Genomic DNA, 72,089 nt, shown 5'->3' on the forward strand with positions numbered 1-72,089 from the left:
TCACAAATTTCAGTCTTGTTTATACATGCACCCATGGCACGTACCCAGCAATTTATTCCGAAAGAAGGGGGGCAGTTTAAAAACAATCTTAAACAAAAGTTTAAGAACAGTTCATGGATGGGAAATATAAACAATTATAAAAATGCCAACATTTCGGGTAGGGTAGGACACGAAATTTCCCTCCCTCCGGAGTTACTTGGCTGGACAACACTTAATAAAAGATTCTGAAAGTCAGGTGTAAGGTTATTAATAAAACAAATTTTTAGCACCCCCAAAGTAGATAAAATATAACATTTTTGCCGAAAAATGTGCAATACTGAAATAGAAGTGAAACTCATCTGTTTTAAGGAAAAAACACGTTTGTCACCTTAGAAATTAGAATTTTTCAGAAACAGAAAAAAATCTCCACTAAAAATGATCTGCTCTAAACACTCAAAACACTCTAGCGTTTAATTCACTCCATAAACTGAAGTTTAACTAGTACTCTTATTGAAAGCATTTTCGTGTGAAATAAATGTTGTACTAGTGAGAAAAATTAATAACAGGCAATTATAAATATTCGATTGATCATACTCGTTGTCACATGTCTTCTAACCGCAGATTTCGTTGTCCGTCATTTTCGTTCGACATAGTTGGGATTAACTCTGTCACTTGTCTTCTAACCGCAGAATTTGTAGTGAATCATTTCTGTTTGCGGTTTGTTTTGATGCTTATTGTCGCAAGTCTTCTAAGCGCATATTTCGTTATACCTTATTTTCGTCTGAGATTTGTTACGTGACAGACTTATATACATGTGATTGTTGCGGTCGCTTGTCTTCTGACCGCAGAATAATGTGATTTCTTTTCCAGATTTTCCCCATTTATTATTTTTGCTTTAATTATCTTGTTACATAATTCAGTTTTTCGCTCGCAATTCGTTGTGATTCCCGCTTTTTGCGTGCCACTTTCGTTTAAGATTTGATGTGATCCTCGCTGTCACTTGTTTTTTAACCAAAGACTTTTTTCCCATCATTTTCATCACCACGATAGTTTTCTTCTGAGAATTAGCACACCTATATTTTTCGGCCTGAAAAAACAATTTGGATAGGTTTTTCCCCAGTTCTTCTTTCCAAATTCGTTTTTCCCAGAGGTGTTGGCGTCGAATGTATGGTCCTATAAGAGCGGGAGAGGGTTTGTTGATGAAATCATTCGGGAAAAAAGCCAGAAGAGAAGTTCTATTAACCTGAAGTTAGAATGTAAGTGGCAGTTGGAATCCCACTTATACAGGCCCGCCATGAGCCGAGCACTAGGGGGTCGAGGTCTCCTGGTACTATGTATATACAAGAGGATAAATGCGTCATATCTGCCTGAGTATTGGTTGAATCGTTTTTAGTGTCCATGATGCATGCAGCTTCAAAAAAGGAACGTAGCTAAATATAAAATACCGGTTGTAATGCGTCTATAATACTCAGAAGACACATGAACAACCTAGACCATCAAATGTGACAAAACCAATCCGAGCAGCTATTATAAAGTGCAATGAAAAAATGTCCGAAGCAATGATAAACGAAAATGAAGAACAAAGGAAAATATAATTAGAATACTTTTGTCAACGACAATTATAACGAGTCTAAAGCAAAAGTGAAGAAAAAAAATACTTGGTTCGAAGATAAGTGGCAGCAAGAATTAAAACGAGTCGAAAATAAAAGTGAAGAACAAAGGAATATGCGGTTACAAGACATGCGACAGCGAGGAGCAGACCGAATTAAAAATAAAAGTGAAAAACAAAGAAACATGTGGTTAAAAGATATGCCACAGCGAGAACAAAGAAATATGCGGGGCAGCGAGAATTGCAAGCGACAAAGGGAATCAGACCGTGTCTAAAAAGAAAACGACAAGTCATTGGGGCCCTTCAACGTTATATGTACTCCCTGTGGACCCCTCTATTTTGTCGAGGAAAGAGAAGCAAACAAACGTGATTCATTTGGAGTTTGATACTTACAATAAGAATCAATATATACAAGGCTGCCGTGTGCTGAATGCCGGGGCCTGGCCTCCAAATCGGATACGTAGTTTTTACGGCGCTTGGTCTGTACCAAGTGACATATAGCGAGCACAATTTCTGTCCGTCGGTATGTCTGTATGTCTGTCTGTTTGTCCTGGTTTTGCTAGTTGGAGCACTTCCAGATAAGCTAGGACGATGAAAGTTGGCAGACGTATCAGGGACCAGACCAAATTAAATCAGAAATAGCCTCTTCCCTGATTTGACCATCTGGGGGGGGGGGGGAGCGAGCGAACGAGATAGTTGAGAAGAATTTTATTTGCCCACAAAACAAATGATCGTTTTCTAAGCGTGGCTTGCTGGTCTAGGGGTATGATTCTCACTTGGGGTGCGAGAGGCCTCAGGTTCGAACCTCAGACCACCTCAATTTTTACATGAAGAGCATCTGAAACTAGATATGTGATCAATATAACCATCGCTGAAAGTTAACACGCGTATCAGGGACCAGACCAGATCAAATAAGAAATAGTCACTTCCCGGATCCGATCATCTGGGGGAAAGTGGAAGGACAGTTAATTTGGAAAAATTAGGAAAATATGGTGTTTTTAACTTATGAACGGGTAATCGGATCTTAATGAAACTTGATATTTAGAAGGATCTCGTGTCTCAGAGCTCTTGTTTCAAATACCAACCAGATCCAGGACATTAGAGGGAGTTGGAGGGGGAAGCCGGGAATCTTGGAGAACGCTGAGAGTGGAGAGATCGGGATGAAACTCGAGGGGGCGAATAAGCACAAGTCCTAGATACATGATCGGCCATAATCAGACCCTGATCTGCTCTCTTTGGAGGAGTTGGGGGGGGGGGGGATCCGGATGAAACTTGATGGGAAGAATATTTTAGATACCTGAATGACATTGACCGGTCCAGATCTGATCTCTTTGGGGGAGTTGGGGGTATTTCTAGTGACTTGGCGAGTTCGAAAATAAGCACAACTTCCACATAAGTGCCACATGAGGTCTTAGCTCTTGCTTTTCTTAAAACTGGAATATAGACGTTGCTGGCCACAAACACGAACTAAATAGGTCACAATTTTAAAGAATGACTCGTATTTTTCTCAGGGTGGTTATATCAAAACCAGGGTGGTTATGTGGTGACACTATGGCATCAAGAACATGCTCACATTGTTTACGGTTAGGAAACAAGCGACAATGACCTATACAAGCCTGTTGTGTTGCCGTGCTGGCACCTTGCCTCGATTTTTTTTTCTTGAAAGTGGCATATTGACATTTCTTGGAAGATTTTTATTTTTCTCAGGGTGGTTGTATCGAACTTATGGTTACGCATTGACAAGTTAAAAAAAAGAAAATCCCTTTCGTTATCACCTTATTTTTCATTATGCTTTTTATTATTTATTTTATTTATTTAAGAATTAACGATTCTTCTTGACTACTAAGGTCCCTGCGTCGGCCCTGCAGTGCATTCCTGCAGCGTGATTCGATCTCTGGGTCCGGTATTACCAAGCTGAGGTCAAATCCACTGCGCCACCACAGGACATTATGCTTTTTATGCACCTTTTTGTGCCAAATTTAGATGCTTTGCTAAAAAATAGCTTGAAAAGGCGAATAATAATAGGAATCTTTTCACATCACAAGATTTATTTTTCTTTCTTTTTTATTTGTTGCTAACATTATTTAGGTTTAGTCTTTGGTTGTCCATTAATCCTCGTTTTAACTAAATACAGTAGTACAGAAAGTTAAAAGCCAATCGAGTACTTTAACAGTAAAGTCCAAGATATGCAAAGTGGACTTGTCAATTTGGTTTCTAAATGACTCTAGTATTTGTGATTTTTCGCATTTGTATTGTCAAGAAGAAAAAACCTTTCAGCACACGATAAGAATCTTCTTTTCCCTTTATTTCCAAACATACTTGAAGAAATTTTCTATTTGACAAACATAGGATAGAAACCGAAAGCAAACCCGTAGAGCCTAAGTAAATTCTCAACATTTACTTTGGAAAGATAAGGATTGAAGTTTCTGAGTAAAATTACAAAGGCTTTATGACACATTTTATCACCTGTCAGCCTACTGAAATTGATACAAGAACAAAAAATATTAAAAAAAGATGAAATGAAGGGTATGGAAGATGGTCCTAACTCTCATATAGGGAAAAGCAAAAAATTGACAATTCCTAAGACTGTTTAAAGTGAGAAGTACATTTTGATTATAGAATGTTAAGCCAAAACGCTCGTGCCTAAATAATAACAACGATAGTGATTATAATGCTATAAAAATGAAGTCAGTTATGCATTTATTACTAAACAAAATACAAGTGTGATTAAAATACGACTGCTTTCAACACGAGAGCTGTGTTGACTTATTATCGACCATTTTGCTCTACGTTACTCAACGTCATTTAATAGTCGGTAATATAATATGTTTCACATGCAAAATCGCTACTTAAGAGCTAAAGGGTCGTACCTGAAATAAAAAATGATTTCAAGAAAATCGATGATGAGGTTTGAGCATTCTTGTGTTCATAATAGTCGCAGAAACTTGGATTTAAGACATCTTCAGGCAGACTTAAAGGAATCTTCCCAACAGAATCAAAGTATACAAAAAAAAAACAACTAATGACGTTATTTTCACTATTGACATTTTTAATAAACTAACCGGAAAGCCGGTTGTTCGCGGTTGGGTTGGGGAGGGGTCATAAAGACAGTTTTAAGGGAAACAGGAACTTCCTGGGAGGGTGTAAAAAGGGAAACTTTGAATAGATTGGAAAGGGGGAGGAGCGTGCGTAGCTTTGTTGGCCTCAGGCGGCCTGGTGTTGCAGTGAGTTGTTAGTACTAGTAGTAATGACGTTTTCATTCAGTCTGTGGCTATAACGGTTCAGATTTAGAGTAGAGGCGTTAATTTCTTCTTCATTTAAGAAGTCTGGGGTTAAAAAACAAAATAGCGATGTAACTTACTGAACTATTGTAAGCTATTTTTTTCTTTACACACAAATAATTTCATAGACGTCTATTTGCAGCCATTTAAAGTATAACTATTCAAGATAGTAATGCTGATTGTAGATATGAATGTGCAGTCTATTGTATTTCTGAAATTAAAAAAAAAAATCAGTAGATATTTTCTGAAAGCGGATCAACAAAAAAGTGGTGCTATATCTACTTAAAAGTAGAGATGGCGAGTGTTGGTTAAGTATTTAATGTCAGAACGGTATTCCTCCACAGCTCCCCACGAAATTAGTTGGCGTTTCCAGAGACAGAATTGAGAAGTCATATTCCAGATTATGATAATGCAGCTTTCAGGAATATATCAATCGCTTAAATTAGACTCTGAAAGGGAGATTTGAAGCCCATGCCTCCACGTCAACCCTACTTGTAAATCAGTTTATTTTGAAGAAAATATTAACTTTGTTTTTTTTTCCTTCGCTCTTCGTTGATCCCTTAAGGCGACTATCTGGTGTTGGTTGTAGCGTCATAGCCAGAGATATTGTCTCATACTCTTCTGTGTTCCTCATCTTCCAGCAAATTGATGACACTCGTTCCGATTATCATTTGTCACAAGCAGGCTCGTAAATTGCTGGGACTTTGATTCGTATTTAATCTTAAGACTTGGGACTTGACCCGGGTACTTGGGTACTTGACCAGAGTTTGTTGGCGAATGTTTGTGTGAGATTTTTGTTCCTAACTTTTTTTTACTTTTGTCACCCAGGAAAAGACTTGACCTCAGAATTTTAGAAGAAATAATAAAAAACTTAACATTAGGGAGAAGTTGTATCAAATATCGCCCTTTTTTTCAACTATAGTCGATTTTTTTTTCTTGAAATTTCTTAAGAGAAAGGAGGTACAGGCCCGACGGCTCGGTGGTTCAAATTTGCACATTTGTGAATTATATAACACGTTTTTGGGCTCCCTCCTGAAAAAATAAATAGTAAACAAGTGAATTGTATGAAAAAAACAAGATAACATTTGCAGAAATTCTAGAAAAAAATTAAAAATACTGTCATTCAAGGGAGGTGGGTGGCTTAGAATAAAAAACATGTGTCTCAGACTCAAATATGGTAACTTGCTGAGAATAGTAACATTTAGAAGTAGCGACCTCGGTCTTATAAACAAATGATGATTTCCCTGATCGTAGTAAGTCAAAACCTTGCACTGGGCTTTCTGCCCTTTTTATAAATCGTCTTCCTATTCTGTTACTTTTTTAGTTATTATCAACTGTATTGCATCATGCTCCTCTTTTGCTCATTCCTTTAGCCTTTCACTATATTTATTAACAACAATCACACAGACAAACATGCACACACATGCAAGACTCTTTTCCTATTTCAAAAGTTCAATTTTAGGTCATATTAATCATAAAAGCAAAATTTTTATGAAATGTAACTTCAAATAAGTTCACAGAGACGAAAAAAGACGATTAAAGAGAATGACATATTAACAAAGGCCTATGACAAAGAATTAATTTCAATTCACCTAATTTAAACACAGCTTTAGCTCTAGTCAGCCCAAAAGTGACCGACTGAGATGGAGCTTCCCCTGGTCCCTTGCTAGTCCACCTCTGTATATCCTTAGGTCCTACAAGTAATATTTCTCAACCTCTAAAGAAAAAGTGTATTTTCAGCATCAGTTATTTTAGAAGAACTCCGAAAGGTTAATAAGAATTGAAAAATGATAATTTACTAGGACAAGGTGACCTTTCTACTACGTTGCTATAAAATATTTCAGGTGTAATTCTTGTATTACTTCTTCGTCTAACTATATCATGTTTTCGTTTCCAACTACGGAAAGGAGATAAATCTATTATAAATAAACGCTATTGTGATTTTATCATTCCTCTCTGATGTCTTGGGGAATCTTTTAAAAAGAAGGATTTCTGCTTATTGATATAGAATAAAGTTTACTTTTCCAAACATCAGTTAGGATTTCGAGCAGGCCCTCCGATAGAACAAACAGTTGAATGATTGCCAAAGAAGATATCAAAGGGTGTGTTCCAGGGACTTACTGTAGTAACTGAATGGTTACTATTTCCGTTCCTAGCGTGAAAATGGTTACTGCCCAACCCGCTGGGAACGAAAATAGTTACTGCCGGCAGTAACCGCAGTAAGTGATTTTCTTACCGTGCTCAAAAGAATAGTTCGCGCAGTAAATACATAATTCACCTTCCTCAACAAAAATCTCATTCAACAAAAAATAAATATGGACAAGAATGAAGTAATGGAATATCAAGTTATTTCCTTGGAAGAAGGTGGAACGGTGATTTTGCAAAAGAAAGAGGGATCTGAGCCAGGTTAGTAAATCACCATATTTTGGGATCAACATTTAAAAACACCCTGAGTAGTAGGCTATCTATTAGCAAGTAGGTTAAATCAATGAAAAACTTATTATTTAATTTAAAGATTTCCAAGTTTTCTTGGATATCCAGACATAATTATTACCTTAAATTGCCATTTGGAATCATTCTAAGGATTGACTTTTTCCAGGTAACATTGAGGCTCCGTTAAATTGCCACATGGGAGCATTTTAAGCATTGACTCCTTTTAGGCTCTACAGGCCTAGGTGAAGTATTACAGGTAAGTTGAGGATTTATTGGCTGCCAAATCATTATTCTGAGACTGTCTTTAATCCTATTGAAGAAGTAGGCTAGGGTAGACTATTCAGAATCTATTCCAAAGGATGGTAATTTTATCCAGTAAAATTCTAGTTGATTGACTTCTTGCTATCACTGAAAGGGGCTAGGTTAGGAAAATGAAACTTTCAGGGATGGGTCTACAGGCTAAAGTATGTCCTGGGAAGGTATTTCAAAGTACACATCTCTACTCATTCTTGCTCTATAGGGCCCTGATCTTTGATGACCTTCAAAAATATATATAGCTGAAGTTACATGTTTCCCATGGATTCTGCCAATCTATCCCTCAACCTTTAACTCCCTGTTAATTGAAGCAACTGTAACAAAGCAAGAATGGGGGAAAAGGTAACAGGTGACAGAATGCATTGGAACTACATAATTTTGGCTATATATTTGCACATTAGGCAGGTTGGAGGTAAATTATAGTATAGAGATGCATGCTTTTCCCTTTGGTATGTAGGCTAAGTAGAAGGTCACTTGTACCTGATGCTGTCCGTGTTGTTTTTAGTTGGATGGGAAACATCCAAAGAAAGTTTCCTTTGAAAAGGTAGGTGAGAATGCCCAAAAGTGAGATTGAATTTGTCAAAGCTTGGAGGTTTGCCCCTTCAGTCTGTTTAAAGGAAAATGGATTCATAATTGAAGCTTTGTTCATTTCAATCTTAAGGGTGACCTATATTTGTGAGAATTCATTAAATGGTTGTAAAGGGATACTTTTGTTTATTCATTTGTCTTCTTTGTTTTCTAACAGTTTTTTTAATCTTTAAATTGATATCCATTTCTTACAAATTTTTATTGATACCAGAGGTTCATTTGCAAGTTTTCACCTACTTTGTAATCCCTGGTCTCACAATTACATTTAAATTTACTGAAGCTAGGAAACATAGAGCTCCTATCTATTTAAAGGAAATCAATGGATATAAGTAGGTTTTATTGTATTTAAGCCCTAGGGCCATGGTAATTAAAAACAAATTAAAGAAGATTAACTTTAAAATACTTGACATTAAATAAGCATAATAGTCACAAAGAAAAACAAATAACAAAATTATACTTCTGTGTTCAGTTGCCAACCTGAGCAACAGTCATAAGTTTTTTAAATCTTGCAGAACATTCACCCCAATTACATTCACAAGCTATCTCTCATGACCCACACTCTTGTCCATACATCCACATTTCAGGGAAATAGAAGGACCATCATACTGGTATTCTTCATTTCTACTTATATTTAATGGGTTTGAAAGAAAGTTTCTATGGCTAAGTCAGTAGGCCAGTAAAGGACCTGGTGGTCCTTTAGCCAGGTAGTGCAATAGGAAGCTAGGGACCAGCCAGCCTATGCTCTTGCATGCCCTTCCTTCTTACTGTCACTAGATTTCCATCTGTACTCATTTAAAGTTAGGCCAATTCTAGCTGAGGTTAGTCATATCACCAACCCCTATCCAAAACCAAATAAACTTACAATGCCAGGAATTAAACCTGTACCCCTTGGACAAAGCATTCCAACCCAGAGCGCCTACCACTTAGCAAGGAACACAAATTTGACCAGAGAACAATAATTATTTGAAAAAAAGTAGAATATTGAAAAAAAAACTACTATCCTGTTAATGCTATAGGCCCATTTTATTTATACAAATCAATTTAAGACAGGTATCAACAAAACTCCATCCGGGATTGTATTTGCTTGAGATACAATCAAGCTATCTGAATGCTTAGTTTTGTGATATTCTAGTCTTGAAATAATAAAAAAAGAGAAAAAGTATATGTTCTGTTTATTTTTCACCAGCTCATTTGAGCAAAATCATTTGTGACAGCCAAATGCCCATGGTTGGCTTAGAACCTCTCTAAATGCTCTGAAACAGAAGGAATAAAAAAATTATACTAATCAGTATTAAACTGTCCTTTAAATTTAAACACGTCCATTTAATTCGAAAATGACGCTACTGCAAGCCAGCTTACTGTGCCGTTCCCACTGGCACTACGGCAGTTAGAAATGGGCAGTTACCGCGCAGTAACTACAGTTACTGAAAAACCGTCAGCTGGAACACATCCAAAGAATGATATCAAAGAAGAAAGGATTTAACAAAATATTTTGCATGCTTGTTTCTAGCATTTTATAAGTAATTTCTATTATTTTATGCTTAATCATGTGTACTTATTTAAATCATTATTAACATTTTCTGGAAAAATTGTGTCCATTTTTGGGGATCTATAAAAGAAAGTTTAGTTTTCTATAGGCTAGTTAATTTCCATTGTGTGGTAATCTGTTAGACCAATTTTCGTAAGAAGCACAGCTTAGATACCAATATACAATTATGATAACGGTAAAATTCTAGTTAATTGACTTCTTGCTATCTCAGAAAGGGTTTAAGTTAGGAAAATGAAACTTTCAGGGATGGATCAACAAACTGAAGTATGTCCCAGGAAGGTATTTTGAAGCACCTTTGATGACTCTTTAAAATATGTTTCTTATAATAGTGTAACCTTATAAAATTGGGTAAAACTAGAGCAAACAGTATTACTGGCTTTTGTATAGGCTAAAGTGAATATACCACTCAATGCCTTTTTTAATGCTCTTTATAAATATAATAATTTTTTCTACCGGAAATTTAGATTTAAGCACTTTTGACCTCTTAAAAATGACCTAAATATGGGGTATAAAAAAGGCTAAGAAAGTTGGTCTCAAACCTTAAATACCTTTTAACATTGATCTCAAACTTACTGTTTCATTAGAAATCTATTTTTTTTTTAATGTGAATTAATACACAAGTACTGATTATCCAATATTAATTTGGATAAATTAATTTTTCCAATGTTATGATGTTTTCTTCTTCCTTGACATTGAATTTTAAATAAAAGCATGCGTTTTTGGTCAATAATATTATTGCTGGCTATTATGAATGCCAGTTATACTGTTTGCTATAAATTTAACTATATTAAATACAGCAATGGTCAGTTCACATATTTAATATATGTTATGCTTTACCCCCACCCCCTCTGATATGCAAATATATAGCCCAAATTTGTTTTCAAACTATCACAGATTTGTAATGACCCCATATTTAGGTCATTTTTAAGAGGTCAAAAAGTGCTTAAATATGACTTTCCGGTAGAAGCGATTATTATATTTGTAAAGAGCATTAAAAAAGGCATCAAGTGGTATACTAACTTTATACAAAAGCCAGTAATATTGTTTGCTCTAGTTTTACCAATTGGGTAAAATTGTTTTCAGCTTCATAACTTTGCTCAGTTGAATTTTATAAGGTTTTAAGTATATGCAAATAGATTTCCTAAATTTTGAAAAAAAAATGTTGATATGGCTCAAAATTCTACTCAAATAACAGGAATTGCATTTTCAGAACTAAAGGCAGAGAAAAAGCAACTAGTAACTAAAATTAAGGTAAAATGTTGTTTTGTCAAAATTTCAATAGGTATAGACCTGTCCTGTAGGCAAATTTCAGGGCCCTCTAGAGGGAGAAGGAGTAGAGGTGGGTACTTTAAAATACCTTCCCGGGACATACTTTAGCCTGTAGATTCATCCCTGAAAGTTTCATTTTCCTAACCTAAATTTTTCTACATTTTTAACCTAACCTACATTTTTCACTAGCCTTTATTATAAGCCAGTTTGGCCATCTTTTTTTTCAACTGGCACTTTTTTGTCATTAAGAAATGTCTTGTTGAAATAAAAATTAGAAAATACTAAGTCAATATGCTACACAAGACATATTTCAACAAAGGCTCTCTCACACATAACAATGTTCAATAATAATGAAATATATCATCAGGGTTATATATATATATATATATATATATATATATATATATATATATATATATATATATATATATATATATATATATATATATATATATATATAATCATTGGGGAGATTGCTATAGGGTACAATGGTTGTCTAGCTAATTTTTGCTGTCTTGAAAAGGGGTTGTTGAGAAAATAAAACTTTTAGAGATGGGTCTACTGACTAAAGTATGTTTAGGGAAGGTAGTTTGAAGTAAATATCTCCTTTCTTTCTCCCTGTAGATGGCCTTGACCTTTATCACCTTCATAAATCTTTCTGTTGTAGAAATGAAACCTTGCTAAATAGATATACTGCTTAAATGAAGTACAAAAAGTTCTTTTCAGCTTCAGAACTTTATTCAATCTCAATTTATGATGGTTTCAAAAATCCACTAATAAATTTCCTAAACTTTGTAAAAAACATTTATAAGGATTGAAATTCTACTCAAATAGCAGGAATTGCATTTTTCAGAACTAAAACCAGAGAAACAGAAACTAATAGGTTAAATTAGGTTAAAATATTGTTTTGTCAAAATTTCAATAGATCATTGTCATTATGTAATTGTTGTGGAGCTGATGGGGGTCATGTAAATATTGTCATTGGGGCTCTCAGGTATGTATCTGTTCTTTAATCATTGCAACCAGTAATGCCTTCTCTCAGGCTGGGTTGTTCCCTCATCCCTTGCAAATAAAGGCATTGATTAAGTTGAAGTTTTTTTTTTAATTTCAGTTATTTAATCCCCACCCCCTAAAAAGTCCAATTTAAGGCTATTTTAATTTTCAAAGTCCAAAGTAGCCTAAGGCAAAATGCAGTATATTTTATTTTTCCTATTCAGTGTCCTTCTGTCTGTAGGTGCGGGAGAAAATAACACAACCAAGGCTGTATCCAGGAGCAGGGGGTTCATGGGGTTTGACTATCAAGGTCATGGGTTTCACCTCTCAAGTAGGCAAATGTCCTAGACTTGTTAATCAGAAGAGGTTTACCATGGGAGCTAAGCAATATCTTTCCAGAGTATGTTTTTGGCACTAGATTCATTATTGAAAATTTCATTTTCTTAACTTACCTTTTTCCAAGATAGCAAAAAGCAGCTAAACTAGAACTTTACCAGTCATAGTATGGAAACACTTAGTGCTCTTTTCTGATTTGAAAAGGTTTCCTTAAGAACAGTAACAAATATTGAAAATACTTACCCTACCTATTATTGATCAAGGTTCCTTTGCTCCAGTTCCCCTCCCCCTTACTATGTGTTAGATCTAAGATATAAATCTGCCATGTTATTCAGAATCCAATGCTAAGTTGATGTACCACAGTCACTAAATGTATCTGCATGGATTTACTATGATAATATTTTGTAAATATGCCAGAAACTAAATATAGTAGTTTCTTCATTTTAAAAATGAGACAAAATGCTTATTAAATTATTTCAATTTGCAAAAGTTTTTTTTCATAAAGGGTTTGCTTTTGAAAGTATAATGCAAAGGTAGTATTTCATAGAAAGTACCATAAGATACATTCCCAAAATACAGGGGGGAGGCAATAACCCTGTATCCTCCTCCCATCAATGTGCTCATATGTAATCTTTATTTCTGGTGAGGTATGTTTCACGTTGATATTACTTTTTACTCAGTTATATTTGTTTGATAAAACCACATACAATTGGATTGAGTGATAATTTTTGTTTTATGATTAGGTCATCATATTTTAGCCTCTCTATAAATCATCCCTTCTATGAATTGGTAATATTTGTGTAACACATAAATAATACTAGACCAGCATAAAAAGACTTGCATCTTGCAAGATTGGTTCCAATTTGTATGGTTATGACCCATTTTTATGGCACTTGGTATTTACCAAGTGACATATAGCAATTACAATTTTTTTCCATCAGTCTATCTGTCTGTTGGTCATGGCTCTCCTAGTTTTGGTACTTTCAGATAAGCTAGGACAATGAAAATTGGCAGGCATATCAGGAACCAGACCAGATTAAATTAGAAATAGTCACTTCCCCAATTTGACCATCTGGGTGGGAGTGAACGAACGAGATAGTTGAGAAGAGTTTTTATTTGCAATAAGCCAAACGATTGGGTTCTTATGTGTGTCTCGTTGGTCTTGTGGTATGATTTATGCTTTGAGTGAGTGAGGTCCTAGATTTTAATCCTGGATGACTTAAATTTTCACATGAAGAATGATCTAAAACTAGATGTATGATCAATACAGGGATTGCTGAAAGTGTTCGGGTGTATCTGGGACCAGACCAGATTAAATAAAAAATAGTTGCTTCCCCAATCCAACCATATCGGGAGGAGTGGATGTATGGTTAATTTGGAAAAATTAGAAAAAATGAGGTATTAACTTACAAACTCGTTATTGGATCTTAATTATATTTGTCATTTAGAAGGACCTTGTGTCTCATAGCTCTTTTTTTAGATCCTGATTGGTTCTGGTGACATTGGGGGGGATGGAAGGGGTAAATTGGAAATCATGGAAGATGCTTAGAGTGGAGAGATTGGGATTGAACCTGGTGGGAAGAATAATCATGAGTCCTAGATACATGATTGAAATAACCAGCCTGTATCCACTCTCTTTGGGGGGGGGGGGGATTCCAGTGCTTTGACAAGTTTGGTGCTTTTTAACATGCTAGGATGATGAAAATTGGTATGCATGTCTGGGACCTGCACAAATTGACTTGATGTAAGGGAAGGGAAATTGTGAAAATTGATGTATATTTATCTCACAAATGTGTGATCAGATCTTAATGAAACTTGATATATAGAAAGATCTCATGTCTCAGATGCTCCATTGTCAATTCAGATTGGATCTGGGAGTGAGGGGAGAGTCGAAATCTTGGAAAGTGCTTAGAGTTGGGAGATCCAGATTAACCTTGATTGGAAGAATAAGCACAAGTTCTAGATACATGATTGACACAACCAGACCAGATCTGATCTCTTTGGGGGAGTTGGGGGAGGATTTCCAGTGCTTTGGAAAGTTCAGTGTTTCTGGGCAAACAGCAAAGTCAATAACTCTAGTACCAAGTCTAATTTTAGGCGCCAACTTTGCCACAAGTGCCATATGAGGTCTTGGCTCTTGTTCTCTTATAGTTATTTGCTACAATTGGAGTAATAGTGTTTCTTGATATTAGTAAATAAATTGATAACAAATTTGCCATAAGTATAACTAAATTTTCTACACCCAGGGACATGCATATGCTACATCTTTAGATCATCTGTAGAATATAAAGTTTTACTATCTTAATTCTTTGTTTTGAAGTAAGCAATAGATTGTATCTTTAGATCTTCTGTAGAATGATCATTTCATCTTGGTTCTATGATTTGAATTGAAACAAGCAATGAATTATTTTTAAGCTTTTTTAATTTTTTTAGTTTTCTAAAACCATCAGTAAACCTTTCACCAAAGTAATTTTGATTGAATTTGACTCAAGACTAGGTTTGCAGCTAAACTGTCATGCATCTTTCCGGGTCCTAGTTTGGGCTTTAAATATGATTGTGAAAGAGCTGCTTTCAAGGTAACAAAAGCCTGTATTCTACAATTTTACCATATTTGCATTACTATAACAAAATTCTAGGTGCTTAAAAAAAAGTCAATAAAAAATAAAATAAAAAAATATTTTTAGAAAGTTGTGAAAAATGGGGAAAAAATACTAGTTTGAAAATCTATAACAGTGAATACATAACAATCTGCCTATTCTGTGGAAAGAATTTAAAACTGGAGTGCCATTTCCAAGTGTTGTTGATAGTATTATATGTTTTATAGCTGATATTAACATATTTCAGAGATAATATTATGGATGTGCCTCATATTCCAAACATGACTGAGCATGTCACCATTCCTGAGACTACTGATGTTAAAAATGGTAAGTTATCTAATAAATATTTGGTAACAAACTAAAAAGAAAGCTGTTTTTCTTTAGCAAATCATTTTCTCGTTTTCTTCTTGCTTCTAAAGTTCTCCACAGTAAAAATAACAAAAAAGATACAATATTCAATTGCATAAAAGCTAGGTAATGAAAGTGCTATTTTGCTACTCAAGAGTAAATTATTAGCTATATTTTTCCTTTGAAGAGACAAGTCTTCAATTTGAAAGTTTTTCTCTTTCTATTTCCTGTTTGCAGACATTAACAATAAGAAAAATTAGAAAGCAATAAGAAAAAGTATTCCTACTGTAGAGTCCATTTCTTGCTGCAGCCACAAAAATTATCTATTAATAATAAGGACTAGTTTCATTGTAATTATCTATAATAATACAATTATAAATTAGTTATAAGGTTTAGTTTTTTTTGTCTCTTGTAATAAGGATTAAAAAAAAACCCATAGCCTACAATCTTTTTCAAAACATTACTTTATGTTCGTTTGTTTCCTGTGATTATCTTTTTGTGATTTGTAAATAAACCAAGAAAGAGAAAAGGAGTTTATGATAAGGTAAATGTTGTTTATTAAAGAGGAAACACCAACAAATCTTCTTTTTTCAGTTACCTCAAAGCACCCTTCTTGGTAGCTAACCTACAATCTGTTTGTTTTTATCTTGAATTATTTATTATTGTTTCCTTGTCCTTGCCCTGCCAATTTTTGTTTATTATTTCCTTGGCAGAAACTACATAATTCCAACAGTCTTTTCAGATTGTCCAAATTCTGTCAAGTTTTTCAGTTTTTCTAAACTTATTATCAAGAGCTGTAGTATATTTCAAGTAGGAGTGAAAAAAATTAATTTTTCTAGGGTTTTTTTAAGTAGATTTTAGACAACTTCTCCCACCCTGCACATATTCACTTGTGTACCAAACAATGCTTGCTTTTTTCATAAATATGTGGTATTTGTTCAGTATAGCTAAGTAATTATCCAATAGATAGCCTGCCAAAGATTTTCCATGTCTTATTTTCCAGGAAACATTGTCTTTATGTTTATTGTAATTAATGTTTTTCATCACAGGGATGAAAAATCATAGGTTGACCTCTAGTAGTCTGATTTGTATGTTTGTTGTGTCTTAAAATTGCAAGCTTGCCTCTAGGCCATATTTGCAGTCAATTGAGACCCTTGTGTAGGAATTTCCAATGTTTATTATAGATAAGTAGAAACCCAGGTCACCTAGAATATAAAGAGATCAGAATATTACACCCTTTCTTGTCCGAAACAGTGACCTGGTACACAATAGTAAACCTTATCTCATTTTAATGCAACATAATTTACAATGATGCTTTCCAAAGAAAGCATTATGCTTGCTCTTCTGGCTGAACTATTATTTATAGAAACCATTCTACTTTTACTTCACTCTTTTCTTTTGGAGGGGGGGGGGAACAACTCCTCTTGCTCCTTCAATTCACTTGGAGATTGATTTACTATATAGGTTGAGCCTTTGGATTGACTTCACTGAGCAACCGGTACAGGTCATGTAGGGAGCAATTTGGTGTTCTGTTGGGATCAAGCGACTGGTGCTTGAAATAGGTACCGGTGTGTGAAATACTGGGCTGTGATTGCGACTTACTGGCTGTGGATGGTTTTGATTTGGTGGTTATTTCGTTAGAGTTGGAAAGGGAATATTTCAAATACCAGCTATACCTGTTCTGTTAAAAACAGGAAGTGGGCTAACCACTTTCTCTCATGTGTATGTATACGTTTTTCAAAATCATTTTACTAGTATTGATACTGAGACAAAATGAATGAAAGATACAAAAATAGAATCAATTGAACAATTTTGTTGTTTGATTCTAAAGGAAACTGGGACTAGAATTCAAAGGAAAAGGCAGCATTGCCACCAATTGTAATCGATGCAATCGATAGATTTAGATTAGGAGGGGTGCAAAACAAAATGATTTTTTAGGTGTTTTTTTTTAGTAGATTTTAGACAACTTCCCCTTTCTCACGCTGCACATATTCACTTATGTTCCAAGTACCGTTTTTGTTTTGTTTCATAAATATGTGGTATTTGTTCAGTATAGCTAAGTGTGATCATTTAATAGATAGCCTACCAAAAATATTCCATATTTTATTTTCCAGGTAACATTGTCTTTATGTGTATTGTAAATAATATTTTCATCACATCGATTTGTGTTGTTGATTTTAATCATTATTTGTTCTTAGATTTAAACTTAAGCCCTGCCGAATCTAAATATAGTTTGACCTCTAGTAGTTAGATTTGTATGTTTGTTGTGTCCTAAAATTATAAGCTTGCCTCTGGGCTATATTTGCTGTCAATTGAGAACCTTGTGAAAAGATACTTTTTGGGGGGGGGGGTTAGAAAAATGATGCATATAATTGGTGATACTATTGTTTATTTTGGTGATAATCTGTTATTTTGTAAGTATTCAAAGGGAAAGTATTTCAATTATTAGCTTTAGTATTTCAATGTTTCTGTCAAACAGGAAGTGGGGTATCTATTTTTTTTTCGTGTATATGCATATGTTTTCCAAAATTGTTTCACCTATATGGAATCTGAAACAAAATGAATAAAAGATGTAAAAATAGATTTGATTGAACAATTTTGTTGTTTGACGCTAAAGGAAACTGGAATTAGCATTCAAAGGAAAAATCAACATTACCAACAACCATTTGGTGGCTTTTTTTATACTAGATGATTAGCCAACTCATTAGCATATAAACTGCATAACCTGTGGAAGAATTTTCAGGACTCTTTTTCAACTCGAAATCTAGACATTTTGTGTTGGCTATTTGTCAGAGATAGTTTGATTTCTGCCCTTTTAAGGGTAATTATTTATTCTTGTGGACATAGTGTTGAAAAGGGGGAAGCAGCTGGACTTGTTTTGTAAGCTTTTCTGTTGAATGTGTTTGATGTCCCTGTTATTTATACTTTCTTTCAGAAGTTGAAGAGGCTTTTCCAAGTGACCATGAGGAGCTTTTTTACTTTCCAGACCACCTTTGGTCTCCTAAAAAGGAAGATGTTCCTGTGGATACTTTTTGCTGTTTTTCAGGACCATGTAAACTTGAACCTGACACCCAGGAATTAAGCTCCACATGTTTTGACAGTGAAGGTACATCTCAAGCTTTTGGTTTTTATATAATCAAATAAAATAAATTAGACTTTGTTAGGTCTTCTTCATCTTAAGATTTGAAACTGCTGAAGCCAAATCGAGACGAAATAAAAAAACAAAAAAAAAAAACTTGAAACTATGCAATGGACTATGGACAACAATTCCTGCAAATTCTAAAATTTTTAACTTTCTGTATAAAAATTGTTAATTTTGTTGAACGAACTTGTTTCATTTCTAAAAAAAACATTGAACATTAATGTCGTCTTGTACTGTAGTATTAAGTATTGTAGTGTAAATGTTTTGTACTTGTAGATGATTATGTTTCTTTTGTACTCCGCTTGTTTTATTTCTATTGTCTTAAATCCAGCAGATAATATATTAAAATTATATAAAGCTTTTGAATAGTATTAATAAAGGTTTATAGTAAGACTCAGTTTGGATTCTGAATTTTTGGAAAACATATCAAAGCAAAACAAGAGTTAAACACAAAACAACTCACTCAGTATCAAATATTACCCTAAAATAGACCTCTGTTTCAAAAGGAAACACAAAATTTGTTTTAAAAAGGAAATCTGTTTTAAAAGGAAAGGCATAATTTTTATGCAAATCAACGCTGTATTTATGGTGTTTGAAATCTTTAAAGGGATTATGCTACCATATTTAGAAATTTCCATAGATAACTCTAGAAAAACCTAGTTTAAACAAAAGCCAAATAAACAAAAGTTTACTTTGCTAAGTAAAGTTATGAATGAAATTGTGATTATAAAAGTTCAGTCACAAAAGAATGTCCAGCATTTATAGGAGTAAGTCAGAGAGGAAGAGAGTTTTTGTGTGGAAGAAGAGGACAATATTTTTCCGGTATGTCCAAAATTGTAATATCAGTAAAAAAAATGGCGCAAAAAATAAAACCACTGAAAATAATGACATGCACATGAGCTTGAGATTTTTCTTATCATAGTGTTTTCAGTAGAAAAAAAAAGATTTCGAAGATGCTTTATAATTAAAATAGCAGAACATAAACTTTTTCTACAGACTTCTAAGCCATTCTTATTCAACGTAGTAATGGCAGTGGCATGGCCAGGTGGCTTAGACCACATAGGGTGGTACTATCCAGGTGTTGGCACCAAGAGAAAAAAGTGGAAGCTCATTTTTCAAGTATAGTAAGACTACGAAAGATCTAAGGGTATTTTCCATCGTTAGCCCTAGCTACTAAAGCTTATGGCTTTTGTGTTAGTTAGCTAAATACACTGGGTGGATTTTATACTTAGAAACACATACTCAAAGCTTTACACCGTATGCTTAACCACTTCCCGCACTTCAAATCCCGCACTCCCGTCAAGGCCACTGATAGAGAATACACCTCCAAAACTGCGATCCCACCTGGTGTGAGTCACAAACCTGGAGCTCACACCATCGATTTACTTTCATCCCAGTGCATCATGGAGGCTATATAATCATTTATCAGGCTTTATTATTTGTTCAACTCTGTTGTAAGTTCCATGTTCACAAAAAATTAAACAGTGTAATTCCCATCATTTTTTAAAATAGTCAGGTATAAGGCATGGAAAGGTGGTCTTGTTAAACTAAGAAAGGAGTCCGCTTATGACGGCAACCTTGCTTTTAACACCAATGAGTAGCGGGTGCTGTTGGGACTTGGAAGGGCAATCAAAGAAAGGGGGGTAGTTTGAATTTTATGTTTATTTGTAATGAGCTAACATAAAACTTAAAAATTAAATGTTGGCAGATATATTTCCCCAAAGAAACTAAAAGTAATTTTCTAAAATAAAAAAAAACTAAGAATACTTGAGTATATTTTTAGTATAATATTTGTTAAACATGAAAAGGCTTGGTAAATTATTTTTATTGTTATGTCTTAGTTGTTCTAATGAAAAATAATAACACATCACACACAAAAAGAAACGCTGCCACTTAAGCACAAATGATAGTCTGGCCTTTTGATGGCTTTTGAGATGTATGTATTTCCTATTTGTTTCGGGTCTCCTCTTTACTTGTTTCGTTGATTGTAATTTCAGTTTGTTTTAAGTTTGAAATATTTTGTGACTTTAATTGTGCTAGTCATTGGCTTATTACGGTTCTTTAGCTTCAAGAAAGTTGCACCTACTCGGTTTTGTATTCTTATTATTATTTTCAAAATGAAATTACTGTACTTCTTTATAAGGTACAGCACAGCTAATCAAGTAACAGTTGAGCTTGGTCAAGCCAATAATGAAGAGTTAAACCATCCATAACTTAATGACATTGTAAATTTTAGATAAAATTGTAAATTATAACCAACTATTTTCTGCTGACAAACCTCTTTAGGGACAAATATCGATTTTTCACACCTTTTTCATTAATCATATATCTACTTTCATCCCAGTCTGATGTTCTTTAACTTTCTTTGAAAACTTACCTTTGAAAAGAAATTAATAGGGAAATTGCAATATTTGATGAATTACATGGAAAAGAGAAGATTGTGAAGTTTAAGTCCCTAGAATAGAAAACAACACATTAGCAAAAACAGACCAGATTCAAAACTATCCTTTACCGGGAAAAATACAAAGAGATCACTTGGGAAAATATGTTAACACAGTACAGTTTAAATAGTCTAATTGAAAGCCAATTCTACTTTTGTTTCGATTATAAAATATCAAATAAGTGTCGAAAAACAAGAATTATGACTAAATAAGCGAAACAAACTTTTTTTAAGTATGCAAATTCGCACACACAGCCAATACATACAAACAGTGTATTTTATTCCAGTTTGAAACTTAGTGCCTCCCTTTAAAGTTCTTTCTAAGCAGTATAACAAGAAGAATAGAATCATTGCTGAACCTTAGTAAAGAGCAAATCAGGGCCAACCATGGTGCATAGTAGCCTAAAGCATGAAAACGCTCTTTGAAAAATAACCGTCAAGGGATAAGGATTTTGTGTGAATCTCAAAAGGGACTTTAAAAAATTTAAAACGCGCTCACCAAATCATCTACCTTCTCCCCAAAAAGTTGCAAGCTTGTGTTTTACCCCACTCTGGTATCAGAGTAGATCCATGCTATTAAAACAGAAAAAAAATCACAAAGAGACAATTGACAGAGCATCTTGTTTAAATAGAAAAAGAACTTAATAACCTGCTTTTATGATATAAATACGTGAGATTTTAGTGCAACGGTATCTTCGCCACTGTAAATATGGGCGTTTTTATTAGTTCAAGAATACCTCAATAAAATTTTCAAGAGCACCTAAGAAACTACAGAGTAGCATTGATGAAGTTGTAAACTCAGTTTAGTAGTAGTAGTAGTAGAACAGTTTTATTAGAAATAAACATTTCTTAATCAATAGCACAACATAAGCGAAGCTTGCGAGGCTGTGCTAAATGCAAAGAAAATAAAGAGACAATATGGAGAATAAGAAAATATGGAGAATGAGACCATATACCGAAATCAACAAAAAAAACCATAAACAATACACTACTTTGCGTGACCCCAAGACAGCAAAAAAAAATAATACATAAATATTACAAATGAATAACCTATGTAAAATTTATTTTAGTTAATCTGTTTCAAAAGTATACCTACCAAGCAACTCCACAAGTAAATCAGACTTAAACTGGCCCGAGCTACCTATTTCCTTGATATCTATACTCAGTTTATTCCAAAGTTTTTAAGCTCTGTAAATAAGTGAAAAAGAAGACCTACTTGAAACTAATCGAGGAACCTCACTATTACCTCGTATCCGAGTAATGCGGTGTTGAACATCAGACCTCTCACAAAATATCCCTGTAAAACAATCAGGAAGGCTATCACTGTAATACTTATATATAAAAATCAACGTATAAAAATCACGTAATCCAGCTGCAGGCATATATTTAAATCTCTATACACAGACCTGAAAGACTCCTGGTTCCCAACACCACAAAAAACTCGGATAGCATTATTTTGGATCACATGGATTGGACGAACTATCGAAGGGAAAGTACCAAGCCAAATCGACGTGCAATACAAAATGTAAGGGTGAATCAGGGAAAAATATAACAATCGTAGAACATTTGGGGGGAAAATATGTTTTAATTCTCGCATGATACCTGAGTTACGTGACAATATTTTCGAAACTGACTTCACATGATCTTTAAATGATAGGGTTTTATCAACATTGATTCCGAGGTATTTGGTGAATCTTGTTCGTTTAATAATTCCCCGCTCCGAAATTATTTCCGCAAAACAAGGGTAAAAATTCGGAGATCGAGAGAAAATAACAAATTTGACTTTTCTATATTCAGGGCAAGGTGGGTTTTTTTAAGCCATATACATATCCTGCTCATTGCTGCATTTATCGTTGACATAAGCAGTTGTTCTGTAGGGGCAACACACACCAAGGTTGTATCATCAGCAAATAAGAGCATAGTAAGCTGGGTCTTACTTGGACCATTGTCAACAAACTCGTCAATTCTGGGCAGAGCTTTCACAACATGCGGTAGATCATTAATAAAAATTAAAAACATAGTCGGACCCAGTACGGATCCTTGGGGAACCCCCCAATTAACAACATTTTTACTAGACAAAAATCCTTGTAAATTGACATACTGATGTCTGTTTTGAAGATATCTGCAAAGCAAACCCAATGTAGCACCCCTTAATCCATAAAATTCACATTTTTTTAATAATATTTGATGGTCAATAGTGTCAAACGCCTTAATTAAGTCCAAAACACCAGCTACCTTAAGCGTTTTATCAAGAGTATCATTAATTATAGTAATAATAAATGAAATCGCCATTTCTGTTGTTCTGCCCTTCCTGAAACCAAACTGATTTGGATGTAGAAGTTTATGACGCTCCAAATGGTCATAAATTCTAATATTAATACATTTTTCTAAAACTCGTGAAACAACAGGTAATAATGAAATTGGTCTATAATTCCCCAAATCATTCTTATGACCACCCTTAAACACAGGAGTTATTCTTGCAATTTTAAGACAATTGGGGAACTTCCCTTGCTTAAAACAAGCATTAATAAGGGATGTTAATATATGTGAAATGCTTGGAAACTCGGCTTTTAAAACAAGAAGGTTAATGGAATCACTCCCAGCCGAAGAACTTTTCATCTCAAAGATAATCTTACGAACTTCATCATGAGTGACAGGTCTTAGATACATTGATACATCGACAGAAGTACCCATAAAAGTCTCAAGTGGAGGATCATTATCAGAAGCTACTGTAGTACGAGAAAATCGCGCCCCAACAGCTGTAAAATGTTCCGAAAGGGCATTACAAATTACATCAGGCTCATTCGATTTTAACCCATCACTTGTAGTAACTTCATCGGGCAGAACCAGATCTATTGAAGATATAACACTTTTAATAATTTTCCAAGTTTTAGTCGGGTTACCACAAGCATCTTTAAATTTACACTCAAAATATTTTTTCTTCGCGTTTCTCAAAAGTCTATTAAGAGTATTTCTATAATTTTTATAAACTCTTGTGCAAACTGGATCATTTTCATTCCTTATTCAATCCCTATATAACTGTTCTTTCTTATTTATGCACCGCAGAAGACTAGGTGACAACCATGGCTTTTTGTCGTATCTTTTTCCTTGACCTTGTCCGACTCATTACACAAGTTTTGCTCAGAATAGAGATCAATGTATCATAAAATCTCTGAAAACTTATATTAATATCATCTAGATTTTCATCTTCATTATTCCCATCAACATTAGAAATCTCTTGTTTAAACTTTTCTAAGTTACCCTGGTTAAGCACAGGTAACATACTCATTTTCAGTCTAGGGCCTTGTTGCCTCGGGAAACAAACTTTAAAACTTGCCGAAATCCCAAAATGGTCAGAAACATCAGTAACAATAACCCCTGGATCTGAAAATTTAGAATTAGAAAAAATATTATCAAGTAGCTTTGCCGTTAAAGTGGTAACACGCGTACAAATATTAATAGTGGGAAATAAACTATATGACATGCAAAGCTGTAGGAAGTCCATAGGAGTATTCGAATTCATATCGTTAAGGTCAATATTAAAGTCCCCAAGCATGAAGAATGGGTGCGAACCAGTAGGTAGTTTATCCAACTGTTCCTCCAAAATATCCAAAAAGGCCGGTATAGACCCAGATGGTGGTCTATATAGTACAACAACATAAACATCTTTTGGCTTAAGCCTGAGCTGAAGGATAAGTGGCTCAAATAACATCTCGTGAAACAGCACTAGATCACTTCTTACCAAAACCTCGATATCGCTCCGTATATAAGCTCCAATACCTCCATGTTGACGAAATTGACGATTCCTATGATGATATGTATACCCTGGAATATCCAAGAGAGCAGAGTTATGCTCATTTCGCCATGTTTCTGTGAGATCAATAACCTGAAAAATGGAAAGTTCACATATCTCGCTTAAAATAAAATAAAAGATGAATTCAAACCCTGGCAGTTAAGATGGAAAACTCTGAGATCTTCAGAATCACCACCACTATTCCCAGACCTCAAACCATCTTTAAATAGGTACTTTGAATTACAAGAAATATATTGACCAGCAATCCCAATATCATAATTCCGGTGGAGCTGCTCCGTAAACATACTACCAAAATCCACAAATGAAGCTTCCAAATTTTTAAGACGGCTGTTGCCCGGGGTGCCACGATCACCATCAACCATATTCATACAGTTTTACAACAAAGTAATATGGCCTCATCTCCACAACAAAACAAAAAAGAAAAGAAAAAGAACTAAACAAGAACAAAATAGAATATAACAAACAACAAAAGAATGACACTTTCCATCTCGGAAAAAAACAAACAAAAAAAGAAACATGCCGTATATTGTTTGCCCGTAACGAATCCATATACAAGTTACCAAATACAACGGCTACTAATTCCCACAATCACACAACCATAATTATCGCGACAAAATAGCAAGTTTTATTTTAATTAAATTTTTTATTATTTTTTTTTTAATTGATCTTTTCAATAACAAATAAACACTCACTAATCTAACAACAGCAAAAAAAAATAAAGAATCCAACAAACTCTTAGCATTGTACCAAGGCACTTTAATAATACGGTTGTCCTTTTTAACAGAGATGCTGGGTGGTAGGGTAGGAGGTACCCAGCATTCCACACCTTTATCCGCCAAACGCTTACGTAACCCAAGTAATTCTTTACGCAAAACCCGCACACGCGGTGAGACATCATCACTAATAAAAACAGACTTAAACCGAACTCTTTCCCTTTTAATTTTTTCGCATTACTTAGAATCAAGAAACGTGCCTGGACACTGTCCACCCTAATTTTAACAAAATTCTTGGAACAGTGAACCACAGTGAATGGTGGCAACTTGTCAGGTGGGAGTGACAAACCAGCTACAATCACCTCAGAAACCCGAGATGCAGCCTCATTCAAGGGTAAATCATTAAGGCCCCAAAACAGCAAATTGTACAACTTGTCCCGATTTTCATCAACAAGAGACTGGGTCACTACCACATTCATTTCCTCATTGCATTTCTTAATCACCTGTGACAGGGCTTTTACAAAACTTTGCAGAGCTAGAAGTTCCGATTTCACTGTTGCAATTTCATTGTCCGTTGCATTACTTTTATTTTCTAGCACCGTAACACAACTTTTAACTGTACCCAAATCGTTCTGAATTTCAAGTACACTCTGCTTTAGGGTTTCCATGTTCACATTTATAGATTGGACCATTTCCAAAATTTTAATGATATTCTCTGTATTCGTTTTCTGGCAGTCCGCATTAACACTCGTATCCGAATTACTAGTAGAATTCATAACCGGATCCGATAACTCAGCTTCTGTCCGGTTGCGTTCGGGTCTGGCTTTCTTTCCCATCCTGACTATATCAAAATAATATGTCACCTACCTTTGCAAAAACTTATTTTTTACCCATGCTAGTTTACAGCGTGCAATTTGCATTAACCGTTAAAAGGGCACGACTAACACCCACAACAGGATTCCTCAGGAACTAGCTCGAAGGCAGAACTAACTCCTTTGTATCCAAGATTATACTGTAACAATTAATTTAAGCAATTATCACGCTATTATTCACATAAGTCTACAACTTGGCATAGCAACCGTTGTATCCGGGCAAAAGCAGTCAGACAAGTTTATCCATTGACTGCTGAATGCGAACTGAAAATTGTAATTTTATGCCTGTGAAACTATAGAGCCTTACAGCCTTTTTTTTAATGAGCCAAAGGCAGAAGCACTGATAATTTGCTATTATGCCTTTCCAGCCCCGAAAGGCTTTATCTCAGTAAGTATAAATAGGTTAGCTCTAGTTATTTCTATTTTCAAAAAATAATTAGCTATAATTTGGATATGAAAATTTGGGAATAAAGTACCAAATCATGAAATTGTTTTTTTATTAATCAAGTTACCTTTTATTATCACACTATTATCATTGTTCCATCAAACTTTAATGCTTAGATTTATTTAGATCTAATGTTCAGTGTCATTTTTAACGATTGTAGTCTGTTTATTTATCTTGTGAGGGTTCATTATTTATTTGTAAATTATTGACAATATTTATTTTTAGTCTCTTTGTTAATTTTTATTTTTGTTGTTGAAGCTGGTGATAGTTCATCAATTGAAACTGAAACAATCAGAGAACCTGATATTTCAACTCTATCATCTGTACATCAACTGCCACCTGTGGGCGCTGCATCTAGAATAACCAATTTAATATCAGAATCAGACTCTCAAAATTTGGACAACAATGACGAACGTATAATTGAAACTAGTAGTGTTGTGAACTTAGTTTGAAAAAAGAAATATTTTGTCAAACATAAAAGTTTTTGTAAACTTTACAAACAAACATCAACATTTATATCAAACAATAGAAACAACATAATATAATTCAAATTAGGAATTTTATTAATCTCCTAAAGTGGAGAGTATAAAGAAAAATAAAAAGGAACAAAGTGATGATATAAATGTAAAACAACAAACACATGTATATACAGGCCAGTATACCCAAACCTATATTAGACTAGGAATTCTTAATTACCTTTCATTAATAACATAGTAAATTTTTACATAAACAAGCAGCAAATCTAAAAACAATGGAAATATTTGAAATTATAAAAATAATACCAACTGACTAAAGAAAAAAAAATTCTAGTTTCAATAATCTAAAAATTTCAGAGTCGGGCTATGGGAAATAGATGGCCCGAGTGAATTAAATTTTTGTTGCTTCTTATTCATTATCACAATGGGATCTTTCATACCATATTGTTTTATCACTAATGACGTAGAATGAAATTTTGAAAGTCGACATAAAAAATTTCCAAAATAAAAAATGGTTGTTTTAATATTTGAACGATTAAAAGAACTAAAATATGGTAGCCATGCTAAATATAGAAGAGCTTGAGGTAGAGCTACAGAATTAAAAACACAAGTTAATGACTTTCTAGTCAAAAGTCTTGCTGAGAAATTATCCTACGAAAACGTGCAGAGATGCAAGACAGGATGAATTTTAATATATTTGCTTGACAAAGGGATAGTGACCATAAGTAGTTAGGAAACATCATTACATAAAACGTTTTTAATGTTCTTAAAGCGTTTAAATAGTATTACCAAAAGTCTTTGGCAGGCTAAGTTTGCATTTCGAATGATACGGTAGCACATCACAATAACTTAAATTTTAAATAAAAAAATTGCTTGACATTTTTCCTTTTGAGGCTCTTATCATTAAAAGTAACTAAACTTCTTTTTACACTAGTTACTCAAAAACTTCTTTTTAAGTAACTAAAAAGTTATACCAGTGCAGCATGACTGACTTCCGTTACGTGGGAATTTAGCTGATTATTCTTTGCCAGAGTTAAATACTACTACTAACGACTCAGCTTAGCACCAAAACGCGTGAGGCCGGCTACGTGCGAACACAGATACTCGCGCTCCTCCTCCATCCCAATTTAGTCTACAAAAAATGTTTGTAGGCTAAAAACGAAAGCTGAGCATCAATTGAGTTTACACCTAAGTTTGTTCAGGAATCATGAAGAAAGGGGGGCAGTTGTCCCTGTAGATCCTAATTTTTAGAACTACCTGATTATTTTCTGATGTTTACGAATTTATTGGTACAATGACCTTCATAATTCATGGATTGTTCCTGTTAAATTAGTTTTCAAAGTGAGATTATGGTACAAGCTTTTTTCAATTTTTTTTATCCCGTATTACTTTCAAGTTTGAAATCTGATAAAGATTTTTTATATTATTATTCCAATTCTGATACATCTATTAACTGAAACTAATTTCCAATTTTTGTTTTTTCATTTTTGTTTCATTCGAAAGTGGTAGGCAGTGTAGATCCCAAACAGATAACAGTTGTAAAATCTTCAACTTTATTTTGAATTGCTATTATGTCTAATTATTGAATCGTTTCTACCTTATTTAATTTTAATAATTTTTTTTTTACTATAGAGATAATTCGTTTTACTGTGTGCAGTTCTGATGGTGTGGATCAACCAAAACTCTTTGGCCCAAAACCAATCTTGAATGTGAAGAAGCTGACACAGAAGGATATTGATGAATTAACAGCTGGTATTTGGCGTTGTGCCTGCTGTGGAAAAGTAGAAAAATCGTTTTTTATGCTAAATCTTCACATCAACACGGCTGTGAAGAACTTTCCCAATAGAATGTGACATCTGTCCTGCAGTATTTAGGGAATACAGAAATTTTGTTGTTCACATTATGGAACACCAAATGGGACAGATAAGAAGATGTCCTATTTGTTTGTGTGAATGTATTGGTGATGTGAGTCAACATTTAGTTGACTCACATCATGGCAATTTTTCCCCAAGCGCCTCTGTGTTAGAACTACAGGAAGTTCATCACCAGCTGTTACACAGAATCATTCTACAAATGTTTGTTTTAATTCATTCGAATTGGATTCTGAAGCAAAAAACTTGGCAAATCATGAGATATGTTTGAATAGTTCTTTGCATATTAAAAAACACAAAACATTGAAAAGACTGAATAAAGCACATGTAAAGATAAAGCAATACATTTGTGACCTATGTGAAAAGAACTTTTCTAATTCAAGCCATTTGATTCGGCACCAAAGAGTGCACACTGGGGAGAAACCGTTTAAGTGTGATATGTGTATAAAATGCTTTTCCGAATCAAGCTCTCTGAAAGTACATGAAAGGCTACATTCAGGTGAAAAACCCTTTAAATGTGACGTGTGTAAAAAAACCTTTTCTCAGTCAAGCCATTTGATTCATCACCAAATAGTACATACTGGTGAGAAACTGTTTAAATGTAATACCTGTGAAAAAAGTTTTTCTCAGTCAAGCCATTTGATTAACCACCAAAGACTACATACTGGTGAGAAACTGTTTAAATGTAATACCTGTGAAAAAAGTTTTTCTCAGCCAAGCGGTTTGATTAACCACCAAAGAATACATACTGTTGAGAAGCCGTTTAAGTGTGATCTTTGTGGGAAATATTTTTCTTGTTCAAGCAATTTAATTAGGCACCAAAGAGTACATACTGGTGAGAAACCGTTTAAGTGTGATCTATGTGTAAAGAATTTTTCTGATCCAAGCAGTTTTATTAGGCACCAAAGAGTGCACACTGGTGAGAAACCGTTTAAGTGAGATATATCCAAGATAGAATATTCTTCTGAATTAAATCTTAATAATCATATAACAAAGCATTCTTAGATAAAGTGCTAATTCATATTTTACAATAACAATTTCTGTGGTCTTGCCGGATCCTATTGTACTCTGCTTCTTTATTTTGCTATTCTTTTATAGTTTTATCAGTTCATTAATTAATTCATTTTCTCTTTGAATATCCTTGTTTATTTCCTGAATTTCATCCGAATTTCAAAGAAGGAGACCTAAGTCTAGTTTCATCCACCTAAAGTCTAGTATTTTTATGAAAATCGCGCCATTAGATTCAGTAAATAGTGGTTTCAAGGTCCTATCAACAAAAATGTGGAATTTATATTTTCAGCCAAAAGAAAGATCACGGATGAGTGTTTATTATTTTCTTTTCCTTTCCCAGGGGTGATTGCATTGAAACAGTAGTCCTAAAATATCAGGAGATGGCTCATTCTAACAAAACCAACAATTTGAGTCATTTTTAAGCGATCAAAAGACTGGAGGTGATAAGACCCCATCCCGCATCAATCCCCCCTAAAACACCCTATACAAATCTTTATATACCTATGTGATTAAGTTGGGCTGAAAAATTTCCATAGCTTTATCTTTAGGGATGGCAATGACCCACGGAGCCCCTGAGAAAAGGACTTCAATTTTGCAGTTTTCCCACTGTGAAATGCAAAGAATTATTTTATGGAGGAGGGGTGAATTTCAATTGGGATGAACTTTTCTCTGAGAAATTAAAAATATTTCCTGGTTTAATTTAAAATATGGTCGATAATTAAATAATAAAAAAAGATTTTTAACTGAAAGAAAGGATCAACCCACGAAGCTTCCGGGAAAAGGATTTTAGTTTTGAAGTTTTCCCGCCGTGAAATGTAAAGAATTATTTTGGGAGGAGGGGTGATTTTCAATTGGGATGAACGTTTTTCTGAGAAATTTAAAACTTAAGGGTATTTCCTGGCTTAATTTGAAATATAGTCCATCGATAATTAAATAAAAAAAAAGATTTTCAACTGAAAGTAAGGATCAACATCAAAAAATTTTCATATATGAGGGAAATTATTTTTCTCAACGCTCGATTTTCATGCTGGAAGATTTTCTGAAACATAAGTCCCGCTTAATTTTAGTGAGACCTGTTTCAAAAAACTTTAAGGCTTTATTCTAAAGAGTGAGGGTTGAGGAAGAAGTATTTCCCTTTGCATACGTATTAATTTCTGTACCTTTTAAGTTTTTATGTTGCTCTTTACTTTCAGTAGAAAAAAGTTGTCTTTTTTAAAATAAAACAAAGTTTGTATCAAGATAGTTGAGACCACAGGGGGTTTTATCAGAGGACCAGTTGAATCTTAGTTAATGAATATGTTTATGTTTTTAGCCTTTTGGACTCTGCAATGCCAGAAAGAAAAATACGAATTTTGATAAAATTTACAGCACTTTATGTTGGCACTTCTACAGAAAGCAGGTTGATACAATTAGGAACTTAAAATCAAGCCCTTAAACATCCATATAAAACTGTTGATTCAATACTTTTAGAGGATTGGCATCAATATTATGACCGATTTTCAAAAAGGTCCAAATACCTTTCCTAAGATTCTATTAAGCTGTGTTTATTTGTCCTGGAATACTGAAAGAGGGCTCATTCTAACATAAATCAAAAGTTCTAGCACCCTTTTAAGTGACCAAAAAGATTGGAGGGTGACTAGGCCGTCTCCCTAGTCTTTTTTTTTTTTTTTCAAAATCGGTCAATAATATGAGATATATGGGTGGACTAAAGCATTATATAAAAGTAATAAAATTTGTCATGGTAAAACATTGATCAAATATGGAATTGCTCAAACTCCTTGTGCGACTTTGGTTTCAATAACATTGGCTCCTTCACATACTGATTTTTTCCATTAATGTCCTTGGGCTCACCTACTCTTGCATATAAAATAAGACTAATTTTCGCAATATTAACAGAGAGTAAGCTTAAACTAGTAAACATATAAAAACTTTGAAACCCGACTAACCTTCAAATTCAAACTATGTAAACACCGACTAGAAAATGTTAATGCAGTGTCATCAACAAACTAGATGAGACAAGAACCTGGCAGATAAAACATAATCGTATCAACATATACCAATTACAGTAGAGGACCAAGCACCGAGCCTTGTGTGACCTCACAAGCAACAGCAATTTGGACAGAAGCGACATCATCAATCAAAACAATAAACCTACCATTCAAATAACTTTCAAACTATTTTAAGATGATCCTTTCATACATATACATTCCAATCTCCGCAATAAAATTCTAAATCTACGTCACTTTTTACTTGTAGAATCAAAGAATACTGTTAGGAGCATATTGACTCTTTTCAGGCAATTATTTACGAAATCAACGAGGTGAATAGCAGCATGACTAGTAGAGTGGCCTCGCCTAAAACCAAACTGCGCCTCACTTAACAGGCCATGCTTCGTAAGATGACTACAAAGGTGTTGACGGAACACATTCTCAAGTATCTTGAAGGACAACGGCAATATTGCGATTGGTCTCCAGTTACCCATATCTGACTTCAAACCTCATTCGATCAGAGGTATTACTTTAGCTTGTTTCAAGGCATATGGGAAGGTGCCTGTTGTGAGGGATGTGTTAATAATGTGAAACAAGGAAGAAAGTAGATACATCATTGTGGCTTTAGATGTCAAATTTTTGAATCATTTCTAGCACCCTCACGAACTGAAGATCCTATTTTCGAATAAAAATGACAGAAATGATTGGCGAAAATAACTTTTTTGTCGGATATGTCACTAAGTTATAAAAAAAATTTCCATTACTTTCCATTGCTATTTGTTACTGGGAAGCAAGCATATATTTTTTAGGGGGAGGGGGGCAAATTTTCTCTTTGGGTATTTTCTACGAGGAAGGCTCTTTTGGGGAAGGTAGTTTCCGAGGGTGAATTTTCAGAGGAAATTTTACACTGAACGAATTTGCCAAAATTCGTATACGCAATTCTTCTTATGTCTTGCTTTTTCTTTACCGACTCGATTTTACGCGTGGAGATTTTAAGGGTAATTGTCATGGGTAAATTTTTACCATGATTGAATTGTCTAGAGAATATATCCGTGGGTAAGAGGGATTTTTCCTTGGAGGAGGAGCCAGATTTCCAGCCCTATTTAGGAAAAAAGCCAGAAATTGAATTAAAAAAAAAAAAATTTTCAACTGAAAGTAAGGGGCAACATCAAAACTTTAAACGATCAGAAATTATTACGTATATGAGGGAGGATACTCTTCCTCAACACCTTGCTATTGACGCTAAAGTTTGAATTCTGTCCCAATTGTTTGAGAACGAATCCTGAAACACAAGGTGCGCTTAATTAGAACAATAAGAAGTTTTTTTTTTGTTCTTAGAAACTTTAGCGTAAAGAGTTAGATGTTGAGGAGTAACCTCCCCCTATATACATAGTAAACTCTGTTCGTTTTAAGTTATTATGTTGTTCCTTACTTTCAGTTAAAGAAACTTATTTTTCTTATATTTAATTTATTATATAAAGCTAAGCTTATTAGTAAATAAGTTCTATTTATTTAGTCTTTATTTTTGACTAAATAAAGCAGATCTTTATTATTTACGAAGGTTTTATATGTATTTGTTACGGTCTTAAACTGCTTAAATGATATGAAACTTATTAAGCTGAGGTTATCTAATTGTGAAGGTGTAGTGCATAGTTGCAACGAAGTTAAACGAGGAATAAGTTTTTGGAGACTACTATGAGGGATTTTCTGAACATAGAGTTTACCAACACCAAAAGGGCTTCTTGCAATTTGTGTGTCCTGGTTAGACGCATAAACCGTAGCCAGAATCAAACTATGAAATTACCTTTTTCTGTATTGGATTACCTTGAGGAATACCATGAGAATTAAACATAGAAAAGGGTGTAAAATATAGGAAATATAGAAAAGGATGTGTGCTGGGGAGCTGATGAACTTATTCTTCATCTTCCTCCATGTAAACCAAGCCTGGATGATGGTGTTGCAGAGTCAAACTTCCTCTTTTATTGCCGAAAAATCAATTCTGTAAATATTTCGAAATTTCATTTAACTGAATTGAGATTTAACTGAATTGATATTAATCCTAACCCAATGATGTAGAAGTGGATAAGAAATTTTTATTCAGAGAAGGGAATTTTTTAGAGGAGTTTTACTTTGGGATAATTTTCTGGAGGAGATTCTCCAAAAGGTTGCTTTTTTTATGAAAATATTACACCGAGGAGGGGATTGAGAAAAGGGCCACCCATCTCATATACAAAATTATATACAGTCTTAGTCCCTTTCTAAGAGAATAATTAGTACCTACGGCATGAATCAACCAATTCAAACCTCATTTTGCAGGTTGAATCATAGGTAGCGCAATAGTGCTGCCTAAGTAAAGAGCGATATAGGCCAAATGTTTTGTTCACTTTTTTTTCCAATTTGGTCTTAAGGCAGGACACTTCATACCGAAGCAATTTTTTAAAGAAATTTTGAGATGGCCATTTGTTGTCGCAGAAACTTCAAAAAAGCTCGTTCGATTGGAAATTGAAAGATCTAGTGCCCTTTTTAATAGTCAAAAGTGAATGGAGGGCAACAATCCCTCTCCACAAAGCCCATCAGTTCCCAAAACACATCTAACCAAAGTTTGAGTTAGCCATTTTATTCAGCGTAGTTGTAAGATCTGGAAATTATGTCTTTGAGGATGAAAACCCTCCCACAACTCTTGTCAAAAGGGTTGAGAGCTATGCCCCGAGGACATTTAAGGTTTATGTGGAAAGCGTGGTATTAACAACTCCATAGGGGGTTTATTTGATTGGAAATAAGATGTTCTAGCGCCCTTTTAATGGGTCAAAGCTATCAGGGGGCAGTTGCACCCCAAGTTTTATTTTCCAAAAATGCATCCGATAGAAATTTTGAGATAGCTATTTGTTCAAAAATCGTCCAAAGATCATGTAGTAAGGTCCTAGGGTAGACAGAATCCCACAGAGTCTGGTGGTAAGAGCTGTAAGTTATTCCCCAGGGGGCTAGTTTAAAAAAGTTGTTTCAACTGTAAGTTAGGATCAACATCACAAACTTTCAGTACGCGAGTTCTGAGTTCTTTATTTCACAATAAATTTCATAAGCAAAAAATTACTTCAAGACATCCCCCCCCATAAGAATCCATGGCCCAGGAAAGAACAGGGGTGAACAAAAATATCCAAAATCCAAAAAATCGAGTCGCCCATCTTAATAATCCCCAAAAATGACAAGCTAGGCAGGGGATAGCTCATGATTTCACAACTCAATCAAATATCCAACTGAATCCAGAGACACCAACTCCAACAAAAATGTTAGACTAAATGAAGCCGAACTTACTTAATTGCAAAGGTCTTATGTGTAGTTGTAACAGAGTTGGAATGAGTTTTTTTGGACTACAATGAGGGATTTGGTGAATCTAAAGTAGACTTTACCAACACCAAAAGGGTTTATTGTAATTTTTGTGTCCTGGTTAGACACATAAACCTTATACCAGAATCAAACTATGTAACTACCTTTTTCTGCATTGGCTGATGGATTACCGTGAAGATTACCACGAGGATTGAAACTTGAGAAAGTCTTATAAGATTTTCCTTCACTCATATAAAAGCGTACCATTTAAAAAGTGCCACAATATACGAGGCGTGTTTTTTTAATTAAGGTTTGTTTGAATGCAAGTACACAACGAAAAACTATTTCAAAAAAGTAAATTTATCTTCAGAAAGTTTATACTTTACTTGGTTTTTCAACAGAATTACCAAGTTTTTTGACACACTTATCATACCTCTCGAATAATTTTTAAATAAAGTCTTTATAAGAACTTGCCACCAGCTTCAATAAGCAAGAGTTCACTGCTGTTTTTAAGTCATCGTCATCTTTTTAATGGTTGCCACTGAAGTGGTAACCGGCTGAACTGTAGACGAAACTTGGGTTTCGCATATCATGCCCAAGTTGAGGCAACAGAACATGCAATGGAAAGACACAGACTCCCCTGAAAATTTGTAGGCCAAACATCTTCTCTCCCAGCGTAAAATCATGGCGTCGGTGTTTGGGAATAGACATGGTGTTTTCTTGGTCGACTTCGTGCAATTGAGGAGCCACTATCAGTGAAGCAACATACTGCCTTACCCTCAGAAAGCTCCGTAGAGTGATTAAAAAAAAAACAAACAAAAAAATACATGGCATACTGACAAATGAAATTGCCCATCTTCATGACAATGCAAGATCTCACACTGCTGGTCAGACCCGTAATTTGTTGGAGAGTTTTGGCTGGGACGTTTTAGATCACCCACAATGCAGTCCTTATCTTACGCCGATTGATTACTATACGTTTCTCCACCTCAAGCAATACCTCAGTGGCAAACGTTACAATGATGATGACGACATAAAAACGGAAGTAAATTCCTGATTTTATACCTGGTTTTATCTAAGTTTTTATACAGAGGTTACTTTAAATTAGTTGAGAGGTATGATAAGTGTAACAACAAACTTGGCAATTATGCTGCTAAATAGAGTAAAGTTTGTACTTCTTGAAAATAAGTTTACTTTTTTTTAAATCATAATTGATTGTGTACTTATGATTAAATGAACCTTAATTAAAAAACAAACCTCGTATTACAATTATATGTAATGTCTACAAAATTAATTATTTGTAAATTATAAGTAATTATATTAATTCAATAAAAATAAAATACCCAAAATATTATAGCTATGAAGGCTTTGTACCGAACCAGAAAACATCTACAGACATATAGAAAGGATCTTACTTTCAACAGAAAATTGTATTTATATCCACATACCCGCAGGAAATCCCTACAGGTAGGGATTTCTTCAACCCGATACAATACAAGTGAGTTTGGAGGTGGAACGTTTAAGGGTGTAAACCAGCCTCATTTTACCAATCATACAAATAAAAACCATATCGTACAAATACAAAAAAAATAGGGCAATGTAAAATATTTGATAAGATCACTATGGAATTGAAGGTGTGTGAAAGAAAATAAACCAGTTCTAGAACATGAAACGTCTAGTGACGAAATGATTACATTGAAATAACAGATTTTCATAGTTTGATCTTCTTTCAGATGTGGGCAATTAAATCCGGGCCTTTGGACCTGTGTCCCTCCCCGGATATTATCTCCAGATTCAATACCTACATATCAAACCATTTCTGTTTTTCCTCTTCTTAGATATACTCGAACCCCTGCAGTGTGTTTTTATTTTATGACTGCTAAATAATAAAAAAAACTTTTCGACTGAAAGTAAGGAGCAATATAATTATTTGAAACGAACAGAAGTTATTATATACATGACGGATGTTTCCCTTCCTCAGCACATGACTCTTCACCCTAAAATTTCGTAGCACTTTGAAAACGACTAAATATTTTATAATTAAACGACCTTCGTGCTTGAGGAGTTGTTCTTAAAGAGTTGGGACAAAATTTAAACTTTAGTGTAAAGAGCGAGGTATTGGAGAGGGGCAACACCCCTAATATATGTAATAATTTCTGTTTGTTTTAAGTTTCGATGTTGAAAAAACATTACTTTTCAGTTGAAAAAACTTGTTTGTTTTGAATTTGTTTTCTGATTGTTTTTTAAATAGTACCTGGAAATATGGCTTCATTTCTATGGAAAAATCTCCCTTCACCACGGTAAGATCCTCTAAAAAATTCAAGCCCGGTGAAAATCTACCCTGAAAAATTACCTTTAACATCTACATGCGTAAAATTGAGTCGAGAAAGAGAAAGCAAGATATCTATAAAGAATTTTGTATATAAATTCTCCCCATAGAAAATTCCCCCAGCAGAAAATTGTCCCTGAAAAATGTATGCATACTTCTCAATAACAAATATGAGACGTAAACAATGGACAAGCGTTATGACTTAGACTTTTCCTCTTTGACCGTGTCTTTGTGTGTTTCAGCGGGGGGGGGGTCAAGTAATCCCAAAGGGCATAGTTTTTGGTCCTTCAACAATACTGAACAAAATAGCTGTCTTAAAATTTTGTACAGATGATTTTGGGGAAAAAGTATGGGATGAGGAATAGTTGTCCTCCAATTTTTTTGTGACCTATAAAGTGAACTACGACTTCTAATTTTCGTTTGAAAGTTCTAGGATGCTAGGTCGATATAATTACCCCTTGGGAAAAACCTCTCCAGCAGGATTCTGATGGTGGTATTTTATGGTGTTACTGATGGTCTGAACGCTGATGGTGTTAATCTGATGGCGGCATTTTCATTTAGATTCTTTGAATTTTAGTAGATGTTTTCCCCATTTTTAATAATCAGGAAAATTTTATCAGGCTCGTAGCCTCTGATGGTAAACACTAAACTTAGTGAAACATTTCCCACTTATCAACCATAAATATAAGCAATTCGCAATTTCTGTAACTTACCACGCTTGCCCCAGGAGCTTTAGTGGTTATGTCACCCATAGAGGTAGTCTTCAATCAAATATCTTTGGAGAAAGGACAGCTATGAGGGAAATGGGAGGCGGACTAGTATCCATCCAACTACTGTTTAACATCATTCTTAACAAGCTATGAAATCTAAAAATTTATGGCCTTGGACGATTCTTGAGAAACTGGAGATACATAAATAGGATAAACTGGATCAATATAGCATCTTTTGATTTAGTTTTACCTTAACACTCTTCCAGTTTTTACTTTCATACTCTTAAGCTTGCCAAACGTATCCAGAATAAAACATATCCCCTTTTCCAAATGATAAATCCTGCATTTAAAAAGTGACAAGCTGCATGATTTAAAATCCTTGCCTCGATGGGCTGTGGAAGCACTGCATCCCCAGGGGCATAGGTGTTAGACTTTTCAAGTGTTCTGAATAAAATCTCTATTTCAATTTTTTTCAGTAGTGGGGGAAAGGAGCATCTAAAAAGGGCAAGGGGCCTGGATACCCTCCGATTGCTATTTATATCCCCTGGAATTCTTGAACTTAATACTCTTTGCCGTTCCTAAGTTTTAGAGTTTTGGATAAAATGACAACCTCAATATTTGGAGAAAAAAGGGGCTTGAGAGGAGCTGGATGTCCTCCGAACATTGTTACTCTTAATGAGAGTAGGTCTACTAGAACTTTTAATTTTCAATCGAATGAGCACCTTTCAAAGTTTATACCCCCAACCCTTCCGTATGAAGAGCCTCTGGTAAAAACAAGAAATAAAAGGTGAATCCGAATGACCAATGCTAGTGTATTTACTCTAATTTGTATTGCTAAGATAAGGCAAGATGTGATTTATTTAAAAAAAATTGCTATTATCGACCCAGAAAGAGCATATCCTTACTTTAGCCGTCATATAAACTCTAAAGCTTATACAACCACTCTATAAAACATCTTTCTTTCTTCTTATACTATCTTTCTATAAGACACCTTATACCTTAAGAGTAGGCAATTTGGGTGACTTATAGCTGTTCCTCTGGTGCCTGTACTGGGTTTTGTCAAGCACCACCGGCCTATTTGTTTGACCTTTGAACTATTTTGAACGAAATGGTTATCTTGAAATCTTGATGGGATGCATTTTGGTAAAAAGGGGCAGGAAAGGGGGAGGGAGGAGCACTTTAGTATCAATCACCATAGCAAAAGAGGCAAAAACAAATTTAACAGAACTATTATACATTTAACAAATTGAACATATCTCCTAACAAAATTCTCCTAATAATATTCTTTGATTCTTAGAAATTGAAAAAATGAAGTTGAATTTAGATTTTTATTGCTGGGATTGGAATGTGTATGTATGAAAGGATCACGCTTAAAATAGTCTGAAAGTTATTTGAATGGTAGGTTTATTAATGTTTTGATTGATGTCGCTTCTGTCCAAATTGCTGTAGCTTGTGCGGTCCCACAAGGCTTGGTCCTCTACTGTAATTAGTATATGTTGATACGATGATGTTTTGTCTGCCAGGTTCTTGTCTAATCTAGTTTGCTGATGACACTGCATTAATATTTTCTAGTCGGTGTTTACATAGTTTGAATCTGAAGGCTAGTCGCATTTTAAAAAGTTTTCATATTTTTACTAGTTTAAGCTTACTCTCTGTTAATATTGCGAAAATTAGTTTTATTTTATATTCAAGAGTAGCTGAGCCCTAGGATATCAATGGAAACATTCTGTATATGAAGGAGCCAATGTTTTTAAGAGTGGCCGTTAATGGTAAATTCTTTGTTTAATTTATATGTTTTGGATGAAAATAAAAATGTCTATGTCTATGTCTAATGTTGTTGAAACAATAGTCACACAAGAAGTTCGAGCAATTCGATATTTGATCAATGTCTTACCATGACAAATTTTATTACTTTATATAATGCTTTAGTCCACCCATAAATCTTATATGGATGTGTGTTTTGTTCGGACAGAAATTTTTATCGGACGATTTTGAGAAAAAAAGACGAGGGAGACGGCCTAGTCGCCCTTCAATCTTTTTGGTCGCTTGAAAGGGTGCTAGAACTTTTGATTTCTGTTAGAATGAGTCCTCTTTCAGTATTCTAGGACCACAAGGTTTATACGATTACCCCCGGGAAAAAATGACAACAACAAATAATTAACACGCATCCGTGAACTTTCTTCTAGAAAAAAAATTCAAAATTATACTTTGCTACAGAGAGGAATTTGAAACCTCTATAACAGGTTTCTCTGATACGCTCAATCTGATTCTGTCATTTTCATTTAGATTGTGTGATTTTTATGTGTTGTTTGCCCCTTTTTCGAAAATCAGATAAATTTTCTGAGTCTTGTAGCCTTTGATGGGCATAACAAAACTTAATGAAACTTACATATTTGATATCAGCAACATAAGCCGATTCTTTTGATAATCGATTCCGATTTTAGAGTTTCAGCTAATATTAAGCCAGGTCGTTCAATGCGTTACCATGAACTGTTTGAACATCGTTCATCCCATTTAACACCGTCAAACTAACCATAAGGCTCTCATCATCAAATGAATACAACCTAACAGTATCTAAGGAAAGGCATTTGGACCTTTTTGAAAATCGGTCATAACATAGATGCCAATTCTCTAAAAGTATTGAAGCAACATTTTTAGATGGATGTTTAATGGCTTGATTTTAAGTTCCTGATCGTATCAACCTGCTTTCTGTAGACTCATCTTAGCAATGCCAACAGAAAGTGCTGTTAATTTTATCAATATTAGTATTTTTCTTTTTGTCATTGCAGAATCCAAAAGTCTAAAAACATCAACATATTAATTAGAAAAGATTAAACTCTTTCTTTAATAAAACCCACTTTCAACCCTTGTAGACTCGACTATCATGACAGAAACTTTGTTTTATTTTAAAAAACATATATTTTTTCTACTGAAAGTAAAGAGCATCATTAAAACTTAAAAGGTACAGGAATTAAAATAATTAAATTTATTTAATTAAAATTAAAGGTACTTTAAAATTAAAGGAATTAAAATTAAAGGTACTGGTTCTTCTTAACCAGGTTGTATGGATAAACAAAAGTTTCTCGTTTCTTTATTATCTGAATCGGTGTCCAAAAGACTTTATAATCACTTTAAAAGAACGTCGCCTAACTGGAACATTCACTTAATCAGCAGACATTCCCCCCGACCTGAGTATAAATCTTAGTGATAATAATGGTTTTAAAGATTTACTTCTCCTAGGAAAGACTGAAACATTATTAATAATTATTTAAAATTTTTCAGTCCAAACGATATGCAAAGAAACTTTTTAAAACGGTGGAAAAACATTAAAAGAAAAAGAAAATAGACTTCACAGGGATGTTAACACAACTAGGCATACACATACGGACTTACAATGAAAAAGCAACAACAAAAAACAAAGAAATGAACAAAAATATTTCACGAATCAATGAATCAAAAGGATAGGCACAGAATATTGGCAAAAAAATATAAAACGAATAAAATGGACTTTACAACACAAAATGGACTTGTCAACACCTCAATGGTTTAAATGGCAAAAGGCCAAAAATAAGTAAGACACTACAAGTCCTCACTAGTTTTGGAGGACAGAGAATCCCAACAACCGGTTTTTGCAGCCTCACCTGTTCATACACCAATGGATACAATTAAAAACAGCCCATCTTTGTAGTGAAAGATGCCCCCATACCAATTCTAGGCTTTGAAACTAGCAGAAAACTGAAATTAATCAAGCTGACAGTGACAGATGAAAACAAAATCCCAAAGTCGACCCCTTTCATGCAGGAATTGTAAGACCTTTTTCAAGGTATTGGACAACTTGAAGGAGTGTCGCATTACTCCTAAAGAAGGAGCAGAACTAAAGGCCATACGAGCCAGACGCATCCCAATAGCCCTTCAGGACGGATTCAAGAAAGAATTAGATATAATGGAAAAACTGAGTATCATCAAAAAAGTCTCTTACCCCATAGACTGGGTGAATGCAGCAGTTGTGGTCAAAAAGCGTGACAAAGCCTCCGGTATGCACCTACATGATTTAAATATGGCTGTCAAAAGACCCCACCACCCAATACCCACATATTACGACACGATATTGAAACATTCTGGTGTTAATTCTTCAAAAAATTGGATGCCCGCCATGGATACTGTTTTCACACCCTTGATGAGGATTCATCTCAATTAACAATGTTCAACATACCATATTGTCAATACAAGTTCAAACGTATGCCGTTTGGTCTAATCTCAGCACAGGACGAATTCCAGAGATGCATGGAAGAGACATTTGAAGTTTTGAAAGGGTTCTCTGTCATAGTTGATGAAATCATCTTATCAGGAAAACCCATAGTAGAGCATGACGCCAGTGTTCGCAGATAGCTAATCCGGGGGGCACGCGAATAAGCTGTCAAATTCAACCAAGAGAAATGTGTGTTTGGACGCAAAAGCATACCGTACTTTGGACACATAATATCGGAAAATGGCATCCACCTAGATCCAGGAAAGGTCAGTGTACTAAAAGAAATGAGGCCCCCATTCACCGAAGAGTAACTCCAAACTGTACTATGAATGATGAACTATCTTGCACGGTATATCCCCAACCTCACAGCGGCTTAAGTGGGAGCACCAACATGACACAGCCTTTACAAACATCAAAGAAGCCATCTGCAGTTCCCTTGCATCGTTTGATCCAACAGCAGGGAACATTCAGGTATAAGTTTATGCTTCGAAGTTTTGGCCATGGAGCCACTCTCATTCAATAGGAGAAAAAAGTTTCTTTCACGTCATGTGCACTGAACGCCACCAAACAGAACTATTTGCAAATAGAAAAAGAACTTTATGCCATTCTGTTTGGATGTATGCACTATCATGAATACCTCTAAGGCCGAAAATTCAGGGTGGTACCTGACCACAAGCCTCTCGAAGTAGTCCTGAATTAGCCAATGTCAAAGTCTTTACCAAGAATTCAACAAATGCTACTGAGAACCCAACCATACGACTTCACAGTATTATTCTGCCCAGGCAAAGATATCCTCGTTGCCGATGCTCTGTCGCGCCCATATCTTCTTGAAGAGGATACAGCAATGCAAAATGAAATTGAATCATGCATACACTCAGTGATGTTACTACTACCAATCAGCAACGGCAGACTCGAAAGTCTCAAACAAGAGACAATAGCAGACGCTCAAATGATTGTACTCGCTAAGACCATTCAAAGGGGTTGGCTGGAAGCCAGAAGAAACCTCTCACCAAACATCAGCTCATTCTGGAATGTCAGACATGATCTAACAATCATAGACAAAATAATACTAAAAGGAGATCTCCTAGTTATACCCGAGAATTCCCGCAAGGAAATCCTCAACTGCATACATGACATTTGAGCATCAAAAAGACTAAGCAGTGAGCTCGCTCAGTCGTTTTTTGGCCAAGAATTACAAAAGACATTGAAGAGCATATCAGACACTGCTATGGATACACCTGATATATTTCAAATTAAGCCAGGAAATACCCCTAAGTTTCAAATTTTTCAGAGAAACGTTCATCCCAATTGAAAATTCCCCCAACTTCCGAAAATAATTCTTTACATTTCACAGTGAGAAAACTGCAAAAATAAAGTCCTTTTCCCGAAGGCTTTGTGGGTTATTGCCATCCCTAAAGATAAAGCTATAGAAATTTTTCAAACCCACTTAATCAAATAGGTATCTAAAGATTTTTATGGGGTGTTTTAGGGGGGATTGATGTGGGATGGGGTCTTATCAACTCCAGTCGTTTGATCGCTTAAAAATGGCTCAAATTGTTGGTTTTGTTAGAATGAGTCATCTCGTGGTATTTTAGGACTACTGGTTCAGTACAATCCCCCCTGAAAAAACAACAACAAAATAATAATAAGCACTCATCCGTGATCTTTCTTTTGGCTGAAAATATAAATTCCACATTTTTGTGGACCTTGAAACCTCTACAATACGATTTTTAGATTTGCTGAATCAAATGGCGCGATTTTCAAAAAAAAGACTAGACTTTTGGTGGATGTTTCTCCTTCTTTGAAAATCGGATGTCTTTAGAAAATAAACAAAAATGTTCAAAGAGAAAATTAATTAATTAATGAACTTATAAAACTATAAAAGAATAGCAAAATAAAGAAGCAGAGTACAATAGGATCCGGCAAGACCACAGAAATTGTTATTGTAAAATATGAATTAGCACTTTATCTAAGAATGAGTTGTTATATGATTATTAAGATTTAAATCAGAAGAATATTCTATCTTGGATATATCTCACTTATACGGTTTATCTTGTCACCAGTGTGCACTCTTTGGTGCCGAATCAAATGGCTTGACACAGAAAATTTTTTTTCACATATATCACACTTAAACGGTTTCTCATCAGTATTTTGTCTTTGGTGCTTAATCAAATTGCTTGACTGAGAAAATTTTTTCTCACATATATCGCACTTAAACGGTTTCTCACCAGTATGCATTCTTTGGTGCGTAATCAAATTGTTTGACACAGAAAAAGTTTTCCCACATACATCACACTTAAACAGTTTCTCGCCAGTATGTAGTCTTTTGTGGTTAATCATACTGCTTGACAGAGAAAAAGTTTTTTCACATGTATTACATTTAAACGGTTTCCCACCAGTATGTAGTCTTTTGTGGTTAATCAAACTGCTTGACACAGAAAAAGTTTTCCCACATAAATCACACTTAAACGGTTTCTCACCAGTATGTAGCCTTTTGTGGTAAATCAAACTGCTTGACTGAGAAAAAGTTTTCTCACATATATCACACTTAAACGGTTTCTCATCAGTATGTAGTCTTTTGTGGTTAATCAAACTGCTTGACACAGAAAAAGTTTTCTCACATATATCGCACTTAAACGGTTTCTCACCAGTATGCACTCTTTGGTGCGTAATCAAATTGTTTGACTGAGAAAAGCTCTTGTTACACACGTCACAAATGTATTGCTTTATCTTTAAATGAACTTTTTTCAGTCTTTTTACTGTTTTGTGTTTCTTACCATGCAAGGGACTATTCAAATATATCTTATGATTGTCTAAGCTTTTTGCTTCAGAATCCAATTCGAATGAATTAAAACAAGCATTTGTAGAATGATTCTGTGTAACAGCTAGTGATGAACTTCCCTGTAGTTTTAACTCAGAGGCGCTTGGGGAAAAATTGCCATGAAAATTACCATGATGTGAGTCAAGTAAATGTTGACTCACATCACCAATACATTCACACAAACAAATAGGACATCTTCTTGTCTGTCCCATTTGGTGTTTCATAATATGAACAACAAAATTTCTGTATTCCCTAAATATTGTAGGGCAGATGTCACATTCTATTGGGGAAAGTTCTTCACAGCCGGTGTTGATGTGAAGATTTAGCATAAAAAACGATTTTTCTACATTTCCACAGGAGCCACAACGCCAAATACCAGCTGTTAATTCATCAATATCCTTCTGTGTCAGCTTCTTCACATTCAAGATTGGTTTTGGGCCAAAGAGTTTTGGTTGATCCCCACCATCAGAACTGCACACAGTAAAATGAGTTATCTCTATAGTAAAAAAAAACTATTAAAAGTAAATAAGGTAAAAACGATTCAATAATTGGACATCATAGCAATTAAAAATGAAAGTTGAAGATTTTATAACTGTTACCAGTTTGGGATCTACACTGCCTATCACTTTCGAATGAAACAAAAATGAAAGAACAAAACTTGAAATTAGTTTCACTTAATAGATGTATCAGAATTGGAATAATAACATACAAAATCGTTTTCAGATTTCAAACTTGAAAATCATACAGGATAAAAAAAAATTGAAAAAAGCTTGTATCATAGTCTCACTTTGAAAACTAATTTAACAGTAACATTCCATAAGTTATGAAGGTCATTGTACCAATAAATTCGTAAACATCAGAAAATAATTATGTAGTTCTAAAAATTATGATCTACAGGGATAACTGCCCCCCTTTCCCCCTTTCACCGTAATTTCTGAACAAACTTGGGCTTAAACTAAATTGATTTTCAGCTTTCGTTTTTAGCCTACAAACATTTTTCATAGACTGAAATGTTTTTTTTTTACGTTAATGACTTTCACTAATTTGGAAATTCCTTTAAGGAACGATTTTTTAAGCATTGCTATCAGCATGATGATGGATGTCTATAAGACCATAAAAGAGACACAATTGTTCACAAGCAAATTCTAAGCACTATCTAATAGCACACAAAAAATGGCTTTTAGAAAATATGCATATTGTTTTTAGCTATTGACAAGTCCTTTGGTCAGTTTGCTACAAATATTTTTCTAGAAATGTAAACTTTTGATAAAGAACTTATTTAAAATCACACTTACAGCAGGAACCTAACATGGTTTTACTTGATTTTTATACGATCATAGGCAGACCTTTTGAAATATACCAAATGCCTTCATTTATTTTGATTCAATATAAGCTGTCTTTATCTTACAGCACTGCCCACTCTTGAAAATTTCACTTACTTTGAAAACTTTTACTTTACCCATCTCTTTCGATTCAATATAAGCTGTCTTTATCTTGCGGCACTTCCCACTCTTGAAAATTTCACTTATTTTCAGAACTTTCAATTTACTCATCTGTGGAGAAATGAAATTGTGTTGCGCGAGCAACACTTTGGTTTTGTCATTTATTTTTTCTAGCACCCCGATTTCAGCTTATTCCTAGAAAGTGGTAAGGGTCTAACCTCTGCGGTTTTGAAGGAAAGTGTTGACCTTAGGCCGGATTGATAAATACGACTTTGCATTTTGGAAAGCTTCGTAGAACTCTTGCCTAGGGCCAAAAAGGATGGTTTTTGCTTGTCCTTGAGGCAGAGCCTATAGTATGAAGTGACTTGGAGTCTTATAGCCTGTGTCAGAGAGAACTATCTTTAGTTATGCTGTCAAGCTTTTGTTTCATCAAACCATGTTTCTGCTTTTGGGTGGAAAGCTCCATTGTAGCAGGCAGGTACCACTTTCAAATTGAAGATGGACTAAAATCTATAAGTGTTAAATATATGCGGCAGTTACTCAACCCCATAGCAAATATATCCTCTTTGAGTGATAAATAGAAAAATTTACAGAAACAAAAGTGAGGGACCAAAAGTGCTGCCATCTACTGTTTCTACCCATTTCTGTTCGTGATTTCAGCTGAGTTTATCATTTGGTTTTTAGCACTTGGGATTGTGGTAGAGAAATGGAATCAAATATGCCTCTTAAACTCTAAAAGTTCTCTCATTGCTAAAGAAATTACAGTTTATCCTTTGCACCTTTGTAAGTGATGACGTTAGAAAGTTGGCCTACGGCAAGAAAGTCAACTTTTGAACTAAGACAGATAGATTTTCTTTTTTGACGGTAGTCGATACTTCTTGATGAGCTGATCAAAGTATATTTCATCCATTTTTTGGTAGAAAAATTCCTTCATGAGATGTACCAGTTTGAAAGTTGAAAGGGGTTGACAACTTCAGTAGTAAGGTACACACTGAAACGAAAAAAGTGCCAACTGTGAGACATATAGAGGAGTTTTAAGCAACAGTCGACTGTTAGCTCAAAATCATCTTCGGCAGTGAGGGGTTTGGAGCATTTGCTAGTTGGTGTACCTATTGTTTCCGGTGTATTCGATAGTAAGATCAATTCGGTTCCAATGGTAAGACATACAGGGGACTTGTAAGTAATAATCGGCTGTTAGGCTGCAATCATCTTCAGCGATGAGGGGTTTGGAACTTTTACTAGTTGCAATGAGGGGTTTTTAACTTTTGCAAGTTGTTATACCTAGTATTTATTTTAAGATCCTTACAAATTAACAACTTCAGCATTTAATCGAAGCGAGAAAACAAAACCAAAGTGTTGCTCTCGCAATACTTTACTCGGCGAAGTCGAATAAAGGTTGCCGTAACACCTCGCGTTGCCCATGCAACTTAGATCTAGATCAATTAACAAACGTATTAGTTCGAATGAGCAAAATTCGCTTAACGAAACTACAAGCTCAAATTTAAGTGCATCAAAGTGGATTTCACTGGAGTTTGAGTTTCTCTTTGAGTGTCCCGGTCGTCATTTATATTCCCTGTGTCCCGGTCGTCATTTGTGTCCCGGTCTGTAGTTTCATCAGTTGACGAACATGACGTCAGTCGACACACAAACATGACGTCACTCGACAGACATAACATACAGACAACTTATCTTCTATATATATAAAAATAAGTTGTCTGTGTGTGTGTGTGTGTGTCGAGTGACGTTATGTTTGTGTGTCGACTGACGTCATGTTTGTCGACTGACGAAATTACAGACCGGGACATCGGGACACAAATGACGACCGGGACACCGGGACATCTATATATATAAAAATAAGTTGTCTGTGTGTCGAGTGACGTCACTGTCCGCATATGACGTCTGAATTATTTCATCACATACCAATTCAAAAACAAACGTATTCAAGCCGAGCCGAAGTAGCTCAGTTATATAACTACCTGTGTTGGCGCAGTGGGTTTGACCTTAGCGTGGTAATACGGGACCCAGAGATCGAACCATGTTGCAGGAATGCACTACAGGGCCGACGCAGGGACCTTAGTAGTCAAGAAGCTCCGTTAATCCGATACAAATACAAATACAGTAGCTCAGTTGGTAAAGCGTTATGTTCCAGGTTCTAGGTCCGAGAGGTTCCAGGTTCGAACCTTGGCTTTAGCATTAATACAAAAGAAGAAAAAAAAACTAAAAAAGATAAAAACTACAAAAAAAAACTAAAAAGAAAATACTAAAAAAACTAAAAAAGCCAAAAAACTAAAAAAAGGGAAAAAAACTAAAAATTAAAAACTAAAAAAAACTATAAAAAGGTAAAAACTACAAGAAAACTAAAAAGAAAAAAAAACTAAAAACTGAAAAAGAAAATAAACTAAATGAATGAAAAAAACTGACAAATAAAGGAGAAAAAGAAAACTAAAAAAATAAAAATAAAAAAAAACTTAAAAAGGTAAATGTATTCAATCCGAAGTAGCTGAGTTGGTAAAGCGTTATGTTTCAGGTTCTAGGTCGAGAGGTTCCAGGTTCGAACCTTGGCTTTAGCATTAATACAAAAGAAGAAAAAAAAACTAAAAAATAAAAAAAAAACTAAAAAACAGGTAAAAACTACTACAAAAACTGAAAAAGCTAAAAAACTAAAAAAAAAACTAAAAAAAGGTAAGAAACTAAAAAAGAAAAAAAAAATAAACAAAGGTTAAAACAGCAAAAAACTAAAAGAAAAAAAAACAACTAAAAACTAATAAAAAAAACTACAAACTGAAAAAGAAAAAAAAAACTAAAAAAAGGAAAAAAACTGAAAAATAAAGGAGAAAAAGAAAACTAAAAAAGGTAAAAACTACAAAAAAACACTAAAAGGAAAAAAGGAAAAAAATAAAAAGCTAAAAAATAGGTAAAAACCAAAAAAATTATTTCATCATATACCAATTCAAAAACGAATGTATATACAGACCAGGACACAGGGAATATAAATGACGACCGGGACGCTCAAAGAGAAATTACAGACTGGGACACCAGGACACAAATGACGACTGGGACGTGTGTGTCGACTGACGTCATGTTTGTGTGTCGACTGACGTCATGTTTGTCGACTATAAATGACGACTGGGACACAGGGACACAACTAAAACGGGGACACCGGGGGGCACAAGGGGATATATAAATGACGATGGGGACACAGGGAATGTTTGATTAGCAATCACCATCAACAAAGCTCAATGGCAATCATTAGAATAATAAGGTATAGATCTGAATACGGATTGTTTTTCTCATGAATAATATGTTGCATGTTCAAGAGTCGGGAAACCTGACAATCTATTTATATGTACAGACAATGGGACAGCGAAGAATGTTATATATTCGCAAGTTTTACGTAGTTAAAAACATATATATATATATATATATATATATATATATATATATATATATATATATATATATATATATATATAATATATATATATATATATATATATATATATATATATATATATATATATATATATATATATATATATATATATATATATATATATATATATATATATATATATATATATATATATATATATATATATATATATATAAACAAAGCAAGAGGTTGATTTTATAAGAAAAAATAAAAATAAAAATAAATAAAAATAACATACCAAACCAAAAGCTTGCTACTTCTGTGATGGTGAATATTCACCCTCCAACAAGTGTGCAGCAAAAGGAAAGATTTGTAGCAACTATGACAAATTGAACCACTTTGCAAAAGTAGCAAAAGGAAAGTGACACAATAAACCAGCAACAGCATCCTTATGACGCACTAAAAATAAACGATGATGAGTTTTTTAATATGTTGTAAACATGGAAATGAGTGACAATCAACCAAAATTAAGGCATATGATCAATGGGCAAATCAGCATTATTTTTAAAATTGAAACTGGTGCCCAAACAAATATTATACCAGAGAACCTTTTAAACTCAATCAAACCAAAACAAAAAATCAGCAAGACACTACAAATCCTCACCAATTTTTGGGGGGCAGAGAATCCAAACAACAGGTGTTTGCAGCCTCACCTGTGCATACACCAATGTATGCAATGAAACACAACCCTTCTTTGTAGTGAAAGATACCCCCATACCAATTATAGGCTTTGAAACTAGCAGAAAACTGAAATTAATCAAGCTGATACTGACAGTTGAAAACACAATCCCAAAGTCAACCCCTTTCATAGAGGAATTCCAAGACATTTTCCAAGGTATTGAACAACTCGAAGGAGTGTCACATTCCTCTCAAAGAAGGGGCTGACCCAAGGGCCATACCAGCCAGGCGCATCCCAATAGCCCTCCAGGACACATTCAAGGAGGAACTAGATAGAATGAAAAAACTGAGTGTCATCAAAAAAAGTCTCTTACCCCATAGACTGGGTGAATGCAGCAGTTGTGGTAAAAAAAAAAAGCCTGACCAAAGCCTTGGAATATGCACCCACATGACTTATACAAGACTATCAAAAGACCCCACGACCCAATACCAACATTTGACAAAGCAATATTGAAACATTCTGCTCCTAAGTTCTTTGCAAAATTGGATGTCCACCATGGATACTGGTCTCACATCCTTGATGAGGATTCATCTCAATTAACAATGTTCAACATACCATATGGTCAATACATCTTCAGACCGCATGCTGTTTGGTCTAATCTCAGCACAGGACGAATTCCAGAGATGCATGGAGGAGACATTTGAGGGTATCAAAAGGTTCTCTGTCATAATTGATGACATCATTTTATCAGGAAAAACCATGGAAGAGCATGACCCTAATGTCCGCAGCGCGCTAATCCGGCCACGTGAAAAAGCTGTCAAGTTCAACCCAGAGAAAAGTGTGTTTGGATGCAAAAGCATACCAAACGTTGGACACATAATATCAGAAAATTGCATCCACCCAGATCCCAAAAAGGTCAGTGCACTAAGAGAAATAAGGCCCCCATCTACCAAAGAAGAACTACAAACTATACTAGGAATGATGAACTACCTTGCACAGTATATTCCTAACCTGTCATCACTAAACCAGCCACTACGTGATCTTGCAAAACAACCAAGAGTTTAAGTGGGAGCATCAATATGACACAGCCTTTACCAACATCAAAGAATCCATCTGCAGTCCCTTACATAGTTTGATCCAGCAGCAGGGAACATTGAGCTACAAGTTCATACTTTGCCGTTTGGCCTAGGAGCCACTCTCATTAATAATGAGAAACCAGTTTTTTCCACATCATGTGCACTGAACGCCTCCAAACTAAACTATTTGCAAATAGAAAAAGAACTTTATGCCATTCTTTTTGGATGCATGCACTATCATGAATACTATGACCAGAAATTCAGGTTGGTATCTAATCACAAACATCTCAAAGTAGTCCTGAATCAACCTATGTCAAAGTTTTCACCAAGACTTCAATGAATGTTACTGAGAACCCAACCATACAACTTCACAGTAACATTCCACCCAGACAAAAAATCCCTGTTGCCAATGCCCTGTCTTGCCTGAATCTTCCTGAAGAGAATACAACAATACAAAAGGAAATTGAATCATACATACAGTCAGTGATGTTGCTACAATCAATCAGCAACAGCAGACTCAAAAAGCTCAAACAACAGACAACAGTAGATGCTCAAATGATTGTGCTTGCTAAGACAATTCAAAGGGGTTGGCTGGAAACCAAGAAACCTCTCACCAACCCTCAATATCATACTAAAAGGAGATTCCCTAGTCATATGCCAAAACTCCCGCAAAGCAAATCCTCAGCTGTATACAAGCATCACACTAGAGCATAAAAAAAACTAAGCAGCAAGCTTGATCACTGAAGTGTCTATAAATATTAGTTCAGCCAAATAAAAGTAGAGTGAAGGGTCTATAAATAATAGTTCAGTCAGAGGAACAAGCCTAACACTTTCTCTGGAAAGCATTGTTGTAAATTGTGTTGCATTAAAATGTGATAAATCAGCTGTGAGATATGGGCTCTTCAGTAGGAATACTTTTTTCTTATTGCTTTCTAATTTTTCTTAATGTTTATGTCTGCAAACAAGAAATAGTAAAAGAAAAACTTTCAAATTGAAGACTTGTCTCCTCAAACTGAAAAAATATAGCTTATAATTTAGACACTTTCGTAGCAAAATAGCCCTTTCATTACTTAGCTTTTATACAGTTGCATATCCTTCCTTTTTTGTTATTTTTACTGTGGAGAACTTTAGAAGCAAGAGGAGAAAGAGAAAATTATTTACTAAAGAAAAAACAGATTTCTTTTTAGTTTGTTACCAAAATTTTTATTGGATAACTTACCATTTTTGACAACAGCAGTAGCAGGAATGGTGACAGGCTCAGCCATGTTTGGAATAAGAGGCACATCCATAATATTATATCTGATATATGTTAATGTCAGCTATAAAACATATAATACTATCAATAACATTTGGAAATGGCACTCAAGTTTTAAATTCTTTCCACAAAATGGACATTGTTATGTATTCACTGTGACAGATTTTCAAGCTGGTATTTTTTTCCAGTTTTTCACAGCTTTCTGAAAATATTTTTTTTCTGTTATTTTTATTGACTAATTTTAAGTGCCTAGTATTTTGGTATAGCAATACAAAAATGATAAAATGGTAGAATACAGACTTTTATTAGCTTAAAAAGCAGCACTTTCTCAATCATATTTAAAGCCCAAACTAAGACCCAGGAAGATGCATGACAGTGTAGCTGCAAACCTTGTCTTGGGTCAAATTCAATCAAAATAACTTTGGTGAAAGGGTTACTGATGGTTTTAGAAAACTAAAAAAAAATTAAAAAAGTTTAAAAAATAAATTATTGCTTATTTCAATTCAAATCATAGAACCAAGATGAAATTATCATTCTACAGATGATCTAGAGATGTAATCTATTGCTTGCTTCAAATCAAATCATAGAACCAAGATGATAAAAAAATTTATTCTACAGATGATCTAAAGATGTAGCATATGCATTTCCCTGGGTGCAGAAAATTTAGTTATACTTGTGGCAAACTTGTTATCACTTTATTTACTAATATCAAGAAATACTATTATTCCAATTGTAACACACAACTATAAGAAAATAAGAGCCAAGAGCTCATATAGCACTTGTGACAAAGTTGGAACCTAAAATTAGACTTGGTACTAGATTTTTAACTCTGCTGTTTGCCCAGAAGCACTGAACTCAGCAAAGCACTGGAAATCCCCCCCCCCCTAACTCCTCCAAAGAGATCAGATCTGGTATGGTTGTGTCAATCATGTATCTAGAACTTTTATTATTCTTCCCATCAAGGTTCATCCTGATCTCCCAATTCTAAGTGTTTTCCAAGAGTTCTACTCCCCTCCCCTCCCAGATCCAATCTGAATTGACAATGGAGCATCTGAGACATGAGATCTTTCAATACATCAAGTTTCATTAAGATCTGATCACCCATTTGTAAGATAGACATACGTTAATTTTCACAATTTCTGTTCCCTCCTGCCCCCCCCCCCCCAAGCTGGTCAAATTGGGGAAACAACCGTTATCAAGTAAATTTGTGCAGGTCCCTGACATGAATACCAGTTTTCATCATCCTAGCATATCCATAAGCACCAAACTTGCCAAAGCACTGGAAATCCCCCCCCCCCTAAGAGAGTGGATACAGGCTGGTTATTTCCATCATGTATCTAGGACTCATGCTTATTCTTCCCACCAGGTGTCATCCCAATCTCTCCACTCTAAGCATTTTCCAAGATTTCCAGTTTACCCATTCCATTCCCCCCAATGTCACCAGAACCAATCAGGATCTAAAATAAGACCTATGAGACAAAAGGTCCTTCTAGATAACAAATGTCATTAAGATCCAATCACCAGTTTGTAGGTTAAAAACACCTAATTTTTCCAAATTAACCATACACCTGCAAACTTTCAGCAATCCCTGTATTGATTATGCATCTAGTTTTAGATCATTCTGCATGTGAAAATTTAAGTCATCCAGGATTCAAATCTAAGACCTCACTCACTCAAAGCAAAAATCATGCTACTAGACCAACAAGATGCACATAAGAAAAACAATCATTTGTTTTATTGCAAATAGAGATTTTTCTCAACTATCTTGTTTACTTGCTCCCCTCAGATGGTCAAATTGGGGAAGTGACTATTTCTAATTTAATCTGGTCTGGTCCCTTATATGCCTGCCAACTTTCATTGCCCTAGCTTATCTGAAAGTGCCCAAACTAGCCAAGCTATGACCAACAGACAGACAGACTGATGGAAAGAAACTGCAATTGCTATATGTGACTTGGTAAATACTAAGTGTTGTAAAAATGGATCACAACCGTATATATCGGAACCAAACTTGCAAGATGTAAGTTTTTTTATGCTGGTCCAGTATTATTTTTGTGTTACACAAATATTGCTAGAAATAAAGATAACATATGAGCACATTGATGGGAAGAGGATACAGGGTTATTGCCTCCACCCTGTATTTTGGAAATTCATTTTATGGTATTTTCTATGAAATACTACCTTTGCATTATACTTTCAAAAGCAAAACCTTTATGAAGAAAAACTTTTGCAAATTGACACAATTTGTGTCAATCAGTATTGATTCAGAGTTCAAGGTGTGAGGACCTATATTTGGATTGAACCTATCACTAATATTTGGTACAGGATTATCGTCTCTACCTGACATATAGCCAATATTTTCATAATAATTAATTCAGTGTCCAAAGAATTATAAATAAGCGGATTATTTTCAGACTTGAGTGAAAATTCCCTTGGGAACAGTGGGTGCGTTTCTTTACTTGTCCGATTATTAATCTGATTAATCCAAGCGTTTCTTTAGACACATATGACGTCAGAGGTTAGTCGGATTATCCCCACAAACGCTCAAGATTACTTGTCCGTGGGCTGGCACTTTATAACCCCCAAATAAAAAGATTATTTGAGGATTGTGACGTCAATGCTATATATTTTTTTAAATGGATAAACATGTGAAATCGTTAAGTCTAGAGAAAAGACAAGGAAACTGTACATAATAGAAATAATCTTAGCTTTTCAGTGACCTGTAAGTAATATTATGCATATTCCTTAGTATCTAAAGGGTTTTTGGTGTTCTAGGCCTGTCTTGCATAGGCTAAGCTTCATAAGGAGTCAGAAGAAAAGTTTTTTTGTTATTAAAAAGGTTGATTCTTAGGGAGGCAGCTATCACATTGGTGAGTTAGTCAAATGTTATTATATCAAACAGGCCTAGTTTCTAAACCATCCTATAATTATTAGTTGGAAAAAATTTAGAATGATTAGGCCAATACCTATAGCCTTTTATATAGTCTATATTTGTTGAGACTGCTATTTAAACTGGATTTTTAAGATACAGTAGGGGTAAAATTTTACTTTAGCTACTTTTGGCTATCTTTGAAAGAGGTTAGGCTAGGAAAATGAAACTTTCAGGGATGTGTCTACAGGCTAAAGTATTTCCCAGGAAGGTATTTTGAAGTACCTACTTCTACTTCTTTTCCCTCTAAAGGGTCCTGAAATTTTTGGGTGCCTCATTTTTTTGGTTATCAGTTTCTTTTTCTCTGGCCTTAGACAACTCCTGTTGATTGAGCAGAACTTTAAGCCATAACACTGTTTTTTTTCTAATTCTAAAAATAATCTTTTATGCCACCTCATTATAGGTTAAATATATGGCTTATATTATTTATTCTCCATGAATTTTTGTTTTATTTGATTTCATTGATGTCAGTTGCTTTCTGTTAAAAATATATTTATTTTTTTACATCAAGCTTCTTCTTTTGTGAAAAAATTTGAACTGTTTTTCTTTTTATATATTGTATAAAATGTAAAGGAATACCTGGCCCTTCATTTCACAGATTCAACTGAAAGTATTAGAGGCATCTTACATCAAAATTCATTTGACACATTTTAATGTTTTTTTTTTTAGATGACATAGGACACCATTAAAGTTTTGCATTTCCTTTGCTAAAAATTGTCTTAAAAAGTGCCAAGTTTAGAGAGTTATGTTAATATTTTTCTTGCTGATGAGTATAATTTTTTTTTAAATTCCTTCTGTTTAAAGAATTTTAGAGAGATTCTGAGCCAACCATGGGTATATTGTTGTTACAAATGATTTTTCTCAAATGGGGTTGTGGAAACCAAGTAGAACATATAATTTCTCTTTTTTTATTATTTCGAAACCAGAATATCACAAAACTAAGCATTAATATTGCTGATTGTACCTTAAGTAAATACAATCCCTGATGGAGTTTTGTTGATACCTGTTTAAAAATTTATTTGTCTTAATGAAATACATATTGTTTGTGGGACAGCAATGAGCAACTATGACTTGAGTTATTTTTTTTTTTTTCAATATTTTCTTTTTTCCAAATAATTTTTGTTCTCTGGTGACATTTGTATTCCTTCCTAAGTGGCTGGCACTCTAGGTTGAGAATCCTTTATCCAAAGGGCACAGGTTTAATTTCTGGCATTATCAGTTTATTTGGTTTGGGACGAAGGTCAGTGATGTAACTCTGTAAGTTCAGCCAGAATTGGCCCAAACTTAACAGGTTACCTAGAGAAATCTGGGGTCAGTAAGCAGGAAGGACATGCAAAAGCATAGGATGACTGGCCCCTAGCTTCCTATTGCACTTCCTGTCTAAAGGATTACCTGGTCCTTTACTAGGCTTCTGACTTAGCCATAGGAGCTTTCTTTTAAACCCATTAAATATAAGTACAAAGGAAGAAATGTCAGTAAGGTGGTCCTTCCTTTTCCATGAATTTTTGATGTACAGACAACAGTGTAGGTCATAAGAATTGGCTGGTGAATGTTTTGCAAGGTTTAAAAATTTAGGGCAATTGCTCAGGTTGGCAACTGAGCACAAAAGTAAAATTTTGTGAATGGTTTTTCTTTGTGAATGTCATATTTATGTCATGTCCAGAATTTTAAAGTTAATCTTCATTGTTTTTTTTTTAATTTCCATGGCCCTAGGACTTTAGTGTATTAAAACCTACCTATGTCCATCCATTTTCTTTTAAACAGAGAGGAGTTCTATGTTTCCTAGCTTCAATAAATTTATATGCAATTTTGAGACCAGGGTTACAAAGTAGGTCAAAACTTGCAAGTGGAACTATGATATGACTAATTAATTTGTAAGAAATGTATATCAATTTAAAGATTAAAAAATTATGTAGAAAACAAACAAGACAAATAAATAAAAGTATCCCTTTACAACCATTTAATTAAGTGTAACAAATGTAGATTATCCCTAAGATTGAAATGAACAAAGCTTCAATTATGAATCTGTTTTCTTTAAACAGACTGAAGGGACAAACCTCCAAGCTATGACAAATTCAATCTCACTTTTGATCTCTTTCCTTTTCAATAGGAACTTTCTTTGGATTTTTTTTCAACCAAGTAAAAACATTAGGGACATGATCAGGTATAAGTGACCTTCCACTAAGCCTACATACCCAGGGGAAAATTGTGCAGCTATACTAATAATTGGTAAATTTTTTGTTGTTCATATGTTTGATTTACAAATAAAGTGAACATACTCCTTGATGCCCTTTTTTATTTTTTACAAACATAATAAGTGCTTCAAGTACAAGTTTTTGAGCTCTTGAAAATGACCAAAGTACACTCAAATAGTTTTTGGGTATAAGAAAGCTTAAAACATTGGTCTCAAACTTACTGTTTCATTATTAATCCATTTTTTACATGTTGTATAATCTATGAGCACTGATTTTCCACAATTAAGTTGGATTAATAAATTTTACAATATTATGCTGTATTTCTTCTTCTTTGATGCCAAATTTTCAATTAAGGTATGTGTTTTTGGTCATTTTTGACAAAATAATGTATGTTTTTCACAGCCAAAATTTGTTAGGTTAAGTAAGGTCAAAAAGTGCTTAAACTTGAACTAGCAAAATAAGCAATTATTATATTTGTAAAGAACATACAAAAAGGCATCAAGTGGTATATTCATTTTATTTTTAGATCAAAATATGAACAACAAGAAATTCACCTCTAACATGCCTAATTTGCAAACATATAGCCCAAATTATATATTTCCAATGTTTTCTGCCACCTGTTACTTCTTTTTCCAGTTCTTGTTTTGCCACAGTTGCCTCAATTAACAGGTACAAGGGTTGAGGGATAGATTGGCAGAATCAATAGAAAATATGTAATTTCAGCTATACATTTCCATATTAGCAGGGTTGGGGCTAAAGTAGAGCAGGGCTGCATGTAGAAAGCTATAATTATTATGTAAATTACAAAGAATCATCTTTTTTTAACAGGTTTTCTTCTATAGGTCTACAGGTCCTTCTCTTGGCTTATACCACATCAAGCATCATATAACCAAAAAAGAATAAGTAGCAAAAAGCTATATATACATAAGCACATGTTATTTAACAATGACTTCTCTAGTGCTTAACTATGACCCCTTAGTAATATTAACAAGAAACAAGGGTAAAACTGGTGCAAACAGTATTACTGGCTTTCATATAAAGTGAATATACCACTTGATGCCTTCTTATATGCTCTTTACAAACATAATAATTTCTTCTACTGCAAATTCAGATTTAAGCACTTTTTCACCTCTTGACCTCTTAAAAATGACCTATTAATGGAGTCATTACAAATCTGTAATAGTTTAGAAACAAATTTGGGCTATATATTTGCACATCAGGGGGGTGGGGGTAAAGCATAGCATATATTATATACGTAGACTAACCATTGCTGTTTTTTTTTTTAATGTGTTTGTGCACATCAAATTTTAATGAAAAGAGAAATCACCAGTGCAACAGCACACACAAAAAAATTCAAGCAATGGTTGGTTTACATATTTAATATATGCTACACTTTACCCCCACCCCCTGATGTGCAAGTATATAGCCCAAATTTGTTTCTAAACTATTACAGATTTGTAACGACCCCATATATAGGTCATTTTTAAGAGGTCAAAAAGTGCTTAAATATGAACTTGTGGTAGAAGCAATTATTATATTTGTAAAAAGCATTACAAAAGGCATCAAGTGGTATATTCAAATTATATGAAAGCCAGTAATACTGTTTGTACCAGTTTTACCCAATGGTAAAACTGGTGCAAACATAAATAGGTAACAGAAAAAGTGAAATTTAATGTAAATGACAATCAGGAACTGGATCAAGGGGGCCAAAAACAGGGCTATATAATTGGAGTTCAAAGAACGTGGTGATTTTTTAGTGAAAAAAAAAGCACTTCCCTGGCTAATTTAGGACTTTGAATTGATTAGCCTACCAAAATTTTCCTATCCTATGCAATTGAAATAATTTTCCCTTTTCAGAGCATTAAGACAATTTATCACAATAAAAAATATCCAAAGCATCTTGAATGGAATGACTTAAAAAGGCAAATGACAACCACAATTTGAAATCTTACAATTAAACTTCTGGCCACACAAATTGTATTAGGCTACCCAGCTCTGAAATAATTGCTGAAGCTGTATTTGCCTGTAAAATTTGAAACAGGCCCAAAGTCCTAGCCTCTTCCTTGTCAAAACTTCACATAGTATTAAAATAATAATTACACGTGACCAATGTTGTTATTATTCGCAATTAATCTTGCCGTTTTCAGTAACACGTGGCCAGACAAGTATTTGTTGCTATCTTTTAGGGGTTAAACCTCGATTAGTAAAAATCCCATTGGACAAGTAAAGAAACGCACCCAGTGATTTCTCTTATCGATTTTTTCATGAACTATATATGATATAGGTCAGGATTAAGCAGTTGCGAAAATAATTATACTTTCCGATATTATAGACGATTGCGTTACGATAAAGGTGAGAGGAGAAAAGTAAGCAGAAGGGTGGGGGAGAGCTGTTTGCAAGAGCCGTGGTACCCGCCGGGCTTGTCCCTTAAATTGCGGGGACAAGGTAGGCAGCCTCCAACGCTTCCCTTACTTCTCTCGCAAGTGAACCTTCAATCTAGAGAAAATGGGAATTGGCAATTGGTGCGAAAATGAACTTTTCTACAATCCTATCCTGTGCTTTGTACAGAAAAATCTTGCTAAAGGAGTTTCGCCCGATACGATAAAAGAGTACTTGGCCGATTTCTTCGAGTCTTCTTCTCTTGGTGAGACCCGTAAATTACTTTTTTTAAATCTTTTTCCGAATGAAGTCCCATCGAAGCGCGTAGGAGCCAATGCTGCATTAAACTGTGCTTCGGACATTATTTCTTCGCTTGTAAAGTGCGATTCCCAGAACATAAAGCTTCCGGACTTTGTTATCAAATGTCCCAGCGAAGTGCCAATGATCCCTGTCGATGCCTTCAGTACCCTCAGTGCCAAGGTGAATTCTTGCCTTGAACAGCTGCGTGATATTGCGTCCAAGGTTACAGAGGGACAGTCTAAGCTTGTAGCCCCTACTCAAAATAAGAAAAAACCGTCCTACGCTGTCATTGTAAGAAATCCACCCCCGGAGCTCAGCGACCCTATCCTTCGCATGAAGAAGCTTGAAACGTTGGATGGTCACGACGGAATCATAAGTCTAAAATCTAAGCCACATAGCAAAAGCTGGGTTGTGATGGTACGCGATAAGCGCTCAGCCGACTCGCTTGCTGAAGCTGTTACTAGCTCCATCCCTAACGTTGGAGCCAGAGTGATTGATAGAAAGCCTTTAGCTGTGGTCCGGGATATACCCCATAATTATTTAAGAGCTGATTTGGAGGCCTCAGTGGAGGGACTTATTAGTGCTAGTCAAATCGGCGACTCTCGTACTTTTCGCCTCGAGTTCGTCGACAAAACCGCTCTGAATGCGGTTCTGGAGTCGGGAATCCGTATTGGATATGAAATTTTTCGCGCTAAGCCCTTTCAATCCATTCCGCGTCGATGCTTTTGCTGTCAAAGTACTGATCACCTGATTAGAGCTTGTCCCAGCTCACCAGCACATCCCAAGTGTTCCAGATGTTCTGGCCCTCATGTGAATTCCAAGGAGAACCCTTGCCAAGCCTCACCAAAATGTGCAAATTGCACTATGGAACACGTGAGTTTTAGCCTGAAATGCAAAGTTCTCCGATCGGCTCTCAACAACGCTAATAAATGAATGCTCAAACTCCGTTTAGCTTTGTTTCCCTTAATATTAATGGTACAAAAGACAAGGATCTACTGATAAGTGAGCTACTTGAAAATGATATTGTGTTTCTACAGGAGCACCTTCTCTCTAAAGTGAATGTTGATAGCCTAATGCGTTCTCGGACCCATTATACCTTCTTGAGAGCCGCCCAAAAAACCCGTGGAAGACCATCAGGAGGTCTGGCCATCTATTTCAGACACAAGGCTCAGCCGATATTATTGCAAAGCGACGCTAACATCTTAGCGATAAAATGTGGTGATACCGCATTTATAAACATTTATTTCCCCTGTAATAAAAAGACTGTGCAGTCATTGTCTAGTTTTTCACAAGCATGTAATCGCCTACGAACACTACTTAGCGACCTTTCAAAACAAAATACCAAATGGGTTCTCGCCGGTGACATGAACACTGACTTATTATCTAATTCCGACCGATCTGAAATCTTTCTCGATTCACTACCTGGAGGATTCCATCTTGCTGATAAAGATCTTCTATTTACTTATATTCACAATCGTGGTGGTCTTACTTCCAACCTTGATCATGTAATTGTGTCAGATTCAACTCTACTTTCATCAATGAAACATGTGGAAGACTCTAAAATCGACGACGATCCTTTACCAATCACGTGCCAACTATCTTGCTCCATGGCGACCTCTGTGCAACGCAACTCTCCCAAGGGGTTCTCAAAGTTAAATTGGGAAAATACCAATGTTCCACTTTATGTATTGACATTGTCCCAGTTATTATCATCTATTAAAGTGCCTTTCCACTTATTGCAAACATCTGTATCTACAACTTCCACGCGGATAGATATCAACTTGTATTATCAGCAAATAGTGTTCTGTCTAAAGTCTGCCGCTAAAACAGCTGTACCCTCCGAGTGCGTGCGAACGGGTACTCGCAATCCCTTTTGGAAAGTTGATCCTAAAGTGAAGATAGCTAAACAAAAAACTAAGTTCTGGCTCCGTATGTGGATAGCCTGTAATCGTCCTTCTTCTGGTTCAGTACATCAAATAAAACAGAAAACCAAACGAGAGTACAAATATTCCCTGCGTAGAGCGAGACTGAATGCCTGGGATGGTCCTTGTGACAAGAAATCCTGGGATCGTGTTATAAACAGTGTTAAGTGTTCACCTCCAATTAATTCGTCTCTTCGGCTATGTGACTTCGTTTCTCATTATAAAAATATTTTGCTTTCGTTCAATATTAATCTCCAAAATCATTTTACAAAGCTTGTAAACTCAATCCTCCCAATTCGTATCAACCAATCTCAAGTGTTGTCGGTGGAATCTGGTGTTATACTCCGAGCTCTTATGCAAGTGAATAAGTCTGAGTCTCTCAATAGTGATGGTCTTTGCTTCAAGTTTTTTGCTTATGATTGTCCTGAACTGCTGAAGCATTTGCAATTATTGTTTCAGATGTGTTTGGCACAGTCCGTTGTGCCAGATAGTTTTTTGTCCGGTTGTATATCTCCCATAGTCAAGAGGGGTAAGGACCCCAGTGCTTGCTCTAATTATCGTCCTATCACTGTGTCTTGTTTTGTTAGTAAGCTATTTGAATATATACTGCTACCGGCCATTAACTCCAAGTGCAATTTTACACCCTTCCAGCTTGGTTTTAGAAAAGGTATGGGCTGTTTTCAAGCTCACCATATTGTGGGTCGGCTAATGAAACAAGCTGTTGCTCAAAAAAGTCCCCTGTATTGTTTGACTGTTGACATATCTAGTGCTTTTGATAATGTAATTCATTCAAATGCTTTGTTTTCTCTAGCAGCCTCGGGTGTTAACCTTTCTATTGTTTCCGTGCTTAAGTATTGGTATGCTAATTCTTCAGTTAGGGTGAAGTGGAATGGTACGGTAGGGGAGTATATTCCTGTTAAAAAAGGCGTTAGGCAAGGTGCCGTGTTATCCCCGAGCATTTTTAAATGTGTTTTAGCTTCGTGTCTCCAACGTCTTCAACCGTCAATTTTTTACAATGATAATTTAGGCATTAGTCACGTTGCATATGCAGATGATGTTCTGCTTCTTAGCCGGACAAAAAATAGTCTAATTACCAACTTCTACCGGCTTTCAGCCGCACTATCCACAGTAGGCCTTTCAGTTAATGCCTCCAAATGTGAGTTTTTGTGTTTTGGGAGTCCTCCACTAGCATCACCTCTTTGCTTGGGTTCTTCAACTATACCATGTTCAGCAAGTATTAAATGGTTGGGTCTCTCTTTTTCCACGTCACTTTCGTCTACTTGCTCCGCTATTACGTCCAGCGTGCTGAAAAGTATGCGGGTTGGATACGCGAAAATTTCACCAAATCGTGGTCGGTATAACCGAAATGGACTATGCCGTCTTTATTCTAGTTTTTGTGCCCCTGCTGTTTTTTATCTTTCTGGTTTTGCTTTCCTCCTTCGCAAGAAGGATACAAAGAAAATACGCTCAGGATATTTTAAGTATTGCAAGTATTTGCTGCGTCTGCCTCGGTGGTATCGGAATCATACAGTCGTCTCTAAATATGACATCGTTGATGCGCCCTCGCGACTGAAACATTTATCTAAAGATATATGTTTTAAAACTCGGCAAATGGTCGGTGTTTTTGACCCTCTTTGGCCATTTTTTGATTGGAGGTAATTTATTTATGTTGTATGTCGTTATGCTGCTATGTTATTTATGTTGTTATGTTTTTTGTCTTGTTTTTTTCTTTTTTTGTGTGTTTACTCCACAGTTTAATGTACTTTGTGGGTTATAAATAAATTATTATTTATTATTAATTGAATACACACTTTAGTCTTATGTTTAAAATGGAGAAACTACTATATTTATTTGCTGGCATATTTACAAAACATTATCATAGTAAATCCATGCAGATGCATTTAGTGACTGTGGTACATCAAGTTAGCATTGGAGTCTGAATAACATGGCTGATTTTTATCTTAGATCTAAAACATAGTAAGGGGGAGGGGAACTGGAGCAAAGGAACCTTGATCAATAATAGGTAGGGTAAGTATTTTTAGTATTTGTTAGCTGTTCTTAAGGAAACATTTTCAAATCAGAAAAGAGCACTAAATGTTTCCAAACTATGACAGGTAAAATTCTAGTTTAGCTACTTTTTGCAATCTTGGAAAAAGGTAAGTTAGGAAAATGAAATTTTCAGTAATGAATCTAGTGCCAAAAACATACTCTGGAAAGGTATTGTCTAGCTCCCATGTTAACCCTCTTCTGATTCGTAAGTCTCAAACATTTGCCTACTTGAGAGGTCAAACCCATGACCTTGACAGTCAAACCCCATGACCCCCCTGCTCCTGGATACAGCCTTGGTTGTGCTATTTTCTCCTGCACCTACAGACAGAAAGACACTGAATGGGAAGAATAAAATGTGCTGCATCTCTGTCTTAGGCTATTTTGGACTTTGAAAATTAAAATAGCCTTAAATTGGACTTCAGTAATTTGAAAATTAGCAATGTCAAAGTTTTTTTTAGGGATGGGGTTCAAATAACTAAAATTTAAATTAGCTTCAAATTAATCAATGTTACTATTTGCAATGGATGAGGGAGCAACCCTAGCCTGAGAGAAGCCATTACTAGTTCCAATGATTAAAGAACAGATATTACCTGAAAGCCATAATGACAATATTTACATGACCCCATGAGCTCGACAACAGTGACATAATGACAATGATCTATTGAAATTCTGACATAACAATATTTAAACCTAATTTTCAGTTATCAGTTTCTGTTTCTCTGGTTTTAGTTCAGAAAATTCAATTCCTGTTATTTGAGTAGAATTTTAATTCATATAATTTTTTTCAAAATTTAGGAAATGTATTAGTGGACCTTTGAAACCATCAAAAATTTAGATTGAATAAAGTTCTGAAGCTGAAAAGAACTTTTTGTACTTCATTTAAGAAGTATATCTATTTAGCAAGGTTTCATTTCTACAACAGAAAGATTTTTGAAGGTGATAAAGGTCAGGGCAATCTAAAGGGAGAAAGAAAGGAGGTAGTTACTTCAAACTACCTTCCCTGTGGTAGTTACTTCAAACTACTTTCCATAAACATACTTTAGTCTGTATTCATATCTCTAAAAGTTTTATTTTCTTAACAACCCCTTTTCAAGACAGCAAAAATTAACTAGACAAGGATTGTGCCCTATGGCAATCCCCCCATTGATTCTATATATATATATAAAAATAAGTTGTTTGTTTGTGTGTCTGTCCGCATATGACGTCTGAATTATTTCATCATATCAAACAGTTCGTGGTAACGAACTATAGTAAGGAGCGACCCGGCTCAATAGAAACCAAAACTCCAAAAAATGAAATTTTGATACCAATAGCTACATCAAAAGAATCGCATTTTAATGCTGATTTTAAATATATAAGTTTCATCAAGTTTAGTCTTACGCATCGAAAGTTACGAGCCTGAGAAAATTTGCGTTATTTTAGAAAAAAGGGGGAAACACCCCCTAAAAGTCATATAATCTTAACGAAAATTACACCATCAGATTCAGCGTATCAGAGAACTCTACTGTAGAAGTTTCAAGCTCCTATCTTCAAAAATGTGGAATATTGTATTTTTTTGCCAGAAGGCAGATCACGGATGCGTGTTTATTTTTTTTTTTTTTTTTTTTTTCCCAGGGGTGATCGTATCGACCCAGTTGTCCTAGAATGTTGCGAGAGGGCTCATTCTAACGGAAATGAAAAGTTCTAGTGCCCTTTTTAAGTGACCAAAAAAAATTGGAGGGCACCTAGGCCCCCTCTCACGCTAATTATTTTTCCAATGTCAACGGATCAAAATTCTGAGATAGCCATTTTATTCAGCGTAGTCGAAAAACCTTATAACTATGTCTTCGGAGACGACTTACTCCTCCACAGTCCCCGTGGGAGGGGCTACAAGTTACAAACTTTGACCAGTGCTTACATATAGTAATGGTTATTGGGAAGTGTACAGGCATTTTCAGGAGGATTTTTTGGTTGGGGGGAAGGGTTGAGAAAAGGGCGATATACTGGGGGAACTTTCTATCGAGGAATTTGTCATGGGGGAAGAAAATTTCCATGAAGGGAGCGCAGGATTTACTAGCATTATTTAAAAAAAAACAATGAAAAAATAAATATGAAAAAGTTTTTTTCAGCTGGAAGTAAGGAGCAGCATTAAAACTTAAAACGAACAGAAATTATTATCCATATGAGGGGCTCACCTCCTCCTAATACCTCGCTCTTTACGCTAAAGTATTTTTAGTAATGTCAACTATTTATTCTACGGCTTTTGTGATTCAGGGGTCATTCTTAATGAATTGGGACAAAATTTAAGATTTAGTGTAAAGAGAGAGGTACTGACGAGGGGGCGAATCCTCTCATATGTGTAATAAAAACATGAGAATAAAAAATTCTTTACGTAAGTTAATTTATAAGTTACGTATATCTTTTACAAATAAAAAGATTCGTAAAAAATTAAAAGATCTAGTTGCCTTTTTAATTAACGAAAATTGGAGGGCAACTAGGCTTCCTCCCCCGCTCTTTTTTTCTCAAAATCATTCGATCAAAATTATCAGAAAGCCATTTAGCAAAAAAAAAAAAAATATGCAAATTTCGTTTTAATTATTCCTCTGCGGAGAGCCAAAATCAAAACATGCATTGATTCAAAAACTTTCAGAAATTAAATAAAAAAAACAAGTTTTTTCAACTGAAAGTAAGGAGCGACGTTAAAACTTAAAACGAACAGAAATAACTTCGTATATGAAAGGGGCTGCTTCCTCATCAACGCCCCGCTCTTTACGCTAAAGTTTTTTTTACTGTTTCAAAAAGAAGAGTTGAGAGAAAGAGTCAAACTTTAGCGCAAAGAGCGGGGCGTTGATGAGGAAGCAGCCCCTTTCATATGCGAAGTAATTTCTGTTCGTTTTAAGTTTTAATGTCACTCCTTACTTTCAGCTGAAAAAACTTGTTTTTTTTATTTAAAACCAATTCAAAAACGAATGTATTCAAGCCAAAGTAGTTGAGTTGGTAAAGTGTTATGTTTCTAGGTCCGAGAGGTTCCAGATTCGAACCTTGGCTTTAGCATTAATACAAAAGAAGAAAAAAACTAAAAAAGATAAAAACTACGAAAAAAAACTAAAAAGGAAATACTAAAAAAAAAGAAAAAAAACTAAAACAAAATAACTCAATAAAATAAAATAAAAGAAATTACTAATAAAATGCTAGAAACAAGCATGCAAAATATTTTATTAAATCCTTTTAGCATGCAAATTTGTCGAAATACCTAAAAAATATGTCTGGAAAAGAGAACTTTATTTTCAAATTTAGCCGTAGTTTCTCTGATGGAAAACAGATTGCTCTTATGATCAGTTGCTCTGATGGTCAGTTGCTCAGTAGGCGTGTCAGGGATCAGCAAAAATTAACTTGCACGCATATAGTTTTATCTTTTTATTGAAAATCCCCTTAATTGTTCCCTAAAAGCTTCACCTCGATACCCATGCCATCATTAATTATAGCAGTCGCAGCAACAGCATTAATATTATACAAATGGTACTTTTGGCTAGTTCAAAATATTTCACAACTTATCCTGAAAGAGTAAACTTAGCTGTTCTTGATATATTGCCGTGTCATCCTCTTGACAATCCTTTTCACCCTTTCTACTTAATACCAATAAGTTTTAATAGCAGAAATATTAGTGGTAAAATTAATAGTCATTGTCTTAGCTTTAGCAGTAGTTATAGTACCACCAGTAAAAGTAGTTGTAGTATGAGGAAAAATACCAGCATTAGGATGTAAAACTTGTCTTTAAGTTAGTTCAACTACCCCCGCAACAAGCCCTCTGTATTTCCACATCACGCAACAAACTGTTCCTAAAACATTGCTGATACTCCCTTTTCACAACCGGCATATGTAGGGCCGGTTGCGATTGATTTAGATTCCCCAATAGAATATCTCGAAATTTCACCTTTGTATCATTAGGCATCGTTGCAATAGTAGTCAGAGTAGTAGTATTAGCTCTATTTGTAGAATTTACAGCATTAAAAATAGCATTAGTAGCACGAGAAGTATTAACATATTGCTTTTGGTCAGTTGAAAATCCCTCTTGTCAAGTCCTGGAAGTTTCAGGTTAATAACGTTACCAATATGTTTTCTTGATAACCTTACATTCATTTACTTTTTGAAAATTCATCTTTGTTTTTAATCAAATGAGCCTCCTTTAAATCTGATATGATCATCCCTTCCGTAAAAGCTTTATATATCCACTGGCCCTTAATTTAAAAGCCTTGCCCCCGACTCTGGGGGTTCGTATCAACTGAAGGACATTGTCATATGCTCTTTAGACTATCTTGAACTAAATTTCTATCTCAAAATTTGTATCAGATACATTTGGGGAAAAGAGAGCTTGTGGGGGAGGAGAAAAGCTCTTTGCTCTCTGATAACTTTCAAATACGAAAAATTAGGACTAGGAACTACCACTTTCAATTTATAATCAAGTGAGCCTCTGTCAAAGCTCATACGATCACCCCTTCAATAAAAACTTATATTTCTCGGCTGTCTTAACTTACTACACTTGTTTCCAGGCCTAAGGGAATCGTGTTAACCTAAATGCATTAATGTATGCTTTCTGTATTCTTTTTAACACAATTACTTTCTCGAGATTCCAGCAGTTGCATTTTGGGGAAAAAAGGTGGCGAGGGGGGGGGGGGCTAAGTGATATCCGGTCACATTTGACTCTAAAAAAGGCAACTAGAACTCCATATTTCCAGTCAAATGAAACTTCTCCAGAGCTTATAAGACCACATCTTTTTGAAAAAAATTTAAGGATTTTCTACTAAGAAAACTTCTAGCGCTTAGCAATAGGGCTGTGTGGGGGAGGGGAGCATCCCCAAAGACGTCATTACTGGGCTTTCAACTATGCAGAAAAAACGGCTATCTCAAAATTTTGACATAATATTTTTGGGTAAATAATGGATGTGGAGGATCGGTCACCCTCCAATCACTTTGGATTCTTAAAAGGATACTAGAGCTTTATATTTCTAATCAAATGACTTCTTTGCAAAATTTCACTAGCAACTCCTTGTGTACATAGTGCTTTGGTCTGAAAAAAAAATTTAATACTTTGTACCTACATCATTTATTACTTAGAAAGTGCTATTTGGCTGCTTATGATTTGTTCAACTGTAATGTGTTTTTCATCAGAATTATAAGTTATCAGAGCAACTGACCATCAGAGAAACTGATCATAAGAGCAACTTGTTTTCCATCAGAGAAGCTATGGCTAAATTTGAAAACGAAGTTCTCTTTTCGAGACTTTTTTTTAGGGATTTCGAAAAATGTGGATGCTAATATCAAAGAAGAAAATATTTTGCATGCTTGTTTCTAGCATTTTATTAGTAATTTCTTTTATTTTATTTTATGCTCAATCATGTGTACTTATTTAAATCATTACTAACATTCTCTGAAAAAATAGTGTCCATTTTGGGGATCTTTAAAAGAAAGTTTAGTTTTCTATAGGCTAGTTAATTTCCATTGTGCAGCAATCTGTTAGACCAATTTTTGTAAAAAGCACAGCTTAGATACAATATACAGTTATGAAAACTCCTATCTTGCCCATGAGGAGCCTTTGGTACAGAAGTCTGAACTTGGCACCTCCTCAAAGCCTTCACTCCAATGCATAGATTGTACTACAACACCATAGGCAGGAACCATAGCTTAGATACCAATATCCAGTTATGAAAACATTTATCCCGCCCATGAGAGGCTTTTGGTACAGACTACCAGTTTCCTGTCTCCAGCTGCCAGAATTGCTACCACACACTATCTCAAAAATAAATTGAGTTTTCACTACTGTATTGCTACCTAAGCTGTGGTAAGAAGACAAGAATTGATTATGTTCTGGAAGCAAAACCAGAATACTGGTGGGAAGTGATTGTGGCTACCTCTCTTTGCTTTTAGATTCAAATTATCTGTCTCATGAGCATAGTAAAAATTGAAATTTTGATTCTTTTTTTCATCATCTTGTTGAAGAAATTAACAACTATTTTTAAAGTCTTTCAACATTTTAAGTCTGCCCAGTTATTAATATTAAAAATTGTCTTTTATATGCAATCAGCAATAGGAAAACCAAACTTACAAATAGTTTGCATATATAAAGATGAAATTCACATAGGCACACAGAAGATATAGACTACCATATAAGAATAAATTACAACAATGGAAAAATGGCCAATTTAGAATAACTGTTTTTTGTTGTTTAAAACTAGGTGGTACGTTTTTCACTAGCCTTTATTATAAGCCAGTTAGGCCATCTTTTTTTTCAACTGGCACTTTTTTGTCATTAAGAAATGTCTTGTTGAAATAAAAATTAGATGATACCAAGAATCATTGGGGGGATTGCCATAGGGTACAATGCTTGTCTAGCTAATTTTTGCTACCTTGAAAAGGGGTTCTTGAGAAAATAAAACTTTTAGTGATAGGTCTACTGACTAAAGTATGTTTAGGGAAGGTAGTTTGAAGTAAATGCCTCCTTTCTTTCTCCCTTTTAGATGGCCCTGACCTTTATTAGCTTCATAAATCTTTTTATTGTAGAAATAAAACCTTGCTAAATAGATATTCTGCTTAAATAAAGTACAAAAAGTTCTTTTCAGCTTCAAAACTTTATTCAATGTCAGTTTATGATGGTTTCAAAGATCCACCAATACATTTCCTACACTTTGAAAAAAACATTTATAAGAATTAAAATTCTACTCAAATAACATGAATTGAATTTTTCAGAACTAAAACCAGAGAAACAGAAACTGATAAGTGAAAATTAGGTTCAAATATTGTTTTGTTAAAATCTCAATAAATCATTGTCACTACGTCATTGTTGTGGAGCTCATGATGGTCATGTAAATATTGTTATTGGGGCTCTCAGGTAAGTATCTGTTCTTTAATCATTGCAATTGGTAATGGCTTCTCTCAGGCTGGGGTTGTTCCCTTGTCCCTTGCAAATAAAGGCATTGATTAATTTGAAGCTTTTTTTAAATTTTCAGTTATTTAA

General features: G+C 34.8%; 2 protein-coding genes across 2 annotated transcripts; one reads left to right on the plus strand and one right to left on the minus strand.

Moving 5' to 3' along the window:
• Nucleotides 1–27,750: 27,750 nt before the first annotated feature.
• LOC136042610 (gastrula zinc finger protein XlCGF71.1-like) lies at nt 27,751–30,009 on the plus strand. The gene is made up of 2 exons (XM_065727578.1): nt 27,751–27,783; nt 29,212–30,009. Exons 1-2 carry the CDS (start codon nt 27,751–27,753, stop codon nt 30,007–30,009), a joined length of 831 nt encoding a protein of 276 aa, XP_065583650.1.
• A 14,691-nt stretch (nt 30,010–44,700) lies between these two features.
• Nucleotides 44,701–51,587, minus strand: LOC136042611 (zinc finger protein 271-like). The gene is made up of 2 exons (XM_065727579.1): nt 51,560–51,587; nt 44,701–45,998 (listed from the first exon to the last, which is right to left on the minus strand). The coding sequence occupies exons 1-2, from the start codon at nt 51,585–51,587 to the stop codon at nt 44,701–44,703; spliced, it is 1,326 nt and encodes a 441-aa protein (XP_065583651.1).
• Between the last annotated feature and the right edge of the window lie 20,502 nt (nt 51,588–72,089).

This window comes from Artemia franciscana, unplaced genomic scaffold (assembly GCF_032884065.1).
Source record: "Artemia franciscana unplaced genomic scaffold, ASM3288406v1 Scaffold_1590, whole genome shotgun sequence".
In the NCBI taxonomy this organism is placed as follows: Eukaryota; Metazoa; Arthropoda; class Branchiopoda; order Anostraca; family Artemiidae; genus Artemia; species Artemia franciscana.

Bases quoted from the DNA above. Each gene is read 5' to 3' on its own strand.
- LOC136042610 (XM_065727578.1), top strand. From the start codon at position 27,751: ATGGTAGCCATGCTAAATATAGAAGAGCTTGAG. The intron at 27,784-29,211 runs GTAGAGCTACAG...TTTTTCCCCAAG, and splicing joins TAAATATAGAAGAGCTTGAG to CGCCTCTGTGTTAGAACTAC.
- LOC136042611 (XM_065727579.1), bottom strand. From the start codon at position 51,587: ATGAATCCTCATCAAGGATGTGAGACCA. The intron at 45,999-51,559 runs GTATCCATGGTG...TTTTTACTATAG, and splicing joins TCATCAAGGATGTGAGACCA to AGATAACTCATTTTACTGTG.